Here is a 60,948-nt window from a genome sequence, read left to right as displayed (position 1 = left end):
TACTGAGACCTTCAATTACAGAATTTCCCTTGATTTCTGACAGCATTTAGAGCAACCACGTACCTCCTTGGACTCTCCCCAAGACCAGAAAAAGTCTAGGTATTACAGTAAGTTCTTTTTGAGACACCTCATGGCTCCTCATGGTGTGATCTCCCTCAGTGCAAAGAGTAATAGGCCTAACTTGTTCACCTCCTGATGGGTTTCTGGGTGTCTTTGGCAGCAGGGAATTGAGACTTATAACAAAAAGTTAACTAGAAAAATTCCCACATGTTTAGAAATGAAGAAATACACATTTAGGGGCATCTGGGTGACTCATCGGGTTAAGCGCCCAACTGTTGATTTCAGCTCAGGTCATGATCTCAGGGTCCTGAGGTTGAGCCCTGTGTTGGGTTCTATGCTCAGTGGGGAGTCTGCCTCTGTCTCTCCTTCCCTCTCCCTCTGCCCCTACCCCTACTCGCATGCATGCAGGCGGTCTCTTTGAAATAAATAAATAAATCTTAAAAAAAAAAAAGGAATACGCTTTTAAATAACCTCTGGTCAAAGACGATATCATGATGGAAATTAGGAAGTATTTTATTGAATGATCAAAAAAATACTACACATCTGAATCAGTGAGTGGTCTGACAGGAAGTAGATGGCATATGCAAGCTAAGTAATTTGAGGAGAGTTACATAAAGGGGTTGAGGTTGCTCTGTAATGTGTCAAGTTGGCTAGCCTGAGCTACATTTCCCAGAACTCCCCTTCTTTTCGGTTTCAGTTCAGGTGGGCCATTTGAGAGATTCTGCTGGAAGATTTAGAGAACAGAAGGGAAACACATGTAACTGAGAACGTTCTCATAAATAGAAGACAGAAGGAATAAAATAACAAAAAAAAAATACAGATAATGCAATAGAGCAAATGGATCAAAGGCTTGGACAGACTTTTTTTTTTTTTTAACAATAGAAGAAACCCAAATGGCCTATAAATATATGAACAGTGCTCAACCTCATTTGTCATTACAGAACTTGATATGACCAAGAGATAGTACGCACCCATTAGATTTGTGGAAACCAAAAAGTCTGATGATTCTAAGAGTGGGCAAGGCTGTGGAGCAATGGAAAGTTTCACATACTGCTGATGGGAGTGTGTGTTGGAAAACTGGTGGGCACTTTGTAGAAAAATTAAAAGCATGCTTCCTCTGTAAGCTAACATTTCCTGCCAAGTATACAAATTCTGCGGAAACTTGGGTACATTGGCACCAGGAAACAGTGTAGATGGTTGTGATGGGTTCAACAGTGGTCCCCCAAAAGATATGTGCACATCTTAACTCCCACACCTTTGTTAATGTGACCTTACTTGAAAAAAAAGGGTTTCTGCAGTCGTGATTAAGTTAAGGCTCTTGAGATGAGATTATCCCAGGACATCTGGGTGAGGCCTAAAACCAGTGGCAAATGTCTTCATAACAGAAAGGCAGAGGGATATTTGAGATAGAAGAGGAGAAGGCCATGTGATCAGAGAAGCAGAGATTGGAGTAATGTGGCCACAAGCCCAGGACTGACGCCCCGCAGTCACCAGAAACTGGGAGAGGCAATGACAGATTTTTCTCCTCAATCTTTCAGAGGAAGTAGAGCCCCACTGATACTTTGATCTTGGACTTCTGGCCTCCAGAACTGAGACAGTGAATTTTTGTTGTTGTAAGCCACCAAATTTGTGGTGCTTTGTTATGGCAGCCACAGAAAACAATGGTTTGCCACAGCTGAGAACAATCCAAATATCTAGCTGGGATAGAATGGGTAAATACACTATGATAAAGTTATACCATGGAATACTTTACCAGAATAAAGTGGAAAAAATTCTCTATATACTACACCATGGATAAATTTTAAAGACACAGTGTTGGGTGAAAGAAGCAAGATACAGAATATATATATTAGAATTGCATGTATATAAAATTTAAAAACAGGAAAAATCAAACCATATTATTTATGAATGGATGGATGTTTAGGTGGCAAAACTCTGATGATTACCATAGAAGTTAGGAAGTTGATGGTGGGGAGACATGCTGGGGCTAGAGAGCGGGGCTCTGGCTCTTGAGCTCGGGATGGTTACAAGAGTATGTTCTTTTATAGAAAGTGCAGGAAATGCGTGTGAAACACATGATTTACACCTTTCTCTGCATCTGTGCTGTACTTCACAATTTGAAAAGTTAAAACGCTAAAAAACAGAATAAAAATGAGGGCTATTTCGATGATATGCCTCTTATATCTGGAAAATTTAAGAGAAATCTACTCTTAAAAAATGTTACAAGGAGTAAAGGAACACAGTAATTGGGCTGGTACAAAATCATTTATACGAATGACAAATTAGAAGTCACAATGAAAGAAGAGCATCTATTTAACAAAAAAAGAAAATATGTAGAAATAAATTTTAAGAACTATGGAAGATGTATGTAAAGAATTTTAAAAACATTTCTCAGGGATATTAAAAAAAACTTGAATGAATGCAAAGGTCTACTGTGTTCTCAGGAAAATGCGACTTCATAAAGGAGCAAAATCTCTCTACATCAAACTATAAATTGATATATGGTATGGTATATGGTATCAAACGCTTTATGACAATAGAATTTTTTGGAACTTTTCAAGATGATTGTAACATTAATATAGAAAACTAAAAGTGAAAATGGCCAGAGATATTCTTAAAGGAAGACTATGAGACAAGCTCTAGTCCTATCAGATATTAAAACATAATAAAATGACAGTAATTAAAAAGCACTGTAGGGGCCCCCTGGGTGGCTCAGTGGGTTAAGCCGCTGCCTTCAGCTCGGGTCATGATCCCAGGGTTCTGGGATCGAGCCCCACATCGGGCTCTCTGCTCAGCGGGGAGCCTGCTTCCTCCTCTCTCTCTGCCTGCCTCTCTGTCTACTTGTGGTCTCTGTCTGCCAAATAAATAATAAATAAAATCTTAAAAAAAAAAAGCACTGTGGTACTGGTATATGAAGAGAATGATGGAACACTCTAAAATACAGCTAAATCCAAACAGGAAATTAGCATATGATAAAAATGTTACTTAAGTTCACTGGGGAAAAATGGATTCTCAATAAATGGCGTTGGGACACATAGGTGGCCACTTGGGAAAAGTATAAAGCTGAATCCCTATTCACAGTATATGGCACATGAGATTTCAGATGGACCAGAATTAAAGATTAAAAAAAATGAAACTATAAAAATACTAGAAAAAAACCATGTTAGACTTAAAATATGTTGGAGGAGGAAAGACTTTTTAAAGTGTGATTTAGACCTCAGAAGACAAAAAAGCAAAGCTCAGTTTATTCAATACCTAAAAACAAAAAGTTTCTTTGATATAGAAATTACTGTTACAAAGTCCAAGGAAAATGATTAATCAGGAGAATGATTTGCAACTCATATCAGAGATAAGGGGGGCTAATTTGTCTATTATGTAAATAGTTCCTACAAAATAGTAAGAAAATGCCAACAACTCAATAGGAAAATGGGCAAAAGCTATGAATACAGTTCACGGAAAGAAATACAAATGATTTCTAAATAAGAGAAATCAAAATTAAAACATAATGAGTTACCTTTTTAAATTTTTTCATTGATCAGTTTGGCAAAAGTGGAACAGTTTGCCAGCACACATTATTGGCATAGGTTGGGCAAACATACACTCATTTGCATTGCTGATTGGAGTCGGAGCTTGCACACAGCTACTTTGGTGACATCTATCAAAATTACAAATCCATACACCTTTTGCCCCAGCTCCTCCACATCTAGGAGTTTATTCTACAGATACAGTTGTACACATGTGAAATGATAAAGGAATACTGATAGATGTTAAAGAAACTGCTGATATGGAACCATCTCCATTATATATTGGTAATTTTCCAAAGGCAGGCAGTGGAGAAAATGAATGGTATGCTGGCATTTGTGTCAAACAAGAGAGAAAGAGAGAGAGAGAATGTGTGCAACACACTTGTGTGTATGTGTATATGCATAGAATATTGATGGATAGTTGTTGAAGTTGGGTGATGGGTACACAGAAGTTAATTATACTATTTTCTGTTCTTGTGTATGTCTGAAAATTTCCATAATAGAAAGTAAAAAATATACTAAGAATAACAAAAATAAAAAGAATATCTCTGGAGGGGCTACACGAGAAACTGATAACACTGGTTACCTCTGAAGGCATTAAAACATACAAAGAGTGTTTGAAGGAGTAACAGAGATGCAACGATGGTTGTTTAAGCACAAAGATGTTTGAAAGTAGACTGGTTTTGGTTAGTTGCTGAAAGGTGTCAAAAGAAAGGTCTTTATGATTTTCTTGGTATTTTCCTTACTATACCAAGATAATTGCTGAAGCTCCAGCCATCAAATATGTGTTACAGGCTGGGAGAAAGTAAAAGGGGCAGAAGAGGACCAAAAGGCAGAGGCCCCCACTAACTCAGCTCTCTGTAAAGAACTTTCCAGAAGCCTCACCCAGTGACATCCACTCTCATTTCATTGGCCACTCCTATGTGCAAGGGAGGCTGGGAAATGTAGTTTTGAAACTGGCACCAAAACTACCCCCCAAAAACTCAGAGCCTTGGTATAAGAGAAATCGTGAGACAGGTCAAAATGAATGGATAAGAAAAATGCTAGAAAAATACTAACAGAAAAAAGCAGGTAGAGCAATACTACTCTCATGTAAAATAGAACCCAAAGCAAAAAGCTTCCAAAGAGAAAAGTAAAAATATGGAGGATTTGAGTAACACAAGTCATGAGCTCCATGTAACTGCGTCTTACGATCAGAAAATACAGCTTCTTCTCAGATGTGTGTGAAACATTATCCAGAAGTGATTATGTATTTGTTCACCCAAAGGAAAGCCCCTGACACTGAAAATCATGACTAATGAAATGAATAAAGAGCAAAAAGCCCAGAATAGTTGAATAACCAGGATAAAAAAGTTGTAAGAACTCATAGTAATTTTGGTTAAGAGAAAAGAATGTGAAGAAATGAAAAAATATAAGAAACAAGGTGGGTTGTAATTTCAGACGCAGATACAGTTTTTCTAAAAATTGTAAGAGAACACAATATACATACAGCTTTGTATGAATTCATTGGAAAATGTAGATAAAATGGGTAACTTCCTAGGAAAATATAAATCATAATAATTGGCCAAGACGTGTAAGATCAATAAAAACCAATATCCATAGAAGAAATGTAAAGATAGTCAAAGATCTATCCTTCAAAACTGCATCAGGCCCACATGGTCTTATGGATAAATTCTATAAACCTAAAAAGAAATAGTTAATCATACTGTCCAAACCCTTCTCTGCATTGGAAAATATGGAAAGCATCCAAATAAATTTTTGAGGCTATTATAATCCTGATTACCAAATTGGACTAAGATAGCATAGTAAAAGCCCTGTGTAGACCAATCTTTCTTATAGAAAGATACTAAATCATATCCTTTATCATGTCAAAATAGGGTTTTCTCCAGAATGCAATGATAAATTAATATTGATAGTTTTTTTTTGATAGCTATTTTTAAAATTTATTTGATAGGGAGAAGACACAGTGAGAGAGGGAACACAAGCACGGAGAGTGGAAGAGGGGGAAGCAGGCCCCCTGCTGAGCAGGGAGCCTGATGTGGGGCTCGATCCCAGGACCCTGGGATCATGACCTGAGCTGAAGGCAGACGCTTAATGACTGAGCCACCCAGAGGCCCCAATGTTGACAGTTATTAATGTAATTCACCTTATTACTGGTTAAAGAGGAAACATGAATGTATTGTCTCAATTGATGTAGGAACAGCACTTGATGAAATCCAACACCAATTAATGCTATCCTTCCCATTCTTTTGTAAAGGACTCATCCTGATCAACATGAAACAAGAGAGAAATATAAGATAAATATATTGGAAGAGGAAAAAACCCTAATTATTTAGAGACATTATGCTCATTTGTCTAGAGAACCTAAAAGAAGGACCTGACAAATCATTAGAGCTCATATGGGAGCTTTTCACAATCTCCACTTTCCCAGCAATTAACAATTAACTAACATGCTATATAAAATATTCCTGATCTGATGAGCAACACTATTGAATGCTTTGGACAGAAAATTATTAAAATGTGTAAGACTAATGTGAAGAACAATATAAAAACTCACTTTAGGACATAAAAGCAGGCCTGAATAAAAGATGACATATATCATCTTCTTGGAGAGAAAGACTCAACTTTGAGAGATGTCAGTTCCCCTGAAATTAATATATGACTTTTATACAATCCCAATAAAAATACCAAGGAGATTTCAAAGGAGACTGACAAGTGAGTTTATAAATCCATTCTGAAGAGAAATGCACAAGATAGGCCAAACAAATTAAAAGACAGAGCCCACTAGATATCAGAATATATTATAATGTTATAGTAATTGAAACAGTACTGATGCCAGAATCAGCATACCAATTGGTGGAATAACAGAAATTCTAGAAACACACTGAAGAAAATTTGGCAATTTAGTAACCATCCATTCATCCACCCATCCACCCCTTCATTCATTTGACAAACAGTGATTGTCTACGATGCATCAGATACTGTTTCAGGGGTGAGTTAAAAAAAAAAGCCTCTGTTCTCATGGAAATGTGGAGTTTACATTCTACATAATGAATTTAGCATTTCAGTTAATAGGGGAAAGGTTAGTGTTCGGACAACTGGCAATCCACAGAAGGAAAACAGAGTGATAGACTTTAAACAGATATCATAGATGAAAAGAGAGTCTTAACTGATTAGAAAAATCTAAACATGAAAAAAGCTATGAAAAATAAACTATAAAAACTAGTTTATGGAAAGGAAACTAGAGAAGTGTATCTTTCTACTGTTTAGATAAAGAAGATGCCATTAAGTAAGGCACAAAATGCAGACACCATAAAAGAAAAACACAATACATTTTACAGCATAAAGAGGAAAGATGCAACTTTTGCATCACCATAATTAAGTTAAAAATAAGTGGAAGAAAGCATATACAACATGTATTAAGCTGAAGGATTAATTTCAAGCATATAAAACACCCTACAAGTCAACAGGAAAAATGGCAAAGAATAAGAACAAGTAGTTTGCGGAAGTGTCGATGAAAAGATACTCCACCTGACTACACCAGTAATCATGAAAAATATTAGTGATAACAAGGAGATACCATTTTTGCCCATCAGTTTGGCCCAGGGTGGGGGGCAACGGGAACTCTTGTACCTACTTGACAGACTCTCTTGGAATGAATTTGGCAGTATTTTTTTAAATGCCCATACTCTTCAAAACCACTTCTGGGTATCTGTCAGGGAGACTGTTCTTTGTCTCGGCCCAGGGCTGTTCCTTTTGGATGCTGAGGGGCTCAGCTAGACTGTTTAGGAGCCTACCCTGGGAGGTAGGTGTGGCGGTCATGTGAGTAGGAGTTCACCAATGGGATGTAAGAGTGGGGATGGGTCCAACTTCTGCCTCACCTGCTCAAAACGCAAGTGCTCACCTCAGGTGTGCACCATTCTCCTCCTTGTACTCCACAGGACCCAGAGCACAGACATGCCTGTGTGGGAGCTTACCCTGAAGTCAAGGCAACACCCTTGAGCTGAGCTCTTGGGCAGGGTTCCTGGACCACCGCTCAGCCGCATGCCGCCCTGAGTGGTCACCATGAGGCTAACGCAGAGAGCAAGAGGAAAAGCTGTGAAGCTTGTATAGCAGTTCAACATCACCACGATACCTTTAAAGAAATGATTTATTTCTTCACTTTATATATAGAGAGGGCACGCATGGGGAGCCATGTGTGAGCGGGGGGAGGGGCAGAGGGCGAGGGAGAGAAGCAGACTCCACACCGAGCACACGGCCTGTCAGGGGTCTTGATCTCAAGACCCTGAGATCATGACCTGAGCTGAAATCAAGAGTCGGTTGCTCAACTGACCGAGCCACCCAGGCACCACTCATCTCTTTATTGCATTTCACAAAAGCCTTTGTCCGAGATGGATTGGGGCCGTGGATATAAACTGGTCTTTCACCACAAACAGTGTACGAGGCACCGCACTAGGGGAGAGAGGAGAGCCAAGATGTGAGGAGCTGGGGTGTCGGAGTGAGTGTGCAACGGAGCTGCCCCTTCCACCCGGACGCTCGGCTCAGACTCCCGTGAGTGACCTTCAGTCTTCTCTAAGCCACCGGCTGCGTTATTGCTGGTCTCTTGATCGAAGCCAACTAGTTATTTGTCAGTCCTTGGTACAACTTGTGGACGGAGACTTCCACTGGCCTTCTTCCAGGAAGCCTTCTGTGATGCCTTAAAGGCTGAACTGTGGGTCCCCCTGGGCTCCCAAAGCCCTACCTACTCCCTTAGCGTCGTTCCACAGCAGGGCTCTGGCTCTGTGATGGGGCAAGAGTGTCCACGCAGCACTGTTTCCTCGAGTGAAACCTGCCGGACGCCTAGATGCGCACCAAGGAGGGGAAGCAGGGAGCAAATGTAGCTGTAATTAAAGCCTCTCCCCCAGGCGCGCTGACTGATGCATGAAGCGAAGAATAAACATGGAGTAGGAGACACTCTCCAGTGTGTGTGAATCCAAATGTGCAGGAAGTGCCTGCGAGGTTCTCATTTTGCCAGGATAAAACAAAGCAGAACCTCCATGAGGGATAACCTCCCAAGCTGTTTACAACCATTTCTTTGGTCAGTCATCTCTGATCTTGAAATAATAAATGTGAGCACATGAAGAAAAGAACCAAGTTTTAGAGAAAAGCAAGGTTCTTCAAACATTCGATTTCAACCAAACAAACTTCAAACACGACTTTATAAAATGCTTTAGGGAAAGAACTGCTGAAAAATTTAAAAGAAATCTTTGTCACAAGGATGGCTATAGCAATATATATATTGTTTAGATTTGACCAAACTGTTAATCCTAGGTACAGTGTGGGAACCCAAGTAGCCAGCTGCCGGCAACGGAGACCATGGCTCCTGCAGCAGCGGGTGTGCCCTGGAAACTGCGGGGTGAGAGTGGATAAGGAAATTATAGTAACAAGTGCATCGGGAGAGAGACTTCAGAATTCTTACTGCACTTCAGAAGCTCATTCCCTGATAGTGAGAATTGGGCAAATACATCTTCCACATCTTTCCGTTGCCAGATTGGTGCTGTGGAACTTCTTGAAGTTCATCCTCTAGGCACCTGCCCTCTCCTGCCCCTCCAACCAGGAGTCCCGCCACCACCACCCAAGTGACTGGAACACACAGAGGCCTGGAAGAACGTGGATCTGGCTGGGTCTCCTGCTCTTGAACACGCCAGAGCCGCCGGCCCCTTCCCTCCTGCCCTTGGCCCCCCTGGGCTCCCCTGGCCCTCCACCTTTCCCAGGGCTGTGGGCTTCTGGCCCCAAGCCGAGCTCCCCACCCCCACCGGGTCTCCCTGCCTGTAAAGGGGGCCACCAAGGCCCAGCTGGGGGTGTGCGTGTGTAGGCTATGGAGGTGCCTCAGGGCCTGGGGAGTGGGGGTTCACCCTGACCCCCGGCTCCCAGGGCCCATCTGGCAGGTGAGGGTCAGCCTCCTGTCCCCTGGGCGTCCCCCCCAGCCCCCCACCTGGACGTGCCGCAGAATCCTCTGGACACACCAGTCCCCCAGCTCCGCGTAGTTGCCCGCCAGCTCCTCGTCCGCCTCCCCGAGCTGGTCCACGAGGTTGAGCAGCATCATGGGCACCGCCATGGACTCGGAGGCCAGGGCCCCGGGGAGGTGCGGACGGCCCAGCCCCGACGGGTCCTCCCGCACCCAGCACGCGATCTGCTCCATCATCTCCACCGCTTCCTTCTGGGTGGGGAGAAGGGAGGCGAGGGGAGGCCAGGGCCGAGGCGGCATCCCGTGCGGTCTGACCTGGGCGGGGAGAGCTTCGTCCTCCCGCCGGCTCCTAGGACCACTTCACCAAGGGCCGACTCTGGGCCCCAGGCCTGGGTTAGGGGTTGGGGGCCAGTATAGATCTGTCCCACCCTGCCTTGGGGCAGGGGGTGTGTGTGTCTCCCAGTTTGTGGGTCGGGTATGAGAGCCCAAGGGGCTCCAGGGAGGAGGGAGAGCTCCCTTTCGGCAGGGGCAGGTGTGGAGGTTGAGGTGTGAAATCAACAGGACCTGCAGACAGGGGAGGGGGTTAATTTGCTAATATTGAGCTTGTGTGTTTAGTTTTGTCATTTTTCTAACTGAAGTGTAACCTGTGTCCCGAAAATATGCAGATCCTAGGAGCCTGGCTTGGTGAGTGTAGGTCCCACTTGTAACATTCTGACTATGTGTCTGTTCCTAAGGGTGAGGGGCATTTCAGTTGCCTTTGGAGCTTGGTACACAGCAGGTGGTCAATAAATGCTTGTTGAATGAAGGTAAGAAAAGGGGTGAGGCAGTGCAAGGATTTTCCGTTCTGTCTTTCCTGAAAAGAAAAACTGGGGACCGTGTTTTTTATTATCTGTTTTACAGATCTTTTAATCTTTTAATCAAAGCAATGATAGTGCTCTATGGAAAGAAATTTGAAGAGCTCACTGGTGTATCAATCCCACTAATAAGTACACAAATCCACGAGAGGTCCAGGTACCCTCACCTCTGTGTCTCCCCAAATTCATACATTAAAATCCTAACCCCCGATATGAGGGCATCAAGATTTGGGGCCTTTAGGAGGTATTAGGTCGGGAGGGCAGAGCCCCGGGGGTGGGATTAGCACCCAGGCATCTCTCAGCCTTCCGTCCTGTGAGGACACAGCAACCTGGCTGTCATCTGAACCAAGAGGCCAGTCCTTGCTGGACGCTGGCTTGGCCAGCATCTGGTCTTGGACTTCCCAGCCTCTGTAACTATGAGGTATTGTCTGTTGTCACAGCAGCCTGAACAGACTGGGACAATGTCAGTGGCCACCCCCCACCTAGATGGGACACGAGCTGGAGAGAAGTGGGCGGGAGCCTGGGCTAGGGCAACGAGGGAGGCCCAGATACTGGCCCGGGAGGTGGGGGTCTGGAGACTGTCAACTCCCGGGTACACAAAAGACTTCTTGGGGGCGCTCAGAGGAGGGTGGTGGGGGAAAAGCGACAGGACTCCAGAAAGTGGGGGGGGCGCTAAGAGAGGGGCAGAAAGGAACAGTTTCAAACCCCTACTAGAAGCCCACAGGTCCCCTAGAGAGAAGCCCTCAGCTGTCCCCTCCCCTCTGGGCCCAGTATCGGAGGTCCAAACAGACCTGTGGCCTTGGCTTTGCACAACTGGAGCTTGCCTGAATAGAGCTTTCACGTGTTTTATGGAAAAACGGGCAGAGTTCTCAGTGACAAGAACATCATGAAACCAGCAAAGCCAACGAATGGTTCTTTCCACATAGCTGGCTGGCGAGCAGGCGGCCGGGCAGGCAGTGGCGTGGGGCGGTCCCACACCGCCTGCTTAGAAGCTGCATCTGGGGTTGCAAAATAACAGGCAGGCTGATGAGGATTGGGCCTTGGAGCCAAGACAACACAGGCCTTTCCAAAATCCTGTTCCTCGCTGTTGTAGCACATCATGGCCTGTGGGGTCCCAACCCAACACGCCTGGGGACCCTCTGGGCTTGTCCTTCTGGGACTGGGCAGCTGGCTGAGCAGCTGAGCCTCGTTTGTATCTGGGAGGGTCAGGAAGCCAGAGGCCTGTCCTCACTGCCTGCCTTTTTGAGAAAACAATCATTAGAAAGAGGGCCAGCCACTGGCAAGAGGACTGACCTCCCCACTCCCACCCTCACCTAGCCCAGAGAGGCTGGCTGATCCTCAAGGTCCAGAAGCCACTTCTGTCACTCTTCCTGGTCCCCAGGGGAGGAGCTCAGGATCCGGGCTGGTTCTGCTCCCACCTGGAATTCAGACTCGGGGGAGAGCCCTAGCCAGGGTGGGAGAAGGTACTTGGCTGAAGGACAGGACTCTTTTGCCAAGGGGCAGCTCAAATTTCCAGGGAAGCCAGCCCTCTCTCATCAGGGCACCTCCTGTCCCCTCCAGGCATCTGGTAAGGGGATTGGGGTGGGCACAAGGTAACACCAGGAGGGGGCAAGAACTTCAGAGCCTGGAGAAAGGAGCAAGGGAGGAGCTGTTAACCCAAACTTTGACAAAATAAGTCAAGGAACACCAATGCCATTTAACATATATTTATTGAAATCTACTCGATGCAAGGCACTGTGCTAGATCTGGTAGGGGAATAGACATGAAGGGTCACCCCTGTCTTATAAGAGCTCACAATCTAACGGGCAGGGGGGCAGGTGGGGAGGGCGAAGCTCTAGTGCAAGGCTGATTATAGTAAGTGCCATAAAACAGACAAGTTGGGAGACCAGGGAGGAGGGAGAGCAGAGCGCGAACAACTGAAATGTGGACCGGGGCAGACGCGGCTCCCATTCTTAGATACGCAAAGAACACTGAAGGCCAAGTTAAAAGAGACCATTTTTAGTTTTGAAGGTAAACACCTAAACTGATACAATGAGAAGTACAGAATGTAAGTATACTAGTAATAGAGAAATTCTCAAATCCCCGATCTGACAGGTTCTCCGTAAGTTGACTTAAACTCTTTTCATGGGACAAATAGGGGATCCTGTATGGATGCCTGGACAGAAAGGCATTGGTCAAACTCACTGAGACCAAAAGGCATAGATTTTTACCCATCTGAGTGAACAGAAGACAGTACCACATTTAAACGGGTGTTGACGACAGTCAGGTGGGACTTGGGCCAGGAACTCGAGCCGGTAGAACAGGAGGAAAACCAGCCACGTGATTCTTAGGAAGCAGCCAAGTGGTAAAAGGCAACTGACTCTTGATGGATGACAGAAAGCAGAGACCCACTCAAGCTGGCTCAGGTCAAGGGAGCCTAGGGTGGAGACACAAACGAACTGATGGGGGCAGCTGCCAGAAATCCAAGTACATGTGGCCAGACTCCTGTGGGGTGCTGGAGTGGAAGCAGCTCTGGAATGCTTGGCAGGAGCCCACAGATCTTCAAGCTGATGCCACCCATGGGGTCAACTCCTCTAAATACCGTGTGGCTCCCACTTTCTTCCAACACCAACTAGAAACTTCTCTCTCATTTCTCTTGTTTGCACTTCACAGACAGAGAACCTGAAAGGCCCAGCCTGTCGCCTCCAGACAGCTCTGATGACTGGTTGCTGCCCTGAGTCAAGTGTTTGGTTCTGGTTCAATGAATGTGGCCTGGGGTGCAGGGTGAGAGTCCCAGGGCATGTGACAAGGCTGAAGCCCTGGGCCCATGGAATACCAGCACTGCGACTGTGTGGGGCTCGCTCTGGAAATGCAGAAGTGGGTGTGACACAACTAATCAACACAGTTCATCTTAATAAGCAGCAAAAATGGTAAACAACAACTTTCATTTAAAAATTTCAGCAAGTATTCAAAACTTTAATAAAAGCAATGGAAAGTTTCTTTCAGAATATAAGAAAAGGTTAGATCTCCAATGAGAGTCAGCGTTCTATGGAACCCAACTGCTCTTCATTTCCCTTGCAAAAGGGATATGTGTGATTAGAAAGAAAAAACGAAATGAGGTAGATACACAAATGCATAGACGAGCACACACTATAGGAAGCTTGATCACATCTTGCATATGACAGCGCAGTACACCTACGGAATCCAAGGAAATCCACCCCCGAGTCAATAGAGGCAAAAACGGAGCTGGGCGACACTACAGGACACACGTTAAAGCCACAGACTGCTTGTGCTGGAGAGAGCACGGACGTCACCCGCAAACACAGTGACAGAAAAGATGCGGTCTTTAGTGTTAACTCTAGGAGAGGGTCTGTTTCAGAGAAAATGCGAAAACTGAGAATGGAAGAAGTCAGGAGGGTGTGACGGGATGCCAGGGCGCCGCGTCCCGGAGGGGGAGGAACGGAGCAGTGGCGACAACGCGGGGCTCTGAGCTACCAACATTGTATCTGGATCCTTCAGAGACGCTGACGCATGGCTAGCGAATGAGCAAGAGGTGGCCGAGCACTTCCAGCGGAGGTTGCCCGACTTGCCCCCTGTGAATGTCAAGGTCCTTACCGGATAACAGTTGTGTCGACCATGTCCTGACAGCTTGCAAAGAGCAAATGGATGCAGAAGGAAGCAGTGATTTCAGACACAGTTCCACAACTGAGAGCTGAGGCCACAGAGCACGAGGCGCAGCTGTGTAACAAGTGCCTGGGGGGTCAGGACGGAGACGTCACAGAGAGCCACTGTTGTGGCCTGGGGGCCGTTCCAGACGACCTTCTGGCTAAGGTCACAGGGGTCACCAGGGGACCCCGCTTTCCAGGATGGGGGCCTGAGAACCCCCTCCAGGTGTGCTTGTTGGGAAGCTCGGTCTTGGCGGGCCCATCGGGAAGCACTGACCTCCTCTCTGGGCCCGCTAGTGGCTCCCCCCGCCTGGGCCCAGCTGTTGGCAAGTCACACCACAGCCCCGGTGTGGCTGGCTTCTACCTGCAGGGTCTGCAGGTCACTGGAGGCCAGGTTTCTGGCCAGCCCTTGCTGCTGTTCCTCCTGGGGGAGGCTGTTGCAAGTAACAGCCCAGCCCCAGGATGACCAGCTTCCATTTCTATGCCACATGGGCTGACAGAAGGGCACTGTCGCCCTCTGAACCCTTGTTTTATTGCCCCTCCTGGGCAGGGCCGCTGAGAGTCACAGCCCGGGCCTGTGGCGCTAGCTTCTGTCATCACGATGCACAGGGCATCAGAGGGGCATGGCTCTTCTCTGAGCCTCTGCTCTGAGCTCCTCTTAGCTGTAGCCGCAGGAGGTTAACATCAGAACACGTGGGTGAATTTCCCCCTAGTCGCCCAAAGCAAAAGCCACCAGACCGACCTCTTTCTAGTTGCAGAGTCACTCCTTGGGAGGAGGACGCAATCCACGTGACAGCATCAGTCAAAGGAGTCTTCTCATGTTCGAGGAGATGTGTCTTGTGTGGCTCTGCTGCTCAGGCAGTGAATCCATGCCAGGCATGGCCAAAGCTCCCAGGAGCTTGACGGACAGCCAGCTGCAGCCAAGACCACATCTGGACTAGCCCATTGATCTAGTTGAGGCCCAGGCCTGCTGCTGACAGGCCGGGCTATACTGAGGAACAGTCAGAATGTTCTGGCCAATCCGAGATGGAAGTTTCTCTTGCGTGTCTGTGTGGCCAGGCTGGATAGTCAAGTCCCACTCACAGAGACGCACTGAGTCTGCATCTTGGATGAGGAGAGAGCCTGCTTCTCTGGCCCCTTCCCATCCAGCCTGCCCACCTGGTGCATCCACCTTCTGGTGGGGCAGGGCTTTCGACTTTTCATTTGTAATCAGAATTCCAGAAGAAAACATCATCATATCAAAGTACTGAAGCAATGGAAGTTACGGCTTAACGGACGACGGTGAGTGCTCGGGTTCGTAAAACCTAAAACTCGCAGGACCAAAGTGTAATAAAACTGCTACCAAGAGCAAAGCAATCAAAATGGAAAAGAGATCATCACAATCGCTCTAGAACGAACAGCTGTATAAAGTCAATATATCCAAAGGTAACTTGATAACTGGTCAAAGGAGATGAACGTACAATCTGCATGCAAGAAAACAGGAACACGATTTAAGTCACCGCACAAGAGAAAGAAAATGAGACTAGGAGTCAGGAGGCCTGGGTCCGTCCCCAGTTCCGGTACTAATAGGCCACAGAATGCCAGCGGTAATTATGGCGATGTCAGCAGATGACCTTCACTGAGTGTGCACCTTCGGACCAGGCGTGTGGCGTCACAGTTCTCATGATAACCTTAGGAGGTAGTCCTGTGATCACCCCTGTTTTACAGAGCCCAGAACGGAGGGCTGGCTGCGTGGGGAGAGAGGCTATCACTCCTGAAAAAGAGGCATCATCTTATACTTGAGTCCTTGAGACGCCCCTGTTATGGGCGTGCTCTCTTAGCTACTTGAGCTTGAACAGAATAGTGCTGCTAGAGGACAAGACCTATTAACCCGAAACGGACCCCAGCTGATGCTAGTTTTGGATGCATGGGGAAGTCACCAGAATGACGTGGTTGAAGAAAAATGGATGCAAAAGCAATGGGACCCAGATTCAGTACTTGTTCCTGGGAGAATGACCTTGCAACGACAAGTTCTAGATGCTTTCAAAAAGTCTTTTAAAAGTCATTTGAAAAAGCCGAACGCGTTAAGTGGTGATGCTGTAGAGCTATACGACAAATCGAGGGAAAAAAAAAAGAAGCAGAACAAAACAACCACGAATGTCCTAATGTAATGAGAACATGTATTTATGGCTTGGGAGGCGGTTTGTAGTGAGAGCCTCGTGCAGGGATTGTCACAGTGCTGCATGGTGTACAGCTTAGACGCACGGAAGCCGTGGGAGATGCTTCCGAACTGTCGGATGACTGGAAAGGGGCGACGAGGTTGGTGAAGATGGTGAGGTCAGAGATGCATGTGAGGATTTAGAATAAAATGATCTTGCGTAGTGGCGTGAGGGAAAAAAGGAGCATTCTCTAAATTAATATATTATTCTATGTAATATGTGATTTACAGTATGTATGTATAGCTGAATTAATAAATTAAATATTATAAGACATCTGAGTGTTCTATCTACATCCCTAAAAATTTATAAATTCAAGTAGGCCAAACAACTCTGGGGCTCTGTCTTGTCTTCAGGAAAGCGGGGGTCATGTTATGTTGAGGCCGTCGAGGACTTGCTCTGTGCCTCGCTCTGGGGGCGAGGCGGGGCAGTCCGGCGCAGGGGACCTAAAAGCCCCCTCCGGCGAAACCTGCACGTCGCTCTTCTCTCCTTCTCAGTTCCGAGGCCCGTGGATTCCTTGAAGGTACTTGATGCCAGTCATACTAGTCCAAATAAATTAGAATGTTCTAGAAGCTACTCTCGATAGGCAAGATGGGAAACGTGTACACTTAGAAATTGCTGGTGACAGTATAAATTGGATCCGACCTTTCTGACGAGAAAATAGATAAGCGCTACAAAAGTGTTCATCTCCTTTGACTCCGCCCTCCCCATGTCGGGGACTGGGCCCCATGGGCTGCCACCGCTGCCGCCGCCACCGCCGCCGCCACCACCGCCCGCCGAGGGGGGCTCGGGGCTGGGGGTGGGGGGCGCTCTTTTAGTCGCGGTGGCTCGGCTGGTGCTTCTGCAGCGCCGACCGCCTCTTGAACACGCGGCCACACTCGCCACACTCGCAGCGCCGCGCTCCGCTGTGGGTCCTGCGGTGGCGACTCAGGCCCGAGCTCCGGCGAAAGGCCTTGCCGCACTTGTCGCACTCGTACGGCTTGAGTCCGCTGTGGATGCGCCGGTGCTTGATGAGGTCGGACGGCCCGCGGAAGGCCTTGCCGCAGTCGCCGCAGCCGTACGGCCGCTCGCCCGTGTGGATGCGCTGGTGCTCCAGCAGGCTGGAGCTCTGGCGGAAGGCCTTGCCGCAGTGGCCGCACTCGTACGGCTTCTCACCGGTGTGGATTCTCCGGTGCTTGGTGAGCTCCGAGCTCCTCCGGAAGAGCTTGCCGCAGTGCGGGCAGCCGTACGGCTTGGCGCCGCTGTGGATGCGCTGGTGCTCCGCCAGGCCGTTGACGCCGCGGAACGACTTGCCGCAGTCGTCGCAGTCGAAGGGCAGGTGGCCCGTGTGCGCGCGCTGGTGCTTGAGCAGCTCCTGGCGATCCAGGAAGTCGCGGCCGCACGCCTTGCAGGCGAACGGCTTCTCGGCCGTGTGCAGCTTCTGGTGACGGAACAGGTGCGTGCTCACCTTGAACGAGCGGCCGCACTCCTCGCAGTCGAAGGGCTTCTCCCGGCTGTGCACGCGCAGGTGCTGGCTGAGGCCCGCGTTCTTCTTGAACCTCTTCCCACATTCCTCGCACTCAAAGGGCTTCGCCTCCCTCTCCGCCGGCTCCCGTTGCTCTGCGGCCTCTTCCAGGGCGCGGCTGGGGCCCGGCTGCGGCTCGGCAGCCACGTGGCTCTTGCGGTGCTCGTTGAACTCGGAGACCCCCCGGAAGACCCTCCCGCAATCGCCGCACTCCCAGCCCTTCTCCTCGCTGTGAATCCTCTGGTGCTGCACCAGGAGGACCTTGAGCCGAAAGGCGTCCCCACACTCCTTACAGGAGAAGTGATGCTCTATAGGCAGGTCCTGAGGGCTGCCCCCCCGACCCCCAGCGTCCCTGTTCTGCTTGACCTCAGGGCTGGGCTCGCCGGCCTGCGGGGAGCTGCTGGAGGCCATCTCCTGCGGCTGCGCTTCTTCACCCATCGCCTGCCGCTCGCGTGCCCAGACGCCTCCTGACAGGAGAAGGATGAGGTTACTCTCCCTTGTCGGCCATCCCGTTCCTGTGGAGGCGGCTGCTGACCGCAGGGCCCGGGGCGGCTGCGGCACGACGGCTGCGCGCGGCCAACCAGAAGCTGGGACTGCGGGTGAGAGGGCCAGCAAGGCCTCACCGCCGCAACAAAGTGGCCGAGGACATCTCCCCTTCGTGCTGGAGAAGCAGCCACACCCCCCTCCCCAGAGGCTCAGCCGGGTCCCTCCCGCTCCACCGCCAAATTTTTCACTTTTCAGGTTTCTTTCTCACTCACCAGAACACTACTTCGCTCAGTTTGCACTAAGGGATGGGGCCGATACCAGCGTCAGGGGCCGGACACCAGGTAGGATTCAGAACAGGAACTCCTGCGTGTGGAAAAGGAAAAAGGGTTTGGCTGGCAGCCGGAGATACCATCAGAACACAGCTGGAGTGCGGCAGGGCCTTCAAAGATGAAACCCTTTCAAGCAACAAAGTAGAGCTTGGTTGTGCCCTCCGGCAAGCCACGCATCCATTCCCGATGCCTTCCCCAAGGGCTGGCTCCTCCAGGCAACGCAGAGGCAGACCCTGGGCCCATCGGACGGAGCGCCAGCTGGCCGTCCCAAAGAGCAGATCCTCCCTTTCTCCCGGTTCACACTCCTCGGTGGGAACCTGGTCCTGTGCTACAACTCCCAAGCCTGACCCGCAGCGGACTCCTGTCTCAGCAACCCTCCCACCTCACATGTGCAGCCCCTGAGACAGCAGAGGCGCACGCAGCTGTGGGGAAGCTGGCGCAAGGGCTGGGACATCTTACCCCCAGAGGTCGTGTTCCTCTAATGTACCAGCGTCCTCTGCTCGGCGTCCGGCCTGGGCCACGTCGTCAAATGTCACTGAATCCTGAAAGAACTCCCGGGATAAGTAGTCCTTCTGTCCATTCTAGAATGAGGTGGGAGAAGTGCTAGTAACAGCATGGGATAAGAGGTGAGGGTCTGGAGTGGGTGTGCATCACTAGCACAGAGATCTAACACAAGCCTCGGGAAGTCCTGGAAAGAGAATCTGACCAAGCCTCAGAAACCTGGGCCATGGCCCGGGCCTCCCACTATCTTCCCAAGGGACTTGGGTTCAATCACTTTCCTGGACTGAAATGCGGCTCCCCCACCAGCATAATGGGAATTACAACCCCAGCAGGCATCCGTTTCTGGGTAGACTCAGGCAGAAAGCAAAGGGAGGAAAGGCAGAAGGTGGAGTTCAGGTCCTGTAGTGTGTCATGCTGGGAAAAGAGGTAGAGGCCACAGCCAAAACCAGGGAGCAGTGACAGATTCCTAAGGCAGGCAGAGGGAAGCACAGCTCACCTGGGCCTCAAGCGTCTCAGGAAGGCCTGCCAGAACCTGGTTTCCTGGGCTCCATCCTGGGGGAGGGCAAGGCCCGGGGAGGGGGCAGGCAAAGCTAAGAAAAGTGAGAAGAGCCATGAGTGACAGCGGCCCTGCTTTTGGGTCCCCCAGGACAAGACTAGTGATTTCCTTTCCCCTGGTTTTATATCTTATTCAGTCTTCTCTTGCACAGGAGCTGAGTGACAAGCCAGAGCACACAACTGCGAACACTGGGGGACACAGACGGCAAAGAGTTAATACAGGCAGGCTAGATGGAGCCCGGACAAGACAAATGAATGTTGGCCCAGGAACAGCCTGGAGAAGACAGACACACGTGGAGAGCCAACGGTAGCGAGACGGGCTCTCTGGGACAGGCCGGCCACAGGCCTCCTCGCAGCCAGCCTCAGAGAGGTCAGTGCTCACACTGCATCAGAAGGAAGTGTCCCCACAGCAACATCAGAAGAAGACCTAAGTGAGAAGATAGATGAGATCTTGCCCACTTTGGAAGGGCAACAAGAAAGACTGGGCCACTGGAGCGAAGAGAGGCAGCGGAAGAGTGGGATCCTGGTTTCACTGGCCAGAAGCAAGGCCTTTTAAAGGCCTTACCCCACACAATGCAAACGATGAAGCCAGTGCCCGTGAAGCAGACGCAGACAAGAAGGTTTCTGAGAAATGTGTGACCAAATGGAAAGGTGAACAAAACAACTAGAAAAAGAAAAGATCTTCAAACACCACGTTGCTAAATAAAAGATCTGAACGATATGTTCAGATTTACCTTTTTCTTCCAGATTGCAAAATATGCAAATGTTGTGATTATATTACCACAAACGTGTGTGTATCAGAGGCCTCCTACTTCAGCCAATACAAACAGGAACACAGCTTCTGTTCTGATGTCAGGTCAATTCTACTCAATTCACAAGTAAATGAGAAGGAGGCATTTTTTACACTAGCTCAAGGAGTAGAAGGCCCAGACATTCCAGAAACACTTTTACGTAAAATCGGGTATTATATTGAGAGGGACGGACGGACACTTCTACTTCTGGCCAGGATATTGGAACAAAGAACAATGTCCTGCTGTAAACAAGTATCAAACTGGACAGAAGCAATTTGAAACAAGTTTTCAGATACTGGGCAGCAGAAAGTGCAGGATCATCATCCCGAGAGAAGAGAAACAACCGCGATGAGCCGTCTCATTGCCCTGGCCCTGCCTGGAGGCCATGTCCAGACTGAGCGTGCAGGGAAGGGGGCCTCTGATAGAGCTTGGTGGCTTCATCAAGACACAGACTAGCATTCATGACAGCTGATGCAGCTAGAAGTTGCAGAGAAGAGTGCCAGAAAGGAGGGAGCGAGGCAGAAAAAAGGAGCTCCAAAAAATCAGCACAGCGCTCCCCTTGGGTCTTTCCTAACTCCCAAGCCATGGTCCATAATAAAACTCCTAAAGACTAGGAAAGGAAGGGCCCGGAGGCTTTAAGCTGAACGATTCCCAACCAGTCAGAGTAGAGTCCTCAGTGATGCCTGGGACCATTCAGTAGAGAATCAGAGGGGCTATGCCTCAGTAGTAGCACTGACCGTCTCCTGGAGCCACAGCTACCCTGAACGTGCTCTAGAAAAGCTTAAGGCCTTGATGTGATGAAGCTGTTCCACAAATAACTACGCCCTCAAAGGAAGTCCAACCCTCTTGCAAAGTGAAGTAACAGACTCTAGCCGCTCAGCAATATCATCTGGAACGCCAAGAAGCAGGAAAATCAGGTCAACGGACGTAACTCAAAAGTGATGACTGGCAGAACTTACAGACAAGGACAACAGCTAGTTTAACTCTGTACAAGACTGAGAGAAGAACAGAAACACAATGGAAAAAAATGAACGATATAAACAAGATACAAATGGGGCTTCTAGAGGTGAAAACTGTAACAGTTAAAATGAAAATTTCACTCGACGTGATTAGCAGCAGATTAGACACTGACCTCTGTCCCCCCAAAAAGATTAAAAAACTCAAGGATACAGCAACAGAAACTATCCCAAATGAAGATCAAAATGAAAAGAAAAAAGATATTTAAAAAACAGCGTCAGTGACCTGGATATAACAGAAAATCACCTAACACATATGAAACTGGAATCTGAAAAGAAGAGGAAAAGGAGAGAGGATAAAAATGTAGTTGAAGAAATACAACTAATACAACAATACAATACAAATGCAACAATACCCTAATTTGATGAAAACTAGCTCCAAGAAGCCCAGCCAACCCCTATCAAGACTAAACAAACCAACAACAAAACCAAAAAGCCACATGTGCACACCAAAACACGTCAAAATAAAATTGCTGAACACTAGTGATAAAGAGAAAATCCTACAGCAGCAGGGTGTGTGTGTGGGGGTCATGTTCTATAGAGAAGCTCAACGATAAGAGTAACTGTGGACTTCTTATCAGAAAATGTGCAAGCTCCAAACAACTAAATGACATTTTTAAAGTGCTAAAGAGAAAAAACCCTGTCAACCTAGAATTCTATATTCAGGGGAAATACCCTTCAAAAATGAGGGCAATATAAAAACTTTTTTCAGACAAAAAGAATTGGTCACCAGCAGACCTGTACTATGAGACACATTAAAGAAAGTTCTTCAGGTGAAGGAAAATGATACCAGATGGAAACTTGGATCAACACAAAGGAATGAAGAACATCAGAAATGTAAAAACACTTTTACCCCCTTTATTTTTAAATCTTGTAAAAAATAACTGACCATTTAAAGCAAAAATAATAAGGTACTGTGGGATTTATACCATACATATAAGTAAAATGTATGATTTAGTGTTTTAGGAAGCCCTCCGAGACTCTGATACATGCTAATAAGCCAGGAGTGGAGATAAAATACAATTCTAAAAAATAATCCAAAAGAGTAAAGCAACAAAGGAAAAAGAACAGAGAGGATAAACAGAAACAAATAGCAAAATGGCGAACTTAAGTCCAACTACATGGATAACCAAGTTAAATGTAAATGGAGTAAACACTTGAGCTGAAAAGCAGGGATTACTAGACTACATTAAAAAAACAATACTCAGCTCTATGCCATCTGTAAGAAGCTTTAAATATAAAAACTTTGAATGTAAAGACATAGATAGGTGAAAAGTAAAAGCATGGAAAACAATATACTATAGGACGAAACAATCCCACTGTCAAAAATAAGAGAAGGAGAGGGTGAATGATGAATGTGGCTCAGAGGGCTGGAGACCTTACTAAAGAGTCCTAGAACTCAGAGCAGGAAGAAAACTGAAGAGCTTAAACATAAAATCAACAAGTGGTAGAAAACAAGAAAAAAAAGAAAAGAAAAGAAAAAGAAATAAAAATGAAAAAAAAATCAACAGGTGGCTAAAATAGATGACACACAGATTACAAAAATGCAAACCCTTTAAAGAAGATGGAGACAGACAGTAACTGTTCACTAAAAAATCCAAAGAGAGTAGGGACGGAGAGAGAACAGCCAACTACATATTTGCAATTCAGGGGAAAAAAGGAGTAAACGGAGTGACTTGTTGCTGAACTAAGCACACCTCTACCGTAATGTGTGCCACACTGGGGTAGAGTCTGGATTTAGAAAGGTCTTCTGCTTTCTATTCTAGTACCATGTGAATTTTTAGTAACCGAGCTACATTTCTTTGGTAATCAGAAAAGAGTAATAATTTAAAAAGATTTGGGTAGACTTTAGATAAGACAGCCTTATGGGAATGTGTGGGCGGTCCCAGAAAGCTCAGAGATAGGAAGGACCATGGGGTTGGGACTTCCTGGGCTCCTCTCCACAGGCTCTTGGTGCCATCACGGGTGTGAGCAGAAGGGCCTCCTTTAGTCTCAACATCCACAGAAGCCCCAGCCCTGTCTTTAGCCCACTGCCCAGCACAGGTACTTCCCTGGTGTGAGTGACACCCCCGGTGCCCAGCAGCTATGCCCTCTGTGGCCCACTGTCAGCTGGGTAGGGCCCCTCTGAGCACTTGGGAGTCTTCCTGGTGTACATCTGAGGTCTGGTTTGACTTTGGCTTCTGATACAAAACAAACTGGTCCTTACACATGAATCCTTACACAATTCATTACGAAAACTCACTTCCACTGACGTGGAGGTTTTGCTGCCACGTGGAACTGGCAGAACATCTCACACTTACCTTCTGAAAAACATGGCCCATTACAACCTTGTCTCACTGTCCTCAAGCCAGAGACCCGAGGCCTTAGCCCCTTACAAAGACCCCAGCCTGGCCCACCTGGCCCAAATTCTGCACCCCACATCTCAGTCATTCTTTCCAGACACCCTGGCATTCATTCTGTCCCAACTATGCCAAGGTGATGCCCCCTCAGGGCTCTGAATGTGCCACAGGTAGTTCCTTCTAAGAATTCAGACCTCAATCAAGTGTCATCTCCTCAAAGTGTCTTCGCTCTTGAGCCCAATCACCGTTTACTCATAATACTTCTCACTACCTAACAATCATCCTCAAATGAAACTGTTTGTTTTTACCTGACTCCCCAGGAGAAAGGTCACCTCCCACAGGATATAGACCTTCTCTTTCCTGGCCCCGAATCCCCAGCATCTGCAGGAGCTCCTGGCATCAAGTGGACATGGGATAAGCCGTGGGGGGAGGGGAGTGTTAATGGGAGCGAACCTCTAGTTACAGAGCACCTTCTACGTGTTTGGTTCTGTGCTTCTCCCTTCTCATAATTTAATCACCGAGACCAATAATTCTCACGGCCTCCATTGCACACAGAAGTAAGTTATGGACTCAAGAGGTTAAGTAACTCGCCTAAGGTCCAGCTTCCAAGATTTAAGACTTTTCGAGCCACACCAAAGAAAGGCAACAGGCTCTTATTGAATGTCCTCAGAGCCTGATGGTTTATATGGACTCAGGCGACTGGCTTTAAATCATCCTATCGATATGCCATCACAGACCCTTGCTTGGCAATAGTCACACACATCATTCTCTCTCTCTCTCTCTCTCTCTCACTCGCACAAAGTTCTTCCAAGCCACCCATGTTTAATTGAGCACGTGCTCCTCAAGTGTTCTATTTAATTGAGCAGAGCCTATCAAAGTGTTTTCACTTAATTGGAATGATTAACTGTTGAAATCCTGCAGCCACAACCCCCATGTGAATTATTAATTATGCTTTCCCGTGTAGCAACAGGAATGGCCCTTCCCGTAGCAGGCTTGCCCAGGAGACGTAACCTGCAAGAACTTCAGGTCAGCACACGTACTCCTAGTGTGCACGGATCTACAGTGGTCATCGAGAAAGTGCTCACAAAAACAGATGGAGCCCCGCTTTCACCAAAGTAGCTAAATTCTGTATGATGAAATACACGTTAACCCCCACTGCAGTTAAAAGTAAAATTAAGTTAAAATTAAATTAAAATTAAAGTTAAAAGTAAAATCTTCAATCCTGAAGATCATGTGATTGCTCAGAAGCCATGCTATAGGGCTGCTCTACTTTGAAATGGTGGAACGAACCTGGAAAAGATGCTGGATGCTGTGACAAAAATGACAAGTACAGATGTCCACTGCCTTCCGAAAGTGGAGCTGCAGGGTCAAGGTCAAAGCAATTCCAGGAAGAATACGAAAACCACAGGAATGCACCTGATGGGTACAGAGGATGCTGCAGACCTTGACTGGAAGGCGCTTTCATTCACCCAAATCTCATAAGGTGCGCGCCTACACCCACCTGGGAAACGGCAGTCGGGAAAGAGTATGGGAAAACAAATCTCTGCCTCTTAATAGAATGACATTAGGCTCCTTTTTTCCGTGGGCTCTGAAGTGTAGTCTAAGGCCTATCCACTCCCGGAGAGCGAGGCCCCCTGCCAACGGTGGACCACAGACCCCACCCCAGACCGAGCGAAGTGCCACGGACACCGTGGCTGTTCGATGAATACTGGGAGACCCTCTGGATGCGGACCCTCTGCCTGACAACCAGAAAAATCATGCATTCTACAACATGAGAGCTCAGGGGAGTGCAGAAATAATCCTGCCCATGTGCTTTAGATGGCAACGTAAATTTTAATCTACTTACTTAAATAAAATTTTCTGTATAGAATCAGAAACATTAAGAGAACCGAAATAACCATTCCACTTTGATATGAAAGAACAGAAATTAAGAGCTGAATTCAATGGAGACAAAAAAACCAACCCATGTCAAAAAAAGTAGTGAATAATTAAGTGTCTTTTGGTTGTGTTGGAGCTCAGAATCCCTCCTCAGAATGTGCTAGTGAAGTCTGCATCTGAGTGGGCAGATCCCCCTGCCCCATCAGTGGGGCAGGGGAGCAGCAGCAAGACCACCCAAACTAGATCTATCTAGCAGCTTCCAGAAACTTCTAAGGGATGCCAGAAATACCTGGACTCCCTGGAACATCTAAATAAGGACCTTTAGCAGAATGTCCTCAGGCCCTGGAAGACAATAGGTAGCTCATGGTGTTCAGTTCAGTTCTGGGCCAGAGCAAAAATGCCCTGGAGCGTGTCTTTATAGGCCAGACAAGAGACCTTACTCTCCAGCATATAATTCAGATGGGTGCCTGTGGCTTTCTGTCCCATGCAAACAATCACCTAGATTCCCAGTTCTCCTCACCAGGTGACTGTCCTCCTTTGAGTCCTGCTGCTTAGACTGAGAACTGTCTCTGGGCAAAGACGGTTCAGTGATGCTGACATACATGAAAATACAAGCGTGTCCAGAAAGGAAAGGATATTTCCCACCATCTTGCATCCTCACCCGTGGGGCCTTCTGACAGCATGACCAGCTTTAAGGCCAGCAGACATGGTGTTTCAACTCCCAGACTTACCAAAAGAGACATGCAAGGATGGCTCATTGTGTCTCAGGCCGATTCTGAGTTGTAAAGTCAGGCGGGTAAGGTCCCACCTGTTGGGACTGAAATAATTCAGGGGGACAGAAGCAGACTTGGGGGCACCTTCCAGGAACATGTCTCTTTGGGTCATGTGTGCTTGACCGAAGGACGGGCGGGGGGACAACACACACTGCCAAAAATTCCAATCCAACCCAGCCAGGCAAGGCAGGATGCTGACCCAAGCCTCTGGGCTGGAGCTGACGTTGGCCTTCATGTGCTCTCAGCATGTCTCACCAGGAAATGGCCACCAAGGCCTTAAAGGGAGAGGGCCAAACCTGTATTGTGCAAATGTGCTGCTGCCAAAAGTGGCAGAATCCTAAAGGGCCAAGGAAGGGTGTTTCACCAGGAAAGTCTGTTTCTCTTGGGATGTTTGTGTCTGTGTGTGTCTTTTTCCATGTGCGTGGGTGGGAGGCATCTGTCTCCATCTTCCCCAGTTCTCCTCTCTTACTTCACTTGGGCACCTGTCCCTCTCTGTTTAGGTTTCCGTTTTCTTTCCCTTCTATAAAAAGCCAGAAGGTAGACCAGAAGGGAATTTTGTAGTGTTTGTTGTACTTAACTGAGAAAAGGTTTATGCTCCTCCTTTCCCAAGAAGGCGCATGGCATCTTACTAAAAACCAACATAAATTATAAGTATAGGTTCATTTAGGTTACAGTGCCCTGGATATGGGATGGGCTCTACAGATATGAGGGGCTGCTCATTTGGGGAGCCCAGGCAGGTTAGGATCCAGGCTGGATCAGTGTGCTACAATCCTGGCTTGGGGTTTGCTAAGAGCTCAAGGGGAAGAGTAGGAGGTGCGGGTGGGGCCAAGGAATCCGCATTTGCAACCAGCACTTTGAGGACTGGAATGCAGACCTGTGCCTTGTCAGTACTGGGCCCATCTAGAATATGGAGACTTCCTCACCACCAGCCCTCGGCAGACAGGATTCAGGCCTGTGACCTTCCAGTGTGGGATCCCACTGTGCTGACTGTCAGACTTCTGGGAAGAGAATTCACACTTTCTAGTGATTTTTTTCAAGGGGTCTCTCACCCAAAGAAGGCTGCAAGTCACTGTTCAGTAGGGTTCTAAACACAGATCCAGGGACATTTTGGGGGGAACGGACTGGACTGTACCAGGTACTGTGCAAGCTGCTTCTACTTAAAGGCTCAATGGGGGAGGGAGGATGGGGAATGGGGTGAGGCAGCATTAGTACCCAGAGGGGGTGCTGTTCTGGCAATCTCGTCTGAAATCCTTTGGTAAAGGAAAAATGTCGGGTCTGAGGTTTAAGAGAAAATATTTCACTGACCAAGGAGACTAGGGGGGGTTGGCAGCCAGGCTAGGCCAACGCTGGCTGGAGGGCGTCAGTTGGAACAGGGTGGGACCTCTGGGAAGAGGGCCAGGATTGGGGGGGGGTTGTTTGAAAGGGACCATGGGCTTTGGGCGGCAGGCAAGTGTGTGTTTGTGGGGGTAGCATGGAAAAAGACATGTAATTAATCACCCAAATATAGACTAGAGGCAGCAAAGGAGTGTAAGGGGGAGGCACAGGAGCAGGAGATGGTGGCCCCCAGAAGGGCGATAGAAAAAGCCCTGTTCAGACCTAGAGCCTTGAGCCCATCTTCACCCAGCAAGCGCTGCCCCCTTGCGCTCCCTCAGCTCTTGGGCTCTGGGCTGTCCCTCCTTCCCTCCCCACCAACCTGAGGCTCAACCTGTATCCAGAAGGAAAGGAGGGACCCCATGAGCAGGAACCGTCCCCAGCTCATCCACCCAGCGGTTCTGACTGCGGCTCGGCCCTTCCTCCAGAGTGGGGAAAAAGCCCTTTAACCTTTCCAACGCCCCCTCTCCCTCAGCCTCCGTTGCTATCGGGACTGGGGTCCTCTCCTTCCCAGAATGACCAGTTCCCAGCGTCTCCCCCAAGGCAGTGTAGGCCTCTGCACATCCGCGATTCCCGCCCCTGACCGCCGCCCCCCGCCCGCCGCAAGAAGGCCTTCAGGCCTCCTCGTACCCGCCATCTGGGACTCGTCCTTCACTTTGGATGGCCTCCGGGCTGAGCAGCTTCCTGCGGGCCCAGAGACGCCCCCCCAGAACGCTTGGCCTCCAGCCACCGCACACTCTGCGGAACACTCACCCTAGCCCCGCGCACTCTCCCAGGCCGCCCCCCTGCGCATCCTTCCGTGGTCCAAACGATCAGCCCAATCCCGCACACCCTCCCGCGCCCTCGGCACATCCTCCCGTGGCCCTCATGCTCACCCCGGCCCCGCGGCGGCCGATGCGCTACCCTCGGCGGAGCGGCGGTGGAGCGGCGCTGGCGCGGCCCAGGCAGGCCCGGCGTGGCAGGAAACGCCACGGAGCCGCCAGCGCCCGCCTGAGCCCCAGCAGCCCCGCGGCGCGTTTCCGGAGCCGCGGGCGCCGCCGGGGGTAGTGGGGGAGCAAGGCCCCGCCCTGGCCCCGGCCCCGCCCGGCCAGCCAGCCCCAATTGGCTTGGAGAGGGGGCGGGGCGGGAAGGGGGCGGGGCTGAGGCCGGGGGGAGGGTCAGGCGCGACCGCGGGGGATCTGCGCGTGCGGGCCAGAAGCCTAGCGGAGGGGGGCGGATTGGGATGAACCTACGAATGAATGAATGAACAAACGAACGGATGAATGAATGAATGAGCGAATGAACCACTTAGCCCATGAAGGAAGGAAGGAAGGAAGGAATGGAAAGAACTGCGCCCCCTCGGGCGCCTTCTGGACGGGGGGTGAGGATGGGGGATGGGAACAGAAAGCAAAGCAGAGCAAAGCCAGCTCTCACGGGAGGGGTCAAAGCGCCTCACTGAGTCACCAATGCTATTCCGAGCCCCTGCAGTAAGGATAGAGCTATGAGCAAAACCAGGGCGCATTGGGCGCGCGCATTTGGCGTCCAAAAGCTCCTGTGAGTGTGTGTGAGTGTGTGTGCATGTGTGTGGGAATGGGGGTAGAGGGGAAATGTATTTGAGTTAATTTCAAAATAGGTCAGACTATGAAGAAGTACCAACAGGATTCTTCGGGGGGGGGGGCGTTGCAGCCAGGTCCAGAAGAATTTGGTGCCAGTCATTAGAAATCTAGGAACCTGCCGTTGCCCAGTAGTGTGCTAAGCCCGTTGATGCTTTCTTGAAGACTCCTGTTTCCTAAGGAACGCAGTAATACACACGGGAGTTCAGTAACGCTACCGCCGATGTGAGACTTGAATGACGAGGACTCAACCATGTGAATGTTGTTGAAGACGGGAAGGGCATCAGTAAAGGAACAGCACGTGCAAACGTCTTCTGCCAGGAATAAATTGGGTATATTTGAAGACGAAAAGGAAAATACTGGACTGTAGTAAGCCAAGGGAAAAAAGAGCCACACTGCTGGGGTGAAGCTGGGCACTGAAACTGAGTCTGAAACACGTGGCTTAACACTTTTTTTTCATTCTTTATTAATAAGCATTTAATGCTTTATTGGTGATAAAGATAACCAACTTCTTAAATATTCTTGTAACAATTTTATCCACTAGACATTAACAACTTTTTTCTTATTTTCCTTCAGATTTTATTATGAAAACTTTGCATTATACAGATGAATTCAAAGATCTGTACCTAGATACCAAACACTACTCTACAATTAACATTATGCCGTACTTGCTTGATTACGAGGTCACGCTTATTTCATTAATTCATTTCAAACTGAGCTACAGACATCAGTAGGCTTCACCTCCAAACACTTCAGCATGCATAGCCTTAGCTGGAGATGAATACCTGCTCACTGTTTTTCTTTTTTAAAAGATTTTATTTATTTGCCAGAGAGAGCAAGTGAGACAGCAGGAGGCAGAGGGAGAAGTAGGCTTTCCGCTGAGCAAGGAGCCGGAAGCAGGTCTCGATCCCAGGCCCGTGGGATCATGACCCGAGCCAAAGAGTGATGCTTCACCGACGGCGTCGCCCACACATCCCCCGCTGACTGTTTCTTTGCAGGTAGAATTTGCTGCAGTGAAACACACAGATCTCAGGTGCCCCATGTTGTGTGTTTTTACAAATGCATACTCGGATCTCTTGTCATGATACAGAATACTCGAGACCTCAGAAAATTTCCCTTGTGTCCGTTTCCAGTCAGTCACCACCACAACCCCACACAGAGGCAACCAGGGTTCCAGCTTTTCTCCCCATAGATACCTTTTCCCTATTTGAGAACTTCTTGTGAATGGCATCATACAGTATGTCCTGTTTCGTGTCTGGCTTCTTGCACTCAGTATGATGTTGAGATTCACCTGTGTTGTCGAGAGTGTTATCACTTCTTCCCTTTCATTACTGAGTGTCTCCCGTTGTCTGGATATATTTGAGTTGGTGTGTTCATTCACCAGCTGATGATCTGGGCGGTTTCCATTTTGGACTATTATAAATAAGGCTGCTATGAACATTTGTGTACAAATTTTTGTAGACATATGCTTTCATTTTACTCAGATAAATACCTAGAAAGGAAACTGCCACGTCATGGGGTAGTTGTTTTATAAGAAACTGCCAGAATATTCTGCAAAGTGGTTGTACAATTTCTATTCCCACCAGAAATGTATGAAAGTTCCTTTTCTTTCCAATCTTCCTCAAGGTTTGTGGTTGTCAGCCTTTATTTTTAGCTATTTAAGTGGGTGTGAAGTGGCAACTCATTGTGATTTTAATTATCATCTCCCTGATGACTAATCATGTTGAGTATGATGTTTTTATGTGCTTACTGGCCATTTCTGTATTTTCTTTAGTAAACTGTCTGTTCAAATAGATTGCCCACTTTTATAGGGTTGTTTGTCTTTTTCATTATTTATTTGTAGGTGCATTTTTTTTTTAAACAGATCTTTTGAGGTATATTTGACATATGATACCTGGATATGTTTAAACTGTACCATCCAATAAGGTTTGACATATATATGTCTCCATGAAGGCATCACCACATTCAAAGCAATAAACATATCCATTACTCTCAAAGTTTCCTTGTGTCCCTTATAGTCCCCCTCTCCTGTCTCCTCTTCTTCCCTTGTTCCTCCCATGTTGAAGTAATCAGTGATCTGCTCGCTGTCACTGCAGGGCAGTCTGCATTTTCTAGAGTTTTATAGAAATGGAATCATAAAACTAGTGTTCTTTTGCGTATACTGCGATGGTTTACTCATTCATTGGTTGATGGACATTTGGGTTGTTTCCAGTTTAGGGTAACTACAAATAAAATTCGTATAAACATTTGTGTATAATCCTTTATATGTACATATATTTCCTTGGGTAAATACTAAGAGTGGTATGACGGTATGATACAGTAGAGGAACATTTAACTTTTTAAAAAATTACCACGCTGTTTTCCAAAGTGGTTGTACCATTTTACATTCCCACTAGTATTGTAGGAGAGTTCCAGTTCCACATTCTTATCAGTACTCGGTAATGCTCAGTCTTTTTAATTTTAGCCATTCTAATCGATGTCTAGTGTAATCTCATTCTGGTTTTAATCTAGATTTCCCTGACTAATGGTGTTGGGCATATTTTTATGTCCTCATTAGCCATCATATACATTTCTTTGGTGAAAGGTCTGCTTAAACCTTTTGCCCAGTTTATTATTATTGGATTGTTTTTCTTATTATTGAGTTATAAGAGTTCTTTGTATATTCTGGATACAAATCTTTTGTCAGATATATGCTTTGAAAGCTTTTTCTACCAATCTGTGGCTTGTCTCTTCATTCTCTTCACAGTGTCTTTTCAAGAACAGAAATTCTAAATCTTGATGAAGCTCTTCTAAGGGTTGTGCTTCCAGTGGCACAGCTAAGATATCTTTATTTAACTCAAGGTCACAAAGATCTTGTTTTCTTTTCTTTTCTTAAAGATTTTATTTATTCATCTGAGAGAGATACAGAGACAGAGATGGACAGAGAGAGCACAAGCAAGGGGAGAGGCAAAGGGAGAGGAAGAAGCAGACTCCCTGCTGAACTGGAAGCCTGACATGGGACTTGATCCCACGACCTGGAGATCATGACCTGAGCTGAAGGCAAATGCTTAACCATCTGAGCCACCCAGGCGCCCCAAAGATCTTGTTTTCTTTTAGAAGTTTTATGGTTGTACATTTTATACTTACGTAGGTTTCTGATCCATTTTGATTCAATTTCTGTATGTAGTGTGAGACATCAGTCCAAGTTCACTTTTGTGCCTTGTGGATATTCAATCTTTCCAGCATCATTTTTAAAAAGATTTTATTTATTTGTTTATTTATTTGCTTATTTGAGAGAGAGAGAGGGAGAGAGCACAAAAGCAGAGGGAACAGTAGAGGAAGAGGAAGAAGCAGGCTCCCCGCTGAGCAGGGAAACTGATGCAGGGCTTGATCCCAGGACCCTGGGATGATGACCTAAGCAGAGACAGAAGCTTAACCCACTGAGCACCCCCCACAGGAGCCCCCCAGCATCATTTGTAGAAAAGGCTATCTTTCTTTACTATTTTTTATGCCTCTATCAAATATCAGTAAATGTGTGGATTTAAGACTTTCTTTGCTGTTCTGTTGTTGTATTTCCCTCTTTACAGTTTTGGTTTGTGTAATATTCTAACAATCTTCAAAAGCATGTATTTTAAGTTCTATAACTTTGTTTTTTCTGTGTTTTTTTAACTAGCTCAGGTTATTTTTGCATTCCCATATACATTTTAGAATCATATTAGTTTCCAGGAAAAAAAAAAAAAGTCTGCTGGGATTTGGATTGGGATTAGATTAAATTCTGTAGAATAGTTTGGGGAGAATTGATATCTTAGCAGTATTGAGTCTTTTGACTCCTAAACAAGGTCTCCCTCTCTCATTTTGGTCTTTAAATTCTCTCGGCAATATTTTGTAGTTTTCAGCGTTTGGGTCTTTTGTATCTTTTGTCAGATTTATTCCTATGTATTGCCCATTTTTGGTGCTATTTTGAGTGACATTGTTTTAAAATTTTTAAATTTCTGATTGTTTATTGCTAGTATATAGAAATACAATTGATTTTTAAAAAAATGTTTTAAAAGATTTTATTTATTTATTTGACAGAGAGAGATGACAAGTAGGCAAAGAGGCAGGCAGAGAGAGAGGGGGAGGCAGGCTCCCCGCTGAGCAGAGAGCCCGATGTGGGGCTCGATCCCAGGACCCTAAGATCATGACCTGAGCTGAAGGCAGAGGCTTAGCCCACTGAACGACCCAGGCACCCCCAATTGATTTTTGTATATTGGTCTTATACCCTGCAGCCTGTTAAACTCACATATTAATTCTTTTTTTAAAAAAGATTTTATTTATTTATTTGGCAGACAGAGATTACAAGTAGTCAGAGAGGCAGGCAGAGAGAGAGGGGGAAGCAGGCTCCCCGCTGAGCAGAGAGCCCAACGTGGAGCTCGATCCCAGGACTCTGGGATCATGACCTGAGCCGAAGGCAGAGGCTTTAACCCACTGAGCCACCCAGGCGCCCCTCACATATTAATTCTAATAACTTTTCGGACAATTCCATCATATTTTCTGCATAGGTAATCCTATCATCTGTGAATAAAGACAATTTACTTTTTGCTTTCCAATCTGGATGCTGTTTATTGCTTTTCCTTGCCTACTTCCCAAGCTTGGACCTCCAATACAATGTTGAACAGAAAGTGTGAGTGGGCATCCCTGTCTTGTTGTTGATATTGAGGGGAAAGCACAGTCTTTCACTACTAAGGATGATGTTAGGTTTTTGTAGGTGTTCTTTATGATGTTGAGGAAGTTCCCTTCTGTTTCTACCCTTCTGGGTATTTTTTCTTTTATCAGGAATAGATGCTAGATTCTGTCAAATGTTTTTTTTTTTTTTTTAATCTATTGAGAAGATTGCCCTAGTCTGAATGTATCTTTCCAAAAATGATGCATTGAAACCTTAGCCCCCAAAGGTGATGGTATTAGGAAACAGAGACTTTGGGAAGAAGGTATGTCCCAGTGGGACTAATTCCCTTACAAAAGAGGCTCCAGAGATTGCCCCTTCACGTTGTGAGAACATAACAAGAAGGTCCTGGCTATGAATCAGGAAGAGAGCCCCCATCAGAATGTAACCACGTTGGTGCCTTGATGTTTGACTTCCAGTCTCCAAAACTGTGACAAATCAATTTCTGTTGTTTATAAGGCATCCAGCTTGTGGTATTTTGTTTTATCAACCTGAATGGACTAAGAGATGAATCATGTGTTTTTTATTTTTTAGTTTGTTTCATTTGTTAATAAGCTGAATGACACTGATAAAATTTCAAATGTTTAAACCAAACTTGCATTCTCATGATAGGCTACTTAGTCATATTATGTTATTATTTTTGTATGTTGTTGAACTCAATTTGCTAAAGGTTTGTTTAGGATTTTTGCAAGTATGTTCATAAAAAATATCAGTCTGTAGTTTTCATATGTCTTTGTATGGCTTTGATGTAAAGGTAATGCTGACCTCATTGAATAAGCTGGAAGTAGTTTTTCCTCCTCACTTTTCTGGAAGGGTTTGTGTAGCATTGGCATTGTTTCTTCCTTAAGAAATTGGTAGAATTTGGGGCGCCTGGGTGGCTCAGTGGGTTAAGCCACTGCCTTCGGCTCAGGTCATGATCTCAGGGTCCTGGGATCGAGTCCCGCATCGGGCTCTCTGCTCAGCAGGGGCCTGCTTCCTCCTCTCTCTCTATGCCTGCCTCTCTGCCTACTTGAGATCTCTCTCTGTCAAATAAATAAATAAAATTCTTTAAAAAAAAAAAAAAAAAAAAAAAAAAAGAAATTGGTAGAATTTGAGTTCCTGGGCAGGCCACAGAGGATGTCATGCTGGGTGGCTAAAACTCAGAGACCCAGGGTTCAGGGTGACCATTTCAGAGGGAAGGCAAGAAAGAAAATCCTGGAGGGGAGAGAACCATAGACAGGGAACCCAAATTTTACATATACAGTCTGCCCAAATCTCTGGTGTCTCTTGGGTGTGTGTACAGGGAAGACTCCAAGAAAAGAACTGAGCAGAAATTATTGCCCAACACAGGGGAGACAGAGTTTGGAGTCTGAGTTTAGCTAAGTTAACTGCCTGCTAAAGCAACAGCAGCAACAATACCACCTCTCTGGGGAAATACAGCAGAAACCAAGAAGCCAGAACCACTAGAAAACATTGTTGACAGTGTCCAGGACATGATGCTTAATCACTAGAAAAAACAACAACAAGACAATGTAATGACACTTAAGAAAAAAAAATGTTTAAGGTAAACTGACCCTGAGATGATCCTGACACTGTAATTCACAAACAATATTTTCCAAGCAGCTATTCTGAATATACTTATGGACATAAATCCATAAATAAATAAATATGATTATATCTTTGCCATGATATATATACTTCTTCACTAACATATAAAATAACAGTATCTGAAATGTCTACCAACTCCCTAATTTTGAAGTAATGTTATTTCTAGCAAGTATTTCTATCGCTTCTCGGCCTTTTGGCTAAGATCAAGTGTAGTATCTAGCAAGTATTTCTAGATATCTACAATAACTAATATGATATGGAAATATTTCTGGTGGTGACAAAGTCACATATACTGCTAATATTACAATGGGTTGTCTACATTCATAATTGAAGGAAATGTTAAATTTTTATTAGTTTAGTAAAAATAATGCATTTTCCCCCACTCAAATTTTAGATCCCTTGAGTTCTTAATGTAAGGTTTAGGTCTTAAGGTCACAGATACTGTTTTTCCCAAGTAGAACAACAACAACAAAAATCATCTGGCATATAGTAGGCACTCAATGAATATTTCTTTTCTTTTCTTTAAAAAAAAAGATATATCTATTTATTTTAGAGACGGGGAAGGATAAGAGGATAAAGGGTAAGAGCGTAAAGCCTGACACAGGGCTCCATTCCACAGCGCTGAGATCATGACCTGAACCAAAATCTAGCATCAGGTGCTTAACCAACTGAGTCAACCAGGTGCCCCTTGAACAATATTTCTTGAATAAATGAGTGCATCTGTGTTCCAATTTAGTGGTAAAGGAATTAAAATTTGTTCCCAGTCTTTCACATCCATTTAAATAATGAATTGGTAACAACAGCTACTATTTGATAATTATTCATCATGTGCTAGATAAAGTTTTATAAACATTATCTCATCTTATTCTTAGAATGACCCCGAGACAGGTACTATTATTACTTCCATTCTTTTGTTATGGGAACTGAGCCAAATAGAGTTTAAGCAATCTCTTTAAGGCCACACAGCTGACATTAGAAATCAGATCTGTCGGAGTCTGGAGTCTGAGTTCTGAAAGTATTAGGATAAATTTAATTCTGAGTATCTCAGACTTGGAGACGGGTCCTTGGTTCCACCACCATCTGCCTCAGTATCCTTCACCGACTGAGCCTCAGACCAACTCTGTTCCACCCTCATCTTCCCACGCTGCCTGTCGTGCCATCCGGGGAATCTCAGCTGCTCCCTCAGCCTCACCCAGCCGCCTGAAAGCCACAGACTATCAAACTTGCTTTTCCATTCCTGATGTCTGTCTGCCCACTGGTCTCCTTCCTTTGATGTCCTTCAAGCTCCTCTCTGCCAGTGCAAGGGCCACTTTCTCTGGAAGGGCTTTCTTGACCCACCCAAGTTAGACTGGCTCACTTAGTGTCCCTACCACCCCCCCAATAATATCATATCAGTCAATTCATTTACATGCCTGTCTCTTCTTTCCATTCTGAGCGCTCTTTGAGAACAGGGACCGTTTCTAGTTTGTCTCCAAATTCTTAGCAATTAGAACAATGCCTGACACAGTAGATGCTTGTTGAATGGGTGAATCCGTGAATAAATAAAGGAATGGATTATATGCATCAACCCTGCTACTTAACACTTCTGCTATTATGTCCATTATGATTCACATACAATCATGCGTGTAATGTAAAACATAAATAAAAGTGTAATATGTAAAAATGTAAACTATCAAAATGTAAATCCAAAAAAAAATGGTCCAAGAGAATAATAATGAATTTATAAAATAGGAAATTTTAACAGGGAAAAATATACTATTGAAAATAACAGACTGTAAATTCTAGAATTGAAAAATAAAATGTGGGGCACCTGGCTGGCTGAGTGGGTTACAACCTCTACCTTCAGCTCAGGTCATGATCTCAGGGTCCTGGGATCGAGCCCCACATCGAGCTCTCTGCTCAGCGGGGAGCCTGCTTCCTCCTCTCTCTGTGCCTTCCTCTCTGCCTACTTATGATCTCTGTCTGTCAAATAAATAAGTAAAATCTTAAAAAAAATAAAAATAAAATGTCTGCAGTGAAAAATTCACTGGAAGGTCTTTTTAAAAAAAGATTTTATTTATTTATTTGAGAGAGAGGGAGCATGTGCAGGAGAATAAGAGGGGGAGGTGCAGAAGGAAAGGGAGAAGCGGGCTCCCCACTGAAGAGGAAGCCCGAGTTTGGCTGATCCCAGGACCCTTAACTGATCAAGTTACCCAGACACCCCACTGGATGGCCTTAATAACAGATTGCAGAAGACAGAAGAATCATACACTTGAAGATTGATCAATAGAATGATGCATTGTGATACACCAAGAGGAAAAAAATCCAGACTACGTCAGTAGTCTGTGGAGTAATACAAAAAGGTCTAACACATGGTTATTTAGAATCCCAGGAGAAGGTAGAAAGAGTGGGGAAGAAAAACTACTTGAAGGAACAATGGGTGAAAATTTCCAAAATTTGGAGAAAGATTATTTATAGACTTAAGAAGCTCAGTGAACCTCAAGGAGCATAAATTCAAAGAAAAACCACATGTAGGCACACTGTAGTCAAACTACTAAAAACAATGCTTAATGAGAAAAATCTTTTTTTCACTGATTTATGAGACATTTATTAGAAATGACAAAATCTTTACAAAGAGTCAGAAAGGGGCCATAAACTTCCAAATAGATTTTAAAAAATTAAGTTGACAACCAAAACCAATTATTAAACCATCCTGCCAAAAAAAGTCAGGTTACATGAGCCTCAGGGTCTGAATGTTTTCTTGTCACCTGCATGCATCAGAAAACAACAGAAAAATCTTTTCTGTTTCAGTGAAGGCAGACATAAACAACCGAGGAGACAGAGGAAGAACATCTCTAAAATGACACAAAAAAAACCAAAAACCAAAAAACAAAAAACAAAAACTCCAATCTAGAACTCTATACCTGAGGAAAATATTCTTTGGAAATGAAGGGGAAATAAGTGTATTTTGAGATTAGTGAAAACGAAGAGAATTCATCAACAGCTTGCACTGCCTTTTTTTTTTTTTTTTCCATCTGAAGAAGCATAATAGAGGGGGAAACCGTGATCTTTGGGGAGAGATAAGGAACACCAGAAATGGTAACTATGTGAGTAGGTAGTAAAGCAAGGTTTCTCTTAACTTCTTTATAACACACATGACTTTTTAAAGTAAAAAATGTAATAGTGCATTATAGATTTTCTAACATATGTAGATGTAATACATAAAGTGATTATAACCTGACGCATGGGGTAGAGGGGAAATGAATCTACGGTGGAAAGAGTCTTACATTTATATACAATAGGAGCACTAAGTAGATAGTGAAAAGTTAAGGTTATGGATGTGCATTAATGTCTAGAGCAACAGCTAAAACACAATGCAAAGAGGTACAGCCAAAAATGCAAGAAGAAATGGAAATCTAAAAAAATGTGATTAACTCAGGCAGGAAAGAGGGAACATAGAACAAAATAGAGGGCACAGATAGTAAAAGGATAGATCTAGTCCAACCATATCAACAATTGTATTCAATGTAAATGGGCTGAACACTTAAAAGGCAGTGCTCGTCAGAACAGATAAATGGGCAAGGCGTTTGTTGTCTACAAAGAGATGCGATTTTTTAAAAGATTTTATTTTTTAAAAAATTTTTTATTTTTTATAAAAAGATTTTATTTTTTATTACTTATTTGACAGAGAGAGACAGAGAGATCAAGAGTAGGCTTAGCAGCAGGCAGAGAGAGAGGAGGAAGCAGGCTCCCTGCCGAGCATAGAGCCCAATGCGGGGCTCGATCCCAGGACCCTGAGATCATGACCTAAGCCGAAGGCAGAGGCTTAGCCCGTTGAGCCACCCAGGTGCCCCAAAGAGCTGCAGTTTTAATATAAGACACAAATGGTTGATAGTAAGAGGATGCAAAATGATATTCCATGCAAAGAGGAGAAGCAGGAGAGCTACTCTCCACTCTGAACGCTGGGCAGGGTGGCCCCCAGAGGGGGCGGAGCACCCTCTCTGTGTCGCAGTCCCTTCACAGCCAACTCTGAGGGCACCAGTCCGCAGCCCCATTCACGCCCCACTGCCTCCTCTGGTGGTTCCTTGGCTGCGGAGATCTAGAGCTCACGTCCACGCAGGACGAGGCCACTTTCCAGGGTCTTTCCAGCCGCAGGCCCGGGGCCGACCCCAACCCTCCTGGGCCCTGCGCTCCACAGATTGAGGACAGCCCACTCTCTGCCTTCGAACTGACCGAGTGCTTAGGAGAAGGAGCAACCGGGGCCTCACTGCATGTGTTCCAGGAGGGGATGGTACAGCTCCCCTGGAAATGGTGAAGGGTCCTTGGAGACTCCCTCAGTCTGTGCCCACAGTACCCTCCAGTCGTTTTGAAGGGACAGGGGCTCTGCCCACTCTCACGGTGCAGATGAAGGGCGGAGTCCCCAGAGGAGCCGAGGAGCCAGAGTAAGAGCCTTGCAGACAGCTGAGGCCCGGGCCAGCAGCTGCCCAACCAGCCTGCAGGAAGCCCAGGGCCGTGGGGTGAGAGCTGCAGACAGTGGGGCTGCGTGGATGGAGGGGCCCCTGCTGGGTAATGAGACACATGGGCAATGGAAGGAAGGCTGCAGTAGGTTGTTGAGAAAGGGGTCATTTGGGGTCGTGCCTGCAGCCTCCTTGGTCCAGTGGGCTTGGCCCCATGTCGTGGGGAGACTCGGAAGTGTCCCATCAGGGTGTGCTGCAGGATTGGGGTGAGGTCCCCAGGCGGACTCTGTTCTTCTTGCCCTCTTTAGGCAAGCGGCCATCCTAAGCACGTCTGTCCTGTGTGTCTTAGCAGGGCCACGGCCACTGGCCACTTTCCATCAGCCTGTTGGGGTCGGGTTGGGGGCCAGGACAAGAGGAGAGCGGATGGGAGTGGGGCTGGTTCATGTGTAGTCCCTGAGCGGGTGTGAGTGTGTGGCTGTCAGTGAATGTGTGTGAGCGTGCAAGAGGGTGAGCGAACGTGAGAATACCTGAGCATGTGAGTCTGTCAGTGTGCGCGAGTGTGCGTGGGCACGAGTGCAAATGTGTGAGTAGGAGCGTGTGTCACGAAACATTGTGAGTGGTGTGTGCCTGCGTGTGTTGGGGGCTTGGTGCGTTTTGAATCCTTCTAGGATCGATCGAGTAGGGCAGCCACTTTCCCACCTCTGTGGAGGAGGGGACAAAGGAGGAGGCTGGTCCCTAGGCCCGCTGGCCCAAGTCTGGCCCTGGGAATCTGCGCTCCCCTTTCTGGGGCTGGCTCAGAAGAGAGAGGCTCCTGGGTCCACTGCCCTCTCGAAGGCTTGCCTCGTCCCCCCTGTGGTGAGAGAACTTGGAAAGAGATGAATGTGCACTTTTCTCCCTTTTCCCTTTGCCTGTTCTGCAGGCCCCTGGCCTCTCCACCTAGGGCTGGTAGGGCAAGGTTCAAAGCCTTGGTGACTGCCAGCCACTTCCCCATGCCTCGGCAATGAGCCCAGTTCCCCTGTTGCTAGAGACCCCACAGAGCTGTGTCCCCTACACTCCTCCCCAGCCAGGCTTGCCCCACGACCAGGAGCCTGCCCTCGTCTCTGCTTTTTCCAAAGCCCCATCATTTGGGGTGTAGCTCCTTTCAAGGCCATCCTCCTCCTCTAGACCCCAATCCTTCCTCATGGAGCCCCGAACAGGGCTTATTGCTCAGCCAAGCCTGCTATCCCTGAACACAGAGATCCTTCCCCACGAGTACTTCTCCTGCCAGCACTCTGGTTGGTCACCTGGGCTCACAGCCATGGTTCCCACTCTCACGGTAGAAATCTGTAGGTCCCTATGTCCCTAGCACTTCCTCGCAAGCCACAGTGCATATCACAAGGAGGGGGGATCAGCTTTCCTATGCCAGGGTGTGGTTAGGGCAGTTCCTCTCTGGCAGGGCTGATAGCCAGCGGACATTACCACGGAGTACATCTGGGGCCTCTGGGCCCGTGCCAGGGCATGCTGTGCTGCCAAAGAAGGGGCCCTGATCTTCTGCTTGAGTCCAGACCCAGGTGGGCTCTGCACGGGCTCATCCTCACGCTGCATGCCGTCCATGCTGTATCTCCCCCGGGGCTTCTGTGGTGCCCCCACACTTCGCTTCTAGTCCCTATGGCAATCAGAGCCATGATCCCAGCTGGCCACACAAGGGACAGAAGAAAGCTAGTGCCAATGGCCCTGCACCACAAGCTATCCACTCCCGAAGCACTGAAGGTTTAGAGCCCTGGAGAAAAGTGAGCTCCATGACCATGAGCTCCCGCCTTTGAGCACGACTACATCACAGGCACTGGGCTGAGCAACTGGGCCTGCTCTCTCTCCCGGGAGGCGAGTGGGCACTTGTTCTGTCCCCTCTTCTACAGATGAGGACACTAGACACAGTATGATTGAAAGTTTTGCTCGGTGTCACACACTTCCTCGGTGTAAGTGCCGGGATCCTCAAGACGAGCCAGACTGGTGGTTCAGGAATGAGGTGCAGGTCAGGCAAGGCTCATGCCCCCATCTCCACTCCCAGCCCATCCTGGGAGTCAGACTCCCTGGTAGAGACCAAGAAGCAGGACTGAAAGGGCTTGGCACAACCTTATAGTGGGGAGGGGACCTGGACACGTGGGCAGGGGGGCAAGATGGGGTTTTGCACCAGAAGGTGGGAGCCTCCTGCGGGTTTGAGCTTGGCTGGGAGGACACCTTTGCCCACCCCATTCCAGAGCCTTTGCGGTCCTTCCTGGGGCAGGAACTGGACTCCAGAATAGGCCTGAGAAGATCCCAGTGAGGTCACAGGGCCTTGAGGGCACAGGGCCAGGCCACTGCCCACATACACGCTGGGGACCCTGTGTCCCTCGCCAGGCCTCTCTCCTCCCGGCTCAGCTGTCTGAGACAGGGAGCTCCTGTCCCCTAGATTGCACTTGGTGTTCCCGGGGCTGGGCTTTCTTGACCTGGAGTCAAGCACGTCGCCTGTTGTTGGAGGCTCTCAGCCTTGCTGGGCACAGCCCTTGGAGGACCCTCCCCCCACCCCCACCCCGCCCCCTCACTCATACCCTGGTGGATCCGGGACAGCCCCCCTCTCCCCTGGGGCTCCAGTCTCACAGGTTGGAGTTGGGGCCTATTGCCTCAGCCCCTTGTCCCTGTCTCTCCAGGATTTCCCGAGGGGCCTTGGGCTCCTGGTGGCTGTCTCTGGGCCCAGTGGTGCACGCCGGCTGCTGATTTGTGTGAGGGGAAGGGGGTCTTCGTGTTCTCTGTCTTTCGAGTAAGGAGGGGTGACACTGGCATGCACAAGACCCTGGTTCGGAGGGTCCTGTCCCACCGAGTTCATCCAATCCAACCTCTGCCAGAGCCAGGGATCCCCCTTCATGGTGCCTGAGTATGTTTCTTCTGCTGTGGGGCTCAGGGGTGTTGGGGGCCGTTGGGCAGTGGGGGTGGGGAGAAGCCAGCGGGGCCGAGGGGCCTCCTCCAGGGAGCGCCTGCCACTTGTGGGAATGGTCCCTTCTCCTTCTCCATGTGGACCCAGGACCAAGGAATCTCTCTATACTGGAGGCCCCAACAGCTGCTAAGCCGCCCTGCCCCGGCACACACAGAAGCAGACTGTGAAGTTGCGGGGCCATCATGACCCCTGCACGGATGCCAGAGAGTGTCTCCATGTGTCGTTCTTACGTCACATCTGTCAAGCTTTAGGAAATGTCGCCTGAGTCTCGTACTTCTGGGCACAGTGAAAAAGCCACATGAAAGTCCTCCAGTCTATGCCACCGAAGGACGGTTAAGACTGTGTTTAGGAAACCATGGATGACGTCTGCACATGACCATGGCACGGTGACATGAAAAGAGCACCGGGAGCAAACTCCTAAAAGACCCACTGCCCCCTTGATCAGGTCGGACCCCTCCTTTGTCCTTCATGTCACCCCTCCTCCTGCCTTCCTAAGGACCGATGTGCAAGCCTTCTGGGCATTTCTGTGGGCATGGTCCCTGTGATCCAGAGCCACGTCCAGAATTGCCAGGAGGCTCTGCAGACGACAGACCGCCCTGGGCTTGCGAGGCTGTTGGAGGAAGGTCGGGCCGGCCCGCTCGCTCCGTGCCCCCAGCAGGCCCCCTGTCCCGGGGCTGGTGGGCTGGGGCGCGTGTGCGTTTATTTATTCATGGTCCTCCAGCCTGACCGGGTCTGACAAGGAGACCACCCAGGTGGGGCTCCAGTGCCAGGGCCAGGGCCTAAATCCTCCCAGAGGAGAGCTGCACTGCGGGCAGGGGATGGCCTCAGGGAATGCAAGGAGAAGCATCCTGGTCATGGGGGAAAGGGCACCTGAAGGGCCTGGAGGGAAAGAAGGAGCCAAGGACAGGGGGAGGGACTGAGAGGCAAGCACCATCCTGCCTGTCCTGCAGGTGGCCTCCATGGTGACTCGGGGCTCTAGCAGACCTAGGGAAGCCACTGCCTTCCACCTCTGTGGGACACACCTGCCCAGAGGAGGGGTCAAGGACACATCCTGGGCGGGGATGCTTCTTTCACTGGTGACCCAGAGGGGGACCTGGGCCCAGTGCACCCTTCTCCTTCTCCCGGAGATGGGCACTGGGAGGTCCTGGAAGGGGTGTAGGGGACATCAGGGGGCTCTGTTGCTGGCCTGTTCACTCACATCTTAAGGTGCTTCTGCAGCAAGAAGCAACTGATAATGAGGTTTTCCACAACAGGTAGAGCACTCTTTGGAAAGCTGCTATGGAAAGACCTTCTGTGGAAAAATACACAAAGGTGGTTTGCATCAAGAAAGAGGTTGCCAGCTTCAGTTGCTGCTGAAGGAACTCCTGTGATTACAAGTTAAAAGTGGCTAGAAAGCAATTTGGAAGGATGGAGAGATTTTGAGGGCAGAACCGAAACAGTCTACTGATGAATGAAACCTACGAACTCCAAAGATAGCATTCCCTGAGACACAGGCTTGCCCTCTGTCTCAGCAGGCTTTTGCCTCCTGGTGTCACGCTCATGAATGCGCCAAGTTGCGTGGCAGGTGTGATTACGGTTACTAATCAGTTGCCTTCCCATAGGGAGATTGTCTAGGATTCTCTGCTGGGGCTCCATGAGCAGCCTTCTCCCTGCTGAAGCACAAAGGGAGTTCAGAGAGATGTGAAGCTTGTTTGTAGATGGAGGGAAACGAATGTGCAAAGGAGTGGTTCCTGGATGGCGTTCAGCAAAGGAATGGGGACCCCATAATGACAACCCCCTAGAACCGTATTCTTCTGGCAACCTTAGTAAACTGGGGAAGATTTTGTCCTAAAACCTCCAGGAAAGACCCCAGCCAGCTGACTCTCTGATTGCAGCCTTGGGAACTAGGCCATGCCTGGACTCCTGACCCAGGGCAATTATGCATAATAAATGGGCATTATTTTAAGCTTTTACTTTTGTAGTGGTCGCTTATGTGAAGCTGGGTTAGGTAGCCAACATGACATTCCTCTTGTAAATTCAGCTCCTTCCAAAGGGTGTGGACCATGGGTATGACTTTCTCCACCGCACTGAAGCCCAGAGGAATGGCGGGCGCTGGGCTCAGTGTCCCTCAGTCTCCTGATTCCCTTCAGTCAACTTTCAACTGTTTTCCAGCTAGGTTCACTACTGTGGTTGCAACAATGCAAGTTTGCCAGGGTTTTCTGCCTCATTTGTTTTTCTTTACAAGGTTTCTTTCCCTATAGTCACGGACCAAACTCATTTCCTTCCTAACAACACCACTCATCATCACAAGCTGCATCTTTAAATGGCTGTGAGGCCCCAAGTTTTTATAATATTTTAGAGTTTTGTAAGACTTCACTTTTCTTTTTTCTTTCTCCTCCTCCATACTCCCCTTTTATTCCAGACTTTTTTTCTCCTGGGCTTTTGACGGAAAGTATTAGAATTGGTTCTACAACCTGCAGGTCCAGATCGTTCCCTCCCACACCCCCACCCAAATCCTCTGAGCAGGAATGGCTTAGACCAATGTGAACTTGCTCCCCCAGACCAGCAAATCCTCCTGGCATCTGTGAGGTCCAGCAAGGAGCTTATCAGCAGAAGACCCTGTTACCAAGTAACATTTTCATGCATGTGGTGATAAATAACAATACAACAAGTAAATTTGAGATTCAGTCGTGGGAACCTCAGCTCTTCATTACTGTAGACCAATATGGAATTGGTTTCCTTGATTTGAACCCCATGATTTTAACTCATACCTCTTTCTTTTATAATTTCTCTAACTTGTGTCATTGTCCATTGTTATGGACTAAATTGTGTCCCCCTAAAAGGATATGTTGAAGTCCTAATCCTCAGTGCTTTAGAGCATGACCTTATTTGGACATAGGGGCTTCAAAAGATAAAGACTTCTAATGAAGTCATTAGGGTGGGTTCAATCCAGTAGGATGAAAGAGGGGAAATTTGGACACACACATGTGCACATGGAGCTAGGCGAGCAGCCTGGAACAAGTCCTGCCCCAGTGCCTTGACCTTGGAATCCTGGTTTGGGCCCGGAGACAATAAGTTTCTGTTGCTCGTAGTTCTTGGTTACAGCAGCTCTTGGTTACAGGGATAAAGAAAGCAACCCATTTCTTTATCACAGTTTTCCAGTTTAAGCCATAATTCCATATTTGTACTTTATTTATATACTCTTCTCATGTCAAAAGGAATTAGGAAAATTTCTTAAATTAAGGTCTAGAGATTGTTAGTGAAAACACCTGATGTTTTGCATGGATTTTACAAAAAGTTTCCATGCTTGCTGTTCTAAATTTGCATTCTGTGGTACCTGCACTGCCACCAGGAGGGGATTAAAACATGAAGAAATCTTTAAACAAGTAAAGATCTCCCCTCATAACCAAATATACCATGAAAGATTTTTTCCCTTTTCTTCATTCAAAGTGCAACATCAAAACAGGTTATTAAACTTTTTGTTCTTAGTATCCCTTTGTACTCTTAATATTTTTAAAAATTTTTCATTGTGTTATGTTAGCCACCATATAGTACTTCATTAGTCTTTGGTTCAGTGTTCCAAGATTCGTTGTTTACTAACTACACCCAGTGCTCTGTGCAATCCGTGCTTAGTTTGTTTCCCAGAATCCACAGTCTCTCATGGTTCATCTCCCTCTCTGATTTTCCCTAACTCCCTTCTCCTCTCTAACTCCCCATGTCCTCCATGCTATTCCTTATGCTCCACAAATAAGTGAAACCATATGATAATTGACTCTTTCTGCTTGACTGATTTCACTCAGCATAATCTCTTCCAGTCCCATCCATGTTGCTACAAAAGTTGGGTATTCGTCCTTTCTGATGGAGGCATAATACTCTATAGTGTATATGGACTACATCTTCCTTATCCATTTGTCCGTTGAAGGGCATCTTGGTTCTTTCCACAATTTGGCTATTGTAGACATTGCTGCTATGAACATTGAGGTACAGATGGCCCTTCTTTTCACGACATCTGTATCTTTGGGGTAAATACCCAGGAGTGCAATTGCAGGGTCATAGGGAAGCTCTATTTTTAATTTCTTGAGGAATCTCCACACTGTTCTCCAAAGTGGCTGCACCAACTTGCGTTCCCACCAACAGTGGAAGAGGGCTTTCCTTTCTCTGCATCCCCTCCAACACTTGTTTCCTGTCTTGTTAATTTTGGCCATTCTAACTGGAGTAAGGTGGTATCTCAGTGTGGTTTTGATTTGAATCTCCCTGATGGCTAATGATGATGAACATTTTTTCATGTGTCTGTTAGCCATTTGTATGTCTTCACTGGAGAAGTGTCTGTTCATGTCTTCTGCCCATTTTGACACGATTATCTGGTTTTTGGATGTTGAGTTTGCTTGAGGACCCCAAGGAGCTCTTGTTTATGTGAGTTATATAATCAATATTTGCTGTATTAAAATCTAAAGTGAGAAAGTTAAAAACTTCACTCATTTAAAGATGACAGCAATAAAACCATTAAATGTTAACATAAAGTATTTGATGAAAAAAATCTATACAAAACAAATGAAATTTACTGGGAAAAGTTTTATGCTTTGCAACTCTCTTTGATGTCTACCTTAATAAGAGAGAGCTGAGCAATCATCTCTGTTTCTGACTTTAGTCTGCCATGGTATCACATTTGGGTTGCCTCTGAAAAACTCCACTTTACCTTTGGGAAAGAGAGAGCAAAAGGCAAAAATATCTTTTTTTTTTTTTTAAAGATATTTATTTATTTATTTATTTGACAGACAGAGACCACAAATAGGCAAGAGGCAGGCAGAGAGAGAGAGAGAGAGGAAAGCAGGCTCCCTGCTGAGCAGAGAGCCCAATGTAGGGCTCGATCCCAGGACCCTAGGATCATGACCTGAGCTGAAGGCAGAGGCTTTAACCCACTGAGCCACCCAGGCTCCCCAAGGCAAAAACATGTTAAGCATCATTATGAAAAGAGATTTGATCTTGTAAACCCCTGTGTGAAAACGTTTTAAGGACTCCTCGGGGTTGCCCCAGAGTCTGCTTTGAGAATTTCAGTGTTATTCCCTACTTCCTGGGTCCTTGGGATGCATTTATGGCACTGACCCTGGTCACTGTTAGCATTAATTAGGCACATTATGTTTGTAGATGTTCATCACCCCACCTGTCCTGGAGCAGCAGGGTGAGTCAAAGGAATGTCACAAAGATAAGAATGAAACAGTGGGTGGGCCAGGGCTCTGGGATGTGAAGGGGAGGATGGAGTCATGCATCCGTCAACGAGCATTTGTATAAAACTGTACTTGCTGTTAGGCATAAAAGGATAAAGAGGACAAGGTCACTTCCTTTAAAAAAAGAAAGTAAGATCTCAGCACGGGGAACAGATGAAACCACAGTAAGTATGCGCAAAAGCACAAGATCATTGTTCCATGGAGTAGCAATAGAATGCTGGGGAGGATTGTTGCAAGGGGAGGACAGGGCAGAGAAATATCTCCTGTGGGCAGATCCGGAGGATTTTCCTGGGGTGACCCTGGAAGGGAATGTTCCAGAATGGGCAAAGGTCCTGCCCCAAAGCAGGCAGTACTGAGGGCACTGTTGGGCCAGTGCTGGAGGCGGCTGTGAGGCGAGTAGAGGCCTGGGAACTCCAGCATCAGCAAAGTCTCAGACCTCATCCCATTCTGGACATTCTGGGTGCAGAGCCCGGCACGCTCAAGTTCCAAAAAGCTCTCCAAGTGGTTCTGACGGGGAAGACAGTTGTAGAACCACTGTAAGCATGTCCCATTCCTCAGTTGACTTGCTTTTTGGTGATCACCTATTTGGCCTGAACAAACACCATTTCCCTGGCCTTCCTCTGGTTTGTTTCCTCATTCATTCCTCAGAACGGAGATCCTGAAATGTGCTCTCGAGATGGAGCGGGGAAGTGTGCTTACGGGAGACGAAGTGGCCAGCACGCTGATCGCCCACCCTTCTCTTGGTCCTTTTTCCCATTGCTGGTACTGTCCTGTGTGTCCTTGGCAGGAGTGCCCCCAAGGGGCAGGGCACTGTTTCCTCCACTCCTTCGCACCCTGTACCCTGCCAGTGACGCTCAGGGCTGGAGTGGGAAGACAGGCTTTGGTTTTCCCAGAAGGGCAGCTCAAAGCCCTACTTTCCCCTCCTGATATGCCATCTCAGCCACACTGCCAGCTGCCCCTCAGTTTCCCAAAACGTGGGCCCAGGTTGCGGGGGTGTTGCCGGGTCATGGCCAGAGGAGATCTGAGGGGTCCCTGGGGCAGATCGGCCTGTGGGCAAACTGGCTGTCTGGAGGCTCTAGAAGGCGTGATCTCAGGTTTAGGGAGGTTCCCATCTCTTCCCAGTGCCAGGAGTCTGATTAATTGCAGGCCTGGACGGAGCAGGACAGCATGCACTCAGACTCTCAGAGGCCGAGGCTTCAGCTTCGATTCCCAAATCAGACTCCCAGTGGTGGGGCCCTGGAGTTTGCATTTTGGTCACGTGGGCGGGGCGATGGGGAGAAACACGTTAGAAACTCAGGTAGGTCAGCGCTGGTGGTCTTCTCCAGTGACGCTGCTATTATTATTATTATTTTTAAATTCAAGTAGCCAACATACAGTACATCATTGATTTCAGATACAGAGTTCAACAATTCATCAGTCACATAAGACGCCCAGTGCTCACCACCTCGCATGCACTCCTTCATGCCCATTACCCTGTTACCGCCTTCCCCCCACCTCCCCTCCACCAGCCCTCAGTTTGTTTCCTAGAGTTAAGAATCTCCTATGTGTTGCCTCCTCCTCTGCTTTTATCTTATTTGTTTTTTCTTCCCTTCCCCTATGTTCATCTGTTTTGTTTCTTAAATTCCACATATGGGTGAAATCGTATGACACTCGTCTCTCTCAAATTGACATATTTTGTTTAGCATAATACCCTCTAGTTCCAACCACGTTGATGTAAATGTTAAGATAGCATCCTTTTTGATGACTGACTAATGTTCCATATTATTCCATCACGCACACACACACACACACACACACACACACCCCACACGTGAAGCTGCTATACTAATGTCACGGGAGCAGCATATGCAAGGCTAAGGCCTTTGAAAGCTCCAGGAAGTTTTAAAATTGATCAAGACTCCAAACTTCTGAGTGTAATTTTACAGCATAATTTTAATGTTTCATCGTATCCAAATCCTTTGGAACTAAAAATCTGTAAGTGGTATATTCAGTAACCAGAAGCCATTCTTGGTGTGGAGGACTCCTGGTGTGGACGTGTGTGGTTTAGCACTGAAACTAAATGACTTAGCCTGAGAATGAACATGTTAACGAATACTCATGTACGTTAAAGGGAAACATAGATGAAAGAGGCATTGGATGAGAGAGTCATTACTACTTGAGCATGTGAGGTGCCACAGAGATAAAGGAGGCTCAAGTCCATGATCAAGAGTGACAGAGGTGAGTGCTGAATGATCACGATACGCCAGACAAAACATCACACATTCTGTCGACACCTCACAAGAACCCAGTATGACCATTTCTCAGATGAAGGAATGGAGACAGGCTTGCTAATGTCACACCGTAGATCTTCTGTAGGGCTGGGAATTCGACTCATGTCTTCTTCCTCCTTACATGTGCTGTGCTACCCTAATGTCCCTTCAGAGTCATTCCTTCTTTTTTCTTTTTTAAAGATTTTATTTATGTATTTGACAAAGAGAGACACAACGAGAGAGGGAGCACAAGCGGGGGGTTGGTGGGAGAGGGAGAAGCAGGCTTTCCAGCAGAGCAGGGAGCCCGATGCGGGGCTCATCCCAGGACCCTGGGATCATGACCTGAGCCGAAGGCAGAGGCTTTACCATCTGAGCCTCCCAGGCGCCCCCGGAGTCATTACTTCTTGAGCTGATTCACCCTGGAGTCATTTTAGAACATATATGATTTCACAAGTTCAGCTTCACAAGTATCTATTCCCTTGCCTCACGCAGTCTTTGGGCTAATGGGGGGTGAGAGATATTGCTCTATTAACCAGTTAATGCTATTTACAGTTATAACGATCAAACTGAGAGGTCCTCAGGGCAATGGAGGTACATGAAGGGGGAACTGGCTGAGTGCAGTTGGTCTGGGAGACTTCTCCAGAGAAGATTTTATACATACACACAGAGTGTGTCCGTGTAAACTAGAACCAAATGTTTGTTCAGGGCTGACAGAGACTGCACGCCTAAGGCTTTCTCAGTACCCCTGGGTGACTCACTTGACACCCTCCTCCTAAAGATGCATGTGCTTAACTATTTTAAATTACATGCATGTTACTACTATAATGTAGTATGTACTACACTGCAACATACATACCAGCTAGACACTTAAAATGATGTAAGAACAATAGAAAATGCGCTATTTCCCCCTTCTGCCCGCACTCACCAGGGCCTGCCACCTGGTTTGCAGATTGCTGGCCTTGAACACTAGGATTTAAGTTTAGTGAGCAGCATCTGGAGGCGGGGGAGCATGGTGAGAAGAGCAGGCCAAGGAAGGAGGCTTGGGTGTGGAAAAGTTTCCTCTCTGCCTGGCATCTTATTCATTCATTCATTCATTCATTCATTCATTCATTCATTCATTCTTCAGCCTTAGCCCTGTGTGTTGGCCTATGGTACCAACTCCAGAGCCCTTCTTCTGCCCTCTGGGTAGCTGTTAACCACAACTTAGATTTACCCTTGCCGTGTTGGCTCTCTTGTTCTGGCTAAATATTTTTGAAGTATTTATTTGGTGCCTGGCACTGTGCTGTACTCTAGGAATACACATATGGAGAAAGCATTGTTTCTGCCCTTGGATAAGACTTAAGGGAAGCAGACACTGGGAAGGCCATTGTTACTGGAACATAGAGGTAAGGCCTTCAGCTCCATGTGGGGTTTGAAGGGAGGGCTCCTGTAGGATGTATCATCAACTCCACAAGTCCCTGGCAGAACTCATGATCTCCCCCACATTCTAATAAAATGCGGGGAGAAAAGAAAACTCTTCTCTTCCTTTTATATCTTCTATCTTGATTATTGGCCTCCACACAGTGACCCAGGTAGGTAAGCCCAAAGCCTGGCCTATTCTTTGACTGCACTCGCCCACTCAGAAATGCTCACTGACCCATCTTCATGGTCTACATACTGATCCCAACTACCAGCTGGCTCTTCTAGTTCCAGTTGTATCCCTATCCCTCCGCCCCCTCACCTGCTTGTTTTTATCTCGAATCAATAAAATAAAATCTTTTTTTTTAAAGTGGCAAAATATACCATCAACAAAGTCAAAGGGTGAATGACAGACTAGGAAACGCATTTTCAAATCACTTTGCGGTATGTAATGAATTCCTACAGAGGAAAAGATGAGTCACCTCGTGTGAACAATGGGTAAAGGATGTGAACAGACTGTCAAATAAAAAAGGAAATAAGAGAGGCTCTTGAACATGTGAAAAAGATGCACACCCCCAGAAAAGTGAAGAGAAACTACACCAAGAAATGATTTTTCAGCAAATCAGTCGTCAAAATTCTAAAAGATCACACAGTACTGGTGAAGCTGAGGGGCTAGAGACACCCCTGTTCATTGTTGGCAGGAGTAGGAATTGGTATCAGTCCTATGTAGAACAAGTTGGCAATATCCACTGAAATTCCAAATGCACAAAGCTTTTGATCAAATCGTTGTACTAGTAAGACTATTTATTCTATAGATAAACCCTTTCATGGGTGAACGAAGTGTATGTAAGATCTTCCCTGGAGCATAGTTTGTAATAACATGGGATTGGTACCACCTAAATACCCACAATAGGAGATTAAATAATTGAGGCACATCCACATAATAGATTACCATGCAATGAGCAAAAAGATTGAAGCTAGGGGCACCTGGGTGGCTCAGTGGGTTAAGCCTCTGCCTGCGACTCAGGTCATGATCTCAGGATCCTGAGATCGAGTCCCGCATCGGGCTCTCTGCTCAGCGGGGAGCCTGCTTCCTCCTCTCTCTCTCTGCTTGCCTCTCTTCCTAACTGTGATCTCTGTCAAATAAATAAACAAAATCTTAAAAAAGTATATATTGACGCTAACTCTACACCGGTGTGGAAAGAATTCCGAAGAACCACGCGCATCTTATGTACCATTTCTGTTTTCTTTCTTAAATATGACCCCTTGCCCGTTTTTGCATGACTGGGAAGTTAAGAATGTTTTAATATTTTTAAATGGTCATAAAATAATGAAAGGAAGGATAGCACCTTGTGACATGTGAAAACTATATGAAATCCAAAAGTCTGCGACCTTAAAGTTGTACTGGCACACAGCCAGGCCAAATCATTTCTGGCAGTGTTGAGCCCACAAAGGTAAAAATATTTACCCTTTGGTCCTTTACAGAAACAGTTTGCCATCCCCACCTTTAACTCACTGTGCTCCTTTTTGCCTGTAAGTGCTTCTCCCTGCCTTGTATTCTCCCCTTCCTGGCCTAGCTAATTCCTACCCTTTTCATGCCCTGGAAGACTTCCCTGTTGCCTATGTAAGGGGAGGTGCCCTTGCCATCACCTTCTATAGTCCCCTGGAGTCCCCCACCTTGGATCTGAGCAGCACACATCTCCTGATTTACAAGTACATGTTTCAGCATCTCCTCCACTGGGTACTGGTTTGCATGTGCTGTGCTGAGAGTGTGTGGTAATTTCAGCTTCCAGCCCAGTCTTTGGCATGGTGTAGGTGCTCCAAAAGTGATTATTGAATGGATGAATGTGTCTCTGTGCTAAAATTAAATAGGCTTTCAGTTAGATCAACTTTAGAACTCAACTTTGCGGCCAACTGGTATAACTCAATTTACATTCCTGCTTCTTCAGAGACTGGAAAAGAAAGAGCAATGCTCCTGCTGACCTTAAGCCTCAATGTTCCCCATCCAGACTGAATCAATCCCAAGACAAAAATGTTTTGCCTTCTACATATGTACATATATTTTTACTCAGTACAGAGCACTGATTAGGGGATGGGGCTTTGCTAATAGTCTGGCCAATTGAAGAGGAGGGAGGAGTCCATGCAGCCAGACACTAGCAAGGAGGGGGTTTTGTGGGGGTGGGTGTTGAGAGTGGGTGTGTGAGCCCACGCTGCTAATGGAGCTGGTCCGTACAGGTTCCCAGTCCACACACTACAGCCTCAGCAGGCCACATCAGGTCAGGCTACTCAAGCTAAGCATTCTGGGTACATTAGAAGAAAAGACTCTTCTTTCAGTAATTGCCAAGGACTATATTTGCTTAGTAGACTTCTAGCAGGTCAGTGATGTCACTGTCCATAAAACAGCAATGGTGGAGCTATTTCTTGAGGCTCCTTCCCCTTGTCTTGGACTTTCCTTCCATGGTTTCAGGATACTGGCTGTGGTGCTGTGGGCCCAGCTGGCACTTCCTCCACGGGACACCACTGGATATTGAGACACTTGCCTTCCAGATGGACTGAGGACCAGAAATATTGGCACAAGATGCTTCTAACTGGCTGTTAGCAGCTTCAGCTTTTCTCAAATCCATGTGGTTGAAATTTCTTGTCTTTGTAACATAGGGTGTCAATGTGCTGAGATTAAAATGCTTAGCTAGCTTTTGTTTTAAACTTTTTTAAAAATTTATTTGAGATGGAAAGAGAGAGAGAGAGAGAGAGAGAGAGAGAGAGAGAGGAAGAACACAGATGGAGAAGCAGATTCCCCGCTGAGCAGGGAGACCAATGCAGGACTCGATCCCAGGACCCTGAGATCATGACCTGAGCCAAAGGCAGACACTCAACCAACTGAGCCACACAGGAACCCCTAGCTTTTGTCTTTTTAAAATATTTTTAGTAGTGGTAAAATACATTTAATGTATTTAATACATGTAATGCATTTTAAGTATATAGTTCAGTAGTTTATAAGGATATTCACATTGTTATGTAACCAATTTACAAAACTTTTTCAAAACTGCCAAACTTGTAAAACTGAAAGCCTGTTTTCACTAAACAACAAGCCCCTATCATTCTCCCCCAGCCCTTAGCAACCACAATCCTACCTTCTGTCTTCATGAATTTAATGACTCTAAGGACCTCAAAGAAGTGGAATTGTATACTATTTCTCCTTTTCTGTTTGGGTTATTTTACTTAGCATAATTCCCTTGAGATTCATCCAGGTTGTAGAATGTGTCAGAATTTCCTTCCCTTTAAAAGTTAAATAACATTTAATTGTATGGATAGATCACATTTTGCTTGTCCACTCATGCATCAGTGGACACCTGGGTTGCTTCCATGTTTTAGTTGCTGTGAATAATGCTGCTATGAACATGGGTGTACAAATACAATTGATCCTTGAACGACACGGGTTTGAACTACACAGTCCATGTAGAGTAAATACAGTACTGTAAATGTATTTTCTCTTCCTTATAATTTTCTGAATAATGTTCCCTTTTCTGTAGCTCATTTTATGGTAAGAATACTGTATATAATACACATAGCATACAAAATAGGTGTTAGTTGACCGTTTATGTTATTGGTAAGGTTTTTGGTCAACAGTAGCTAAATTGGGGGGGAGTGAAGAATTACATGTGGAGTTTTGACAGTGCCAAGGGTCAGTGCTCCTAATCCCCATATTGTTCAAGGTTCAATCCCTTGCTTTCAGTTCTTTTGAGTGGATACCCAGAAGTGGAATTTGCTAGATTGTAAGGTCATTCTATGTTTAATATTTTGAGGAACAAACAAACTGTGTACTAATTCTCTAAACCTTAAAATTCCTAATTCTCCTAAACCTTAAAATAAAAAAAAGATTCTTTTAATAAATATAATAATTGATTGTTTTTGCTCTGCTTTTTCCTTAGGACCTATTACAATGACAATTTTTCATCATAGGGAAAGCATTGAGCTCCCTTTCTCTTCCAGCCCTCAGCTCAGTTTTGCTGATGTTGATGCCAGGAGAAAGTCATACTCAAATTGAGATGATGAATGGTGACAGGGTGCCTGCGAATGCCTGTCTTTTTTTTTTTTAAAGATTTTTATTTATTTATTTGATAGACAGAGAGAGACCACAAGTAGGCAGAGAGGCAGGCAGAGAGAGAGGGGGAAGCAGGCTCCCCGCTGAGCAGAGAGCCCGATGTGGGGCTGGATCCCAGGACCCTGAGATCATGACCTGAGCTGAAGGCAGAGGCTTAAACCACTGAGCCACCCAGGCACCCCTGTGAATGCCTTTCTTGATGAGGCAACCATCTGCACCTATGTTCCTTTTTCCAGGTTGTGACCTAAAGAATCCATCTAGTTCACAAAGGAGCTTGTGACTCTGCGTTCCCCAGGACAGCCTTCCCACCTCCAGCATGACCTCTCTCTAACCCCAGGCTAGAAGGCCCTGGGCTCTACCTCATTCCATTTGTCCTGTGGTCTGTTCTTGTGCCCAGGCCATAGTTGCTCATCTCAGAGCTCAACATTCTGGTAAACTTTTCACATCGCAGCCCATCAGTGACTGTGGGTGTCCAGTCACTACCATTCAAAACCAACAGACTTAATTCTCTTATTTGCCAGTCATTCCTTGAGCCCCTGAACAATGCCCAAGAGGCAATATTTGGAGAGGAGATTTGGTGAGGACCCCTTTTTTTCCTTGACATGATCCAAGTCCTGGAAAAGGAAGTGGTTGGGAATTGAACCTGATCTGCAATGTGGGGGACAATAATTATATCAGTGTGGGATGATTACAGTTAGTGGGTGTTTGGGGGGCTGTTGTAGGTTGAATTGTATTTCCCTTCAAAAGATATGTTAGAGTCCTAATACCCAGTACCTCGCAATGGGATATCGGGGTGCCTGGGTGGCTCAGTTGGTTAAGTGTCTGACTCTTGGCTTTGCCTCAGGTCATGATCTCATGGGTCATGAGATCTACCCTTGCATCAGGCTCTGTGCTCAGTGGGAACTTTGCTTGAGGATTTTTTTCTCTCTGCCCCTCCCCATCTTTCTCATATAAATAAATAAATATTTAAAAAAGAATGTGATCTCATTTGGTCCTTGCAGCTGTAAATAGTTAAGATGAAGTCATTAGAGTGGGTCTTAATCCAATATGACTGGTGTCCTTATAAAAAAGGGGACATTTGGACATAACCATGGATGCATAGAGGGAAAACAATGCGAAGACACAGGGAGAAGATGGTCTTCTACAAGCTAAGGAGAGATGCCTGGAACAGATCCATTCTTTACTATCTCTTAAAAGAACCAACCCTGTAACAACTTGATCTCCCATTTCTGGCCTCCAGAACTGTGAGACAAGATATTTCTGTTTAAGTCACCCACTTTGTGGTAATTTGTTGCAACAGTATTAGCAAACTAATACAGAAGCCTACTGAGCAAGATGTGGATGTGCTGCCAGAGTGCTGAGAAATGTATAATTTATTCCCCAAGGAATAATCAACCCATTGAGGATGGAAGATAAACACAAAGGAAATTAAATCTCATTATCAAATTGAAATAATCATACAATAGGAGAATTCACAAAACAGTTTAATAATAATAATAATAATAATAATAATAATAATAAAATAAATCTAGGAAAAATAGAAGAATGTTCCTCACTGATATATATTACTTTATTTTAATGTAATCTTCTCTGTGTATCTTAATTAGAATATTCTTAGAACTTGATTAAACGTGGGTAATGTGTAAGGCACTGTGCCAGATGCCAGGGAGAGAGACCAAGAAGACCAATTTAGTCTCTCTCATCAAGGAGATGATAATCTAACACATCTAGAGATAAATAGGAGATGAATATACACTTCTCTAGACAGACCCTGTGTTCACTTCCCGTTGCTTCTGTAACAAAGGACCACAGATGTAATGTGTTCAAACAACACAAATGTCTTCTAGTTCTGGAGGCCATAAATCTGAAATGGGTCTCCCTGGGCAAAAAGCCCTGGGCAGGGCTGCTTTCCTTTTGGAAGCTCTGGGAATAAATCTGTTCCTTATCTTTTTCAGCATCTGAAAGCCACCTGTACTCCTTGGCTTACGGCCTCATCACTCCAACCTCTGCTTTTATGATCACATCTCCTTCTCTAACTCTGAGTTTTCTGTCTCATTTTTCTCCATTTAAAGACCCATGTGATTATATTGGGTATACCTGGATACTTCAGAATAATCTCTCCATCTAAAGACCCTTAACTAAATCAATCTGCAAAGTCCTTTTTGCTACATAAGGTTACATATTCACATATTTATCTCATACCTGTCAGGATGGCTGCTCTCAAAAACAAACAAAACAGATAACAAGTGTTGGTGAGGATGTGGAGAAATTGAACTCTTCCCCACTGTTGGTGCAATGGAAAATGGTGCAGCCAGTGTGGAAAAAAATACAGAGTCTCATGAAGAAATTAAAATTAGAACTACCATATAATCCAGCAAGTGTGGGTATTTGTCCAAAAGAACTGAAATTAGGATCTGGAAGATATCTCTGCATACCCATATTCATTGCAACATTATTCACAGTAGCCTAGAGGTGGAGACAACATTAATGTTCATTGACAGATGACTGGATAAAGAACATGTGGTCCATCCATACAATGGAGTACTATTTAGCCTAAAAAAAAGATATTCTGCACTATGTAACAGCAGGGATGAACCTGGAGGACATTATACTCAGTGAAATGAGCCAGTCACGGAAGGACATTTACTGCGTGATTCCATGTATATGAGTTATCTAAAATAGTCAAACTCATAGAAAAAAAGAGGGGAATGCTGGTTACCAGGGGCTGAGCGGTTGAAGAAATGGGAGAATTATTAATCATAGAAGACATAAAGTTTCAGATAAGAAAGATGAACAAGCTCTAGAGATGTGCTGTTTAACATTTTATTTTGAGTCAACAATAATCTGTTGTACACTTAAACATCTGTTAATAGGGTAGATTTCATGGTCAGTGTTCTTACCGTAATAAAATAATTTTTTAAGAAATAGGAAAAAGGGTGCAGTTACACATAGTGAAATGTAGACCATTTTTACTTAAAAATAATTTATTATTTTTTCAGATTTATGGCCTCCAGAACTAGAAGACATTTGTGTTGTTGGAACACATTACATCTGTGGTCCTTTGTTACAGAAGCAAAGGGAAGTGAACACAGGGTCTGTCTAGAGAGGTGTATATTCATCTTATGAATGTTATTCATCTTATTTACTCTTATAAAATAAAATTTTATAAGAGTAATTTTTATACACAAGTAGCAACACAAAATTATAAATTGCAAAAACAATATTTTGGGGTTATAATTATATATAATAAATAAATAATATGAAAAACTAAATAAACTACTGATAAAAGAACATGTTCAGTATAACAAGACATAGCTCTTTCATCACCATGATTACAGAAAAGAGTTTTTAAAATTGTACATACAGTCTTTAAACTGTCCCCACTCCTTTGTACACCAGTTGCGCTATGTGGAGCTGTTCTGACATCTAGCCACTATATACTCCCCTCTCTTCCCATGTCCCTTATTTGTGCATTATTCTATATGTAAATACATATTTAATGCTTGCCACCAGCCTTCACTAGTGTCCCTTCATTTATTTTGGTTGTCTGAAGTTCATTCTGTAACAGATTTCTAAGAAAGGCTGATCATGTCACCACACCATTCTCCAAGTTTTCACGGTGAGAATTTGCTGTGTTTATACTTGAAAGTGAGCTTGGTTGGATATGAAATTCTTGGCTCAGATTATTTACCCTTGATGACTATCTTAAATTTTCTTCTGGTGGAAGGCATCACTGTTGAAATTTTAAAGTCTTATTTTCTTTCATTATATATTTATTCTTCTTTGCCCAGCTATCCAAATAAATGTTCTTTCTTTAATCCAATATTTTTACTAGAATATGTTCCAGGTTTGCTTGTTTTGGGGTGATTTTCATGGGTACTGGAATGATCTGTCAATTTGTAATCTTGAATCTGCTTTTGTGCCAGGAGTATTTTCTTGAATTATACATTTCTTCTTTTCCTTTACTTTGGTTTTTAATTATTGGGGACTCCTATTATATGTATATTAGATCTCTTTTTTTTTTTTTTTAAAGATTTTATTTATTTTATTTGACGGACAGAGATCACAAGTAGGCAGAGAGGCAGGCAGAGAGAGAGAGAGAGAGGAGGAAGCAGGCTCCCCCCTGAGCAGAGAGCCCGATGCGGGACTCGATCCCAGGACCCTGAGATCATGACCTGAGCCGAAGGCAGCGGCTTAACCCACTGAGCCACCCAGGCGCCCCATTAGATCTCTTTTTCTTGCTTGTCTCCTAATTTGTCATTTTCTTTCAAATATATTTCATCTTTTTATTCATCTTTCCTCTTTAAAAAATTCTCTTATTTTCTTCTATTTCTTTTAAGGCGTTATATGTGGCATTTATTCATTCCTCAGTTCCTTTTCCTTTAGTCTTCATTTCTGAAATTTAAAGGAATTTAAAAAGCCTTTTATTTTGGGGGCAACTGGGTGGCTCAGTGGGTTAAGTGTCTGTCTTTGGCTCAGGTCATGATCCCAGGGTCCCAGGATGGAGCCCCGAATCAGGCTCCATGCTCAGTGGGGAGCCTGCTTCTCCCTCTGCCTCTGCCTCTGCCCCTCACGCCCAGCTCATGCTCTCTCTCACTCTCGATTTGAAATAAATAAATAAATAAAATCTTTAAAAAATCTTTTATTACTAATTCTTTCCTGAGTCTATAATCTTTTTTTTTAAGCATTTTATTTATTTAGTTGACAGACGGAGATCACAAGCAGGCAGAGAAGCAGGCAGAGAGAAAGGAGGAAGCAGGCTCCCCGCTGAGCAGAGAGCCCGATGTGAGGCTCGATCCCAGGACCCTGGGTTCACAACCTGAGCCGCAGGCAGAGGCTTTTTAACCCACTGAGCCACCCAGGCATCTCCCAAGTCTAGTCTATTATCTTATTTCTGAGTTTTCACATTCTGATTTATGTTGTTCTTTCATGTCTTGAATCATTTTCTTAATGCCTTAACTTGCTTTACAATGAAGGATTGT

At 46.1% G+C, this 60,948-nt stretch overlaps 1 protein-coding gene and 1 pseudogene across 5 annotated transcripts; one reads left to right on the top strand and one right to left on the bottom strand.

Moving 5' to 3' along the window:
• Nucleotides 1-12,075: 12,075 nt before the first annotated feature.
• Nucleotides 12,076-28,811, bottom strand: ZNF275 (zinc finger protein 275). 5 transcript variants are annotated; one of them, XM_032330326.1, is made up of 5 exons: nucleotides 28,643-28,811; nucleotides 19,541-19,634; nucleotides 19,003-19,115; nucleotides 18,487-18,577; nucleotides 12,076-18,321 (listed from the first exon to the last, which is right to left on the bottom strand). In XM_032330326.1, exon 5 carries the CDS (start codon nucleotides 18,164-18,166, stop codon nucleotides 17,039-17,041), a length of 1,128 nt encoding a protein of 375 aa, XP_032186217.1. In that variant the 5' UTR covers nucleotides 18,167-18,321; nucleotides 18,487-18,577; nucleotides 19,003-19,115; nucleotides 19,541-19,634; nucleotides 28,643-28,811; the 3' UTR covers nucleotides 12,076-17,038. The 5 variants fall into 5 exon arrangements, with proteins under 5 accessions (XP_032186217.1, XP_032186214.1, XP_032186216.1 ...); XM_032330323.1 differs by having other exon boundaries at nucleotides 19,003-19,085; XM_032330325.1 differs by having other exon boundaries at nucleotides 12,076-18,195; nucleotides 19,003-19,085.
• Nucleotides 28,812-35,804: 6,993 nt separating this feature from the next.
• On the top strand, nucleotides 35,805-35,895 carry LOC116583859 (annotated as a pseudogene).
• Nucleotides 35,896-60,948: the final 25,053 nt, after the last annotated feature.

Source organism: Mustela erminea, chromosome X, assembly GCF_009829155.1.
Source record: "Mustela erminea isolate mMusErm1 chromosome X, mMusErm1.Pri, whole genome shotgun sequence".
NCBI lineage: Eukaryota > Metazoa > Chordata > Mammalia > Carnivora > Mustelidae > Mustela > Mustela erminea.
This window is presented reverse-complemented; position numbering and strand designations above follow the sequence as displayed.

Coding starts and splice junctions, on each gene's coding strand:
- ZNF275 (XM_032330326.1), bottom strand. CDS start 18,166: ATGGGTGAAGAAGCGCAGCCGCAGGAGATGGCCTCCAGCAGCTCCCCG.